General features: G+C 36.1%; 3 protein-coding genes across 3 annotated transcripts; 1 reads left to right on the top strand and 2 right to left on the bottom strand.

Annotated features, from left to right (window-relative positions):
• The first annotated feature begins 9,797 nt into the window (after positions 1 to 9,797).
• Positions 9,798 to 15,744, top strand: LOC110603511 (protein NRT1/ PTR FAMILY 1.2). The gene is made up of 4 exons (XM_021741264.2): positions 9,798 to 10,142; positions 10,232 to 10,449; positions 14,187 to 14,737; positions 14,833 to 15,744. Exons 1-4 carry the CDS (start codon positions 10,064 to 10,066, stop codon positions 15,707 to 15,709), a joined length of 1,725 nt encoding a protein of 574 aa, XP_021596956.1. The 5' UTR covers positions 9,798 to 10,063; the 3' UTR covers positions 15,710 to 15,744.
• Positions 15,745 to 15,847: 103 nt separating this feature from the next.
• Positions 15,848 to 20,028, bottom strand: LOC110603512 (bark storage protein A). The gene is made up of 5 exons (XM_021741265.2): positions 19,638 to 20,028; positions 19,476 to 19,543; positions 19,215 to 19,370; positions 18,795 to 19,046; positions 15,848 to 16,207 (listed from the first exon to the last, which is right to left on the bottom strand). The coding sequence occupies exons 1-5, from the start codon at positions 19,867 to 19,869 to the stop codon at positions 15,848 to 15,850; spliced, it is 1,068 nt and encodes a 355-aa protein (XP_021596957.1). The 5' UTR covers positions 19,870 to 20,028.
• Positions 20,029 to 24,084: 4,056 nt separating this feature from the next.
• On the bottom strand, positions 24,085 to 35,338 carry LOC110603804 (tocopherol cyclase, chloroplastic). Its single transcript, XM_021741728.2, has 10 exons — positions 34,733 to 35,338; positions 34,372 to 34,616; positions 34,080 to 34,159; positions 33,119 to 33,195; positions 27,752 to 27,921; positions 26,979 to 27,076; positions 26,370 to 26,477; positions 25,971 to 26,087; positions 25,577 to 25,726; positions 24,085 to 24,717 (listed from the first exon to the last, which is right to left on the bottom strand). The coding sequence occupies exons 1-10, from the start codon at positions 35,035 to 35,037 to the stop codon at positions 24,541 to 24,543; spliced, it is 1,527 nt and encodes a 508-aa protein (XP_021597420.1). The 5' UTR covers positions 35,038 to 35,338; the 3' UTR covers positions 24,085 to 24,540.
• Positions 35,339 to 67,137: the final 31,799 nt, after the last annotated feature.

Below are 67,137 nucleotides of genomic sequence, written 5' to 3'. Positions count from 1 at the left end.
GGTGAAGAACTTCTGATATACCTGGCAGCCTCTGAACAAGCAGTTAGCGCCGTATTGGTAAGGGTGGAAGAAGGAGAGCAGAAGCCTATTTTCTATGTCAGCAAGGTGCTTAAAGATGCCGAGGTCAGATATTTGAATATTGAGAAGATAGCGTATGCTCTACTGCTGGCAGTCCGGAAGTTCAGGGTTTACCTGGAAAGCCACCAAGGAGTAGTGATGACAGATCAACCATTGAAGAAGATTCTGCATAGACCAGAGACCTCAGGTCGGATGCTAGCATGGTCCCTCAAGATCAGTCCTTACTGCCTAGAGTACCGACCTCGAACAGCTATAAAATCTCAAGCCCTTGCCGACTTCATAGCAGAATGCACGTTCAGTAAGGAACAAGGGGAATCATCTTCAGAAGAATCGAGGAAGGAGAGGAAGGAAGAACTCTTCCAAAAGTTCAACTGGAAGTTATATGTGGACGGGGCTTCAAGCGCCGGAGGCAGCGGTGCAGGAATAATGCTTAAGGGACCTGGAGAATTTAAGGTTTGCTATGCCCTGTGCTTAGGATTCAAGGCTTCCAATAATGTGGCGGAGTATGAAGCCCTAATAAACGGAATGATGGTGGCAATGGAGGTAGGGGCGACCGACCTCGAAGTAAATAGCGACTCACAACTGGTGGTCAATCAGATAACTGGGGCATATCAGGCCAGGGATCCAACCATGCAGAGTTATCTGGCAAAAGTAAAAGCAATAGAGGCCGAGTTCATAGATCAGGGAGTTATCATCAAATTTCAAAGAATACCACGAGAAGAAAATGAGGAAGCAGACCTGCTTAGCCGGTTGTCTAAAGAAGAACTAGAGCAGCTTCCTGACGAAGTGTACATACAACACGTCCTTACGCCTGCTTTTAGTAAAACAAGCATGGTGCTACAGGTGGAACAAAGCCCAACATGGATGACCCCATACCTAGAATACCTGGAGAAAGGAAAGCTCCCCGAGGATAACGACGAGGCCAGAAAGATAGCAACTCCTGCCGCCAACTATCAAGCAGTAAGGGGGACCTTGTACAGAAAAGGGAAGTTCAGCCCATGGCTCCGGTGTGTGAGCCCGGAGGAGGCTATAAGGGTGATGGAAGAGATACACAGGGGAATATGTGGAGCTCACGAAGGGTCAGGGACATTAGCCAATAAAATATTCAGGCAAGGGTACTACTGGCCCACTGTTAAAAGGGAGGCAGAAGAGTTCGTCCGAAGGTGTGACGTATGCCAAAGATTCGCTAATGCCATAAGAGTCCCAGCCACTCCTCAAGCCAGTATATCCAGCCTATGGCCATTCTCGCAATGGGGAATAGACATCCTGGGACCCTTCCCCAAGATCACGGGGCAGAGGAAGTTCGTAGTAGTGGCTGTAGAATACTTCTCAAAATGGCCAGAGGCAGAAGCAATAGCTACGATCACAGCTCGCAAGATGATAGACTTTGTATGGGAAAACATCATCTGCAGATTTGGCATGCCAAGAGTGCTTATCTCAGACAATGGCAGACAGTTCGACTGTAGTACTTTCAAAGCATTTACGACAAACGTGGGCATATGGCACAAATTCTCCTCCGTGGCCCATCCTCATACTAATGGCCAAACAGAGGTTACTAACAGAGCTATCCTCTAAGGATTAAAAAAACGGCTGGATGGAGCAAAGGCGAACTGGGCAGAAGAGCTCAATAGTATCCTGTGGGCACTCCAAACTACCCCCAGGATGTCCACTAAAGAAACACCTTTTGCACTTGCCTACGGCACGGAGGCTGTAGTCCCAGTGGAGTTACAAATCCCCACTCATCGAGTCCAATTCGTTAGCGAAAACACTAATGATGACAAGTTAAGAAGCAACCTGGATGCTCTCGAAGAAATTAGGGAAGAAGCTCAAGTTCGAACTGCCACTTATCAACAACGGGCAGCACGATATTACAACCAAAAAGTCAGAGAAAGAAGCTTGAAAGTGGGAGACCTAGCCTTGAGAAACCCGGAGGCTACAGGAAAAAGAGCGGCAGCAGGCAAGTTAGCACCGACCTGGGAGGGCCCATTCATGATAACAAAAATAGTCAAACCGGGAGTATACCGAATTGAAGATATGCAAGGAAACCCGGAGCCTCACGCCTGGAATATCCAGCACCTAAAAAGGTTCTTCCGCTAGTATATTTGTAAAAGAAAAGCACTATACTTTGACGAACATAAATGAATAAAACAACACCATTGTTCACACAGTGAGATTATCTCTATTATCATTATGCATAACAATCCTCCATAGAAAAGAAAAAACAGGGATCTTAAAGACCTCCCGGAGCATGAAGATCGGGATCCCCTAAGAACTCCCGGGAAAACAAAACAAAAAAAAAAATGGCCGGTGAGGATCTTAAAAGACCTCCCGGAGCATGAAGACCGGGATCCCCCAAGAACTCCCGGGAAAACAAAGAAGACCGGGATCCCTTAAGAACTCCCGGAAAAACAAAACAAAAAACAGCCGGTGAGGATCTTAAAGACCTCCCGGAGCATGAAGACCGGGATCCCCTAAGAACTCCCGGGAAAACAAAGAAGATCGGGATCCCCTAAGAACTCTCGGGAAGAAAAAAAAACGGCCAGCGGGACCCCGAGGTCTCCCCGGAGCAAAAAACGGCTGGCGGGACCCCGAGGTCTCCCCGGAGCAAAAAACGGCCAGGATCCCGTAAGATCTCCTAGAGCAAAAAACGACCGGCGGGACCCCGAGGTCTCCCCGGAGCAAAAAACGGCCAAGATCCCGTAAGATCTCCTGGAGCAAAAAACGGCCGGCGGGACTCCGAGGTCTCATCGGAGCACAAAGACCGGGATCCCCTAAGAATTCCCTGGAAAACAAAACAAAGAAGACCGGGATCCCCTAGAACTCCCGGAAAACACAAAACGATCGGTGAAGGCCTTAAGGACCTCCCAGAGCAAAAATTCCCAATATCATATGCCGGGACAACTCCTAAAAATACAGTTCCGACCTCACACGAAAGACGAGTCCTAAGCTACCAATGAAAAACAAGATTTCGACCTCTCGAAGGAGCTCGGGGCACAATAGCCAAGAGCGCCACAGCCCCAGGCCAATCTTCAAAAGCGAGCTCAGTACAACATCAACCTCGCAAATTAACCTCTAGCGCTAAACTAGCTAGCCTAGAAGAGGTCCGAACAGCAAAGAGTCCGGACAATACTCAGGGGTACAAGAAGCGTTGCAGATTGTAGGTATAAAAGCCTAAGCAAAAAGCAAAGAACCGATCTCCCAGCTCGGATAGACTCGCAATATGTAACATTCAGAAGGAGAGATGCGGGCAAAGGATCGTGTTCCTAGCTCGAGCCAGTTGGTCATGAACAAACATTTAACAAGAATGACCCAAGCAGAAGGAAAACGACAAAAGCCGACCTCCCCGTCCCAGTGGAGCACGAAGAAAGGCGAGGACCAGACAGTCGAGCTCACAACTAAAAAAGCAAAGTAAAATCGCCTAAGGGGAGGCCATGCAAGTACAAATAAAATACAGAGATCCACTCCCTCACTATTCATGTAATAAATATTGAGGAAGTAAAGGGGCAATCCGAGGAAAATCTAATGGCATGAAACAGATAAAACCTCAGCTCCAGTCCCCGTCAAGACAGAACTAAAGGCAAAAAGCCAGCCCTATTATTCACCATTAAAAGGTACGTGATCTGACTTCCCATAAGATCGGACAATTAGCTAAAAACAGAGCTCACGGCTAAAAACTAGTTCAGCTTGACTAGTTCAGATCGGAAAAAGCTCATGAATAAAAATTTCTTAGTGAAATATCTTAGTAAAATAGATAAATCTGCAAGCCAGAATTTCAGTGCCGATCCAGAATTCCAGTTCTGATGGACGTAAAGGCGAAAAGAAGAAGATATCACAGAGGACTTTTCAAGAAAAATCACGAGATATGAAGATTAAGTGCTCCAGTTACGATAAGAAGAGGTAAGCTCAAGAACGAAATAAAAGCAAAAATATTCCAAGTAAAAGAAATTAAGATTTCATTAGAAGAAGAAGATAGTACAACTTATTTATCTGATGAGTTTGAAGGAAAAAAGTCCTTAAGGGACTTACATCTCTAAGAATGTCATCACCTATAGTATCTTTATTTACATTTACATCTGGAGGAGATCTGGCACCCTCCAACCCCGGGCCAGGGTCTCCCTCTTCAGGCTTGGGGTTACCGCTTTCAGTCCCGAAGTCCTCCATATTGTCCCCTTGTTGCTCGGAATCTTCCCCAGAAGACCCAGCTGCAGTGCGAGAGGTTCCTCTAGGTAAGGGGAAATCATCTTCCCCACAAAGAACATTCTCGCTGTCAGAATCCACTTCGACAGCTCGAAGTTCCGCCAGAGGAGTATCAGGAGCATATCTGGCATCTCTTAAGCCCCGATTGTAACCAGTCATATACATACGGAAGGCTTTCTGCCAAATAGCAGTCTTCATCTCTGCAGAGGCTTTATACTCGTCCAGATGCGACTCACAGGCCTCAGCTATAACCGCCTTCAATTCAGAGGAATCCTTATAATCTTGGAGATGAGCTTCACAGGCCTGCTCAATCTTTCTTTTCAGCTCATCCGACTCCTGATACTCCTCCAGACGCTTCTTGCATTCCAGCTGGATCTTATTCTCAGCATGTTTAACCACCTTGAGCAGGGCCAAACATTTACGTTCTAAAGCTCTGACTTCATGACTAAGCTATTGATTACGAAGTATAGACTCCTCGGCCGATGAAGCCAGGTCTCTGATACGTTCAGAACTCGTGCTCAGCTCCTGCTCGAGGACCTCTACCCGAACCAAGGCCCTCTCCTTTTGAATATTCACCTTATTCAGGTGAACTTGAAGCCCTTCAAAATCAGCCTTCAGGGCCTCATATTGGCGCTGAACCTCCTCCTTCTGGCTTGTAGTCTCATCACTTTCACGAAGGGTCTCCACCATGGAAGACAGCTGCTTCAAAACCTCTTCACTTCGAATCTCCGCTGCAGCCGCCCTCTCATCAGACTCCTTGAGAACCCTGCGAGTATGAGATAATTCTGCTTCCAGGGACTTGGTGTGCTCTTGTGCCTCAGCGGTCCTCTCGTCAGCTCTTTTGAGGGCCTCCAATGCAGAATGCAGCTCCGCCTGGAGGGACTGGGTATGAGCTCGAGCTGCTGTGAGGTTGCCCCTAGCATCACTAGTCACAGATAAATTCTCCTCCAGACGCGCCTCCTCTATCCGGCGGTCCACAGAATCCCGGAGAGCATGGTCGCGGGCATCCACCTCCATAAAGAGGCCCATCACCTAATACAAAGGAAAATTTGTTAAAACAAAGAAAACCAGAACGAAAATAAAGAAGGTAGCTTAGCTTACCATCAGAAGCATCTCCCTAATCGTGTCTCCAAGCTCCCTACGAGGTCGGGAACGGAACGCTACTTGCTCCCTAGTAGAGCTGGCTAAGAGACCAGTGAGAGCAAGCAAACGTGGATCCGAAGCCTCCAAGATGCCACCAAACATCCGTTCCTTGACGATCTCAGCAACTACGCTCGCTGGGGACTAATGAGTGATATCCTCTGCGTTCTGAATGTCGTTGTCAGGAGCAGACAGCAATGGTGTCACAGGGACCTCTTTCTCCTTTCCAATGGGAGGGAGAGCCGGAGCTGATCCCTTGGAAGCTTTGGACTTCTTCCGAGCGGGAGCTGGGGTGTCGTTGTCAGGAGCAGACAACAATGGTGTCACAGGGACCTCTTTCTCCTTTCCAATAGGAGGGAGAGCTGGAGCTGATCCCTTGGAAGCTTTAGACTTCTTCCGAGCGGGAGCTGGGGCTGGCATTTCGGGGGAGGCAGGACGTTTGTCCCCTACCTTCTCTATGACATCCTCGTCCTTAGCAAGGTCAGACCCCACCCCCTCAGGGGCATCTCTGGTAGGAGCCTCCAGGACACTGTCCTCAACAAGAATGATCTCCAGTCCTGTCCCAGGAGTCCCCTCTTCAATAATAGGGGATTCAAACCTTTCCCGTGGTGCCTCCTCAAAAGGAAGAACAAGATCCGCCCTCGCCTGTTCGATGTCCCCAGCCTGCTTCCCAACAACTAGGAAAGCTCCCTCCACATCCTCCGTAGAACCCTGACCAGACTCTGACTCCTGAACAGGTTTCAGGGCAGGAGTCGACCTGCCACGGCCAGACGGCCTAGAGGACTTTGCACCACGGGAGCTCGACTTAGGAGCTTTAGAGGAAGCTCTGACAAGAGGTCGGCTAACCTTCTTGGAAGACACCATTTGAGCCACCTCATCAACGACCTCAGGCACACGACACCCAGCCCGAAGGGCATCTAAGGCAGTGTGCATACTCTCCCGGGACAGAACTAAGTTCTTCGGAGGCTTGATCTCATCCATTTTAACGTTGGAAGCTGCCAAAAGGCACAAAACCAGAAAGAGTTAGCGTACTTTCTAATGTCACTTACGAGGAAAAGCGGAGTTGCTAAACAAGGCATTATACCCGTATCCCGGATATCCCTAAGATTAGACACGAACATACACCTCTCGACGTCATACTTCTTGTCAACAGAAGTCAGTCGAAGATACCCCACCTGCTCGGTGAGGCTTAGTTGGGGCAGGTCGTTGATGCCCGGGGGGACATCCTCCCAGTCTAGCCCCACTCCCCACGATATGTCGGTATCTTTTCTCAGCTCCGCCACAAGGAAATTCTCTACCCATCCCTTTATTGAATCCTTGTAGCCCGTGAAAAGAGACAATCCACCACGGGGGGAAAAATAGTAAAATTTCTGAGTCGCCCTAATAAGGCGGAAGAAAGTGACAAATAGACACGCTGTGGATGTAAAACCCCAACTCAGGCAAATGGATTCAAAACAAGCCATGAACAAAATGGAGTTCGGGGACAACATCCGGGGGGTTATCCCAAAGTATCGAAAAACCTCGATGAAGAAAGCGGTAAAAGGGAAGGTCAGACCGAAATCCCTCTGTTTAAGAAAGAAGACTATGCAAAGACGCCTTTGGGGATCTATCAAACCAGGAGGGGAAGGTTTTGGAAGAACTATCCTTTCATTCCGAAGAGGAGCTCGAATAAGGTAAAGTGGAGTGTCTAAATAACTCCGAGAAATATACTTGGTTATGGAAGAAGGAGTAATGTGCGACTCGAGATTGGCAACATTGGGAAGCTTAGAATCCTCCATGGAAGAGTAAGAGAGCGTACCTGAAATGCAATAAGGTCGAGAAGGCAGAAGAAGTCGAAGGAAAATAGAGAGCAGACGAGAACAAGTTTCTTCAGGAGACAGAGAGAATTCGAAAGGAAAGGCAATAATGAGACGAAGTGTCACTCTGAACAATTTTGTCTTGGTCATTAATTACTCTCGAAGTTTACCCCCTCATCAGTTGGACAATAACTGACGAGAAGGTAAAGGGACAATAATCGACGGCCGCTGGACTTCGCCACCCCTGTCAAGGGTTGGGCCCACGGCAATAGCCCATCACCCGAAAAGCAATTGATGGCCGCTGGATTCTCCTCACCCAGTCTAGGGCCAAGCCCATGGCAATAGCCTGACACCCGAAGGCCCACATGCTATCTGCATAGAACAAACCCAACTCGCTCAAACCTTAAGACCGGGTTCCACTTGGACCTCTCACCCAGTGATAAAGACCAAGCCTGCTCATCACCTAAAAAGATCAGGAGCTCGGCTCACAGGTTAAAAACAGAGCTCAGGGTTACGACTAGCCCAGCTCGGAAAAAGATAAATAAAAAGCTCAAAGATGCAAGCAGATGGAAGCATGATAAAGACCAGACCTGCTCATTACCTAAGAAGGTCAAGAGCTCGGCTCACAGGTTAAAAACAGAGCCCACGGGTATGACTAGTCCAGCTCGGAAAAAGTAAGTCAAAAGCTCAGTTGGCTAAATAAACTCTAGTTCTGAACGACTGAAGGGGCGAGAGGGAAAAAGCAATACAGCAGATCCCTCGGGAAAGGTCACGGAGCAAGCAATCTAAGTACTTCATTTATGACAAGGAAAGAACAGCTCGAGTATGAACGCAAAATAAAAATTTCATTAAAAGAAAAACACATTACAGCATGTCACAAATACCAACACTACGGGATAAAAGGCTATCCTTAAAGGATTTACATGCCCAGATACATCATCATCTATGTTTACATCACTATCGCCTACCCCACTATCCTAGCTTTCGATTCAGACGAATTCTCATAGTTCGGAAGATGAGCTTTGCAGGCCAGCTAAGCTCTGTCTCGTTATTATAGGGGAACTGAACAGGCCGATCCCCATAAGCACCCATCACTGTTCCATCATAGGTAGGCGTTCTGAAGAGCAATGGAACAAGTGAATGTTGTAAACCTACACCCAAGTGTGATGCACAATACACTCGTGCACACCCAGGAAAACCAGCGAAACATTCTGAAGAGCAATGGAACAAGTTAAACTTTCAATATCTTGAAACGTATGCGGAAAGGCATCATCAGGAAGTAGGGCAGGCTTTGTTCCTATCGACCTGAAGTTCTCGATTGATCTCAAAGTCCGAGAGGACCCGAGAGTTCGAACAATTGGAGCAGCTGAGACTGACTTGACACTGATGTACAGCCTTGAAGATTCGGAACCTCGAGAGCTCGGCATGGAAGCCCGAGCTGAAGCAAGGGAAGGGCAAACCATACCCCTTTCGCACAACAAAGAAAACTAAACTTGCATCTCTCGGGAGATCGGTTGAACAAGAGGAAGGAAAATCGAAAAGAGAAACCTCGCTGTTTCGTTAAGGATCTCAAAGATAAGAAGGAAAGGTTAGTAATATATAGTCAGAGGTTGAGTTTTTAATGTGAAACAGAGCGACTTTATACTCTAGGCTAGCAGCATCAGAATCCTTAAAGGCTATTCACCAGAAAGGAAAGAAAATGTACCGGGAAGATAAAAGTAAGAAAGCGAGGATAACAGTGCGCACAAAGAGCAGAGGAAAGCTAAATATAGAAAAAAGATAGAGAAGATTTAAAGCTACAAGTGACAATAAGATGGAAGGGCAAGCCGAATTCAAACAGACGCAGTCATAATGACTCTAGGGGTTTACCCCCTCGACAGCTGGGGCAATAACTGCCGAGAAGGTAAAGGGGCAATTGATGACCTCTGAGTTCACCTCACCCCAGTCTAGGGCCAGACCCATGAAAACAGCCCATTACTTAGAGATCCTCAAGCCACTCACGCCAACTGGTCCAGTTCGCTCAGCCTCACGACCGGGTTTATCTGGCTTTCTCCAACAGGCCGGCCTCGTCCTTACTACACCTTGGACCGATCCCATTCAGGTCCTGCTTTGTTCCTATTCTCCGGTCCAGCCCGGAACCCGAAGAAGGATTCATCCATCCGCCTCGCAGACCCGCCTACCCGCACCCAGAGAGAATCAGAGACCGTTACGCATGGGGCAGAGATCTGATCCCCTCGTACGTCCGTATCAGCGTAGCAGGGACAGATGGTCTAATGATACTCGTTCTGTTGGCACGTAACTAGCAGATAAAAGGAAACCTATAAAAAGAGAAATACTCTATTTTAGGTTTAAGATTTTTCTAAGTTTTACAGAACCCATTGTAAAAATCCTATTTTCTGAATTTCAGATTATCACTTGTTATTTAATAATTTAATTTATTAATTTATTTTATTCTTTTTATTTGATTTTGAAAACTTTTGAGGGCCACGGCCTCAACTTACGTTGCAGGTCCACCTCCGCCGTAACGCATTACTATAATTTTCCAAAAGAGAATTTTTCTGGTTAGAGCAAGATTTTCCGATGTCTCCTAGACGTGAGCATCGCAATAATCCAACGAGGAGTGTATGCAACCATAAAACGGCAGCGTCTCACTTCTGTTATTTATGGATAGTGGTAGCTGCTAAAAATCTTGTTACTGTTGCATGCATAGATTCATCCGCCAAACCCCGTCGTCTTCCCACCATCTACTCACTTCCACCTACTCTCTCCCTTTTTTCTAACCGACAGAGAACGCTATATAAGAAAATCAAATTGAACCTCCGTCACAATCATCATCTCACAACGATAAGAACATGATCACCGTCACGGAGCCGCTCATCGCCGGCAAGAACCACCGAGAGGGTGGCTTCCGAGCCTTGCCTTTCATCGTAGGTACGTATGCGAATATGTATCTATAAATAAATCAAACAATAGAAAATTGGAAGAATTACGTAATGATGATTGTGGAGTTTTTGTGGCAGCGACTTCGGCATTTGAGAAAGTTTCGAGTTACGGGCTGTTGCCAAACATGATTCTGTATTTGAGGAGAGAGTATAGGTTGGAGGCAGCTACAGGGGCAAATATACTCTTCTTCTGGTCAGCTGCCACTAATCTCACGCCAATTATTGGGGCTTTTCTCGCCGATTCTTACTTCGGTCGGTTTCCGGTGATCGCATTTGGATCTGCAATTAGTCTCCTGGTAATTCCTTTTAATTTTAATTTAATCCACTGTTTGGACTTCCTCCCACCCTAGCTTGCTATTGTTCTACACCAGTAATTTACACATTCTGCTGATTAAAATTTTATATGTTATCAAAATAATAGGGATGGATTTCATTAGAAAATATAATTTTTTTAACTTTTAATTAATTAAACCCATAAATAATTTATATAAACCGATATATCCAAGAATTTTCTAAATTATTAAATTATTTTTATCATAACATTTTTCTCAATAAAAGTATAATAAATTATTTTTTCTAGAAATATATACTAAATTACAATGAACGAATGCCATCAATCTGCGAAAATTAAAGAAAAATGGAGATAAAATAAATAGTTTATTTAAAAAATAAAACACGAGCTGTCAGTAAAATGGTCAATGATAATAATAAGAAAAGGAGAGAACCTTTAGAGTTGTGGACCTTCAGCCATATAATGCAACTTCAATTGCTGGTCAAAAAGAAATAATCTTAAAAGGTACTTTTCCTGTTTTTCAATATTGTGATTTTAGTCTTAACATTACTTTTATTTAATAATTTCTGCAATCAATAAAATAAGAAAATGGCTAAAATGAGAAAATGGCTGAAAAAAGAAAACTATCAAGATGGATTAGTATTTTCTTTTTTAAACGGGTCAAAATGACATTCACAATAACAATCTCTATATCTGAAAGAATATGGACCGGGTCATTCATATGAGACCCCAGATGCAATTCCTCAATAATAATAAAATATTTAAAATGGACAAAACATGAAAAAATAACTAATTAGTAAACACTTTTATCACTTATCACAGAAAATGTCAAAATAATATTATAGAATAAAGATCAATCTATTTATAAAAAAATAATAAATGAAAGTGTTGATAATGACAAAATTTAGGACCAGATTATCATTTATTTAGAATTTGCAAATGGAGTATGGTAATATAATACGATTTATTTAATAAGAAAAACTTTTAAATAATTCTTACAAAATTATATATAATTATTTTTATTTAACAATAAAAATTATCACTTAAAAAAATTCTTTTATTTTAAAAAAATTAATTTTTTATAAAATTTTGTATTCTATAACTATTAACCCTCGTTTGACCGTTTTAATAGAAATCCACAGAAGCTACTCTTTTCTTCCCTTTCGTTTTTGTTTTATTTTTATATGTTGTGGATTCATTTATCAATTTGCACTAAGTAAAATTTTTCCATCTAAAACTCATCCTTTCTTCATTTTTCACCTTTTTTTTTCTTTTTTCTAAAATCTTTATACATCTAAATATTTCTTTCAACATTGAATTGCATCGAAAAAAATTAATGTTTTTACCATATTTTTGCCTTGTAAAAGGTGAATAAACAAGCGACCTTCTCTTTTTCTTTTAAAATAATTTACTCCAATTACAAAAGATAGAAAATTCATAGCCTTTGATTCACTCATCACCTTTTTGCTTTTTTTTTTTTTTAAATACCTTTCCTGTTTTGCTTTTAAATTCCAAGAAATTATTTCTCTCTTTGAATATTATTCTCATTTTTCTTTATTATCCCTTTTAATTCTCACTTTCCATATATACTTAAGTATTATCTCATTATTAAATACTATTGGGTTAAGTATTAGATTTTGAATTTTGTAGTAATATACATAATTTAATTTTAGAGTTTTGAAAATAATTTTTTACAAGGTGCTCATGTTTATTTTTTTTTTTTTATCTATAGCAACAGAAAATGAAAGAAAAAATAATACTCTTATTCTATAATTTTTATCCATATTTTTTTATTATTTTAAAATTATTATTATTATTATTTTTACATTGTAATAACATTGGCTATTATAATTCTATTTAATTTTATCTTATTTTTAAAAAATCTCTCAAAATATCTTTTAGTATTTCATAAAATATAATCTATTTAAGATAAATATAATTAAGAAATTAATAAAAATAAATATATTTTTTAGTATGCCTAAAAAAATATTTGTAAGAAGGTGAGAAATAAAAACAAAAATAGCTTTTTTATATTTTAAAAATGAGAAATAAAAAGCTTAAAGTGATACCAATGCACTCTAAAGCGTTTGATGTAATCAAGATTTAGGGAAAATTTAATGAAGTTTTTGAAAAATAGTGATTGATTTGCTAATATTTGGCATTCGGGAATATTTTTGTAAATCACCACTTATGAATATAAAGTACATAGGTCTTTGTTTTTTTTTTAAATCAAATTGCATGAGATCAATTAAAGTTTCTACCAACAAATTAAAGATATCTGTTAGATTCATGATTACAACTGACAAAATTTCATGTATACTTATTATTAAATTAGCTTTTCCTTATGGGCATCATACGTTGTTTTTCTTGTTATATATATATATTCGTAATTTATCTTATTTTAATATATTTTTTAAAAAATTTATATATAATATTATATTTACAAATTATTTTGTTACCAAAAATTCGTGAAGATAATTAATTTAATATATTATCATATAAAATTAAAGGTATTACATTCAATTTTATATATATATTTTTTTAAATTTCTTACGACATTATGACAGTAAATTTATAATTTGCTTTAATATTCATATTCATTATATTGTTTCAAATTATTAAAATATTACGTAGAACTTTTTAAAATATGATTAATTTTAATTTTTAGATAAAATTTATAATATAATTTTATGACCTACTAATTTATAAAATTTATAAATAATAATTTTTTTAAAAAAAATTTAATAACATTAGTAATTTTTTGTTATTAGACATTAATACTAATAGTTATATCTCATATTCTCTATTTTTCTATAAAAATAATATTAATAATTGAAAATACTTAATTTACATTTTAAAAAAGATAATTTATTAATTCATGTGCATTAAAGTATAGTTATATCCTTATTGATGATTACATATATGTAATATATACCTTATGAGAAGCAAAATAGAAGTTATATTATTTGTACTAGTTTTATCACATTTTCTGATGAACTTCGTAATGTTAGCAATAATATGATAAATTGCATATATTTTAATTGTCTTGTGTATTTAATCATTTTAAATATATATTAGTAAATGATATAATATTATCTCATGTATCATATATATATTTTTGTTTTATTAAATCAAATCTATATATTTTAATTTAATAAATATTTTAATTAATTAAAATAATTATATTTACTTAAAGTGAGAATTTTCATGTAAAATAAAATTATTGAGATATAGATTATTCAATTTAGGATGATTTAAATAAGATAAGTTTAGAATAAATAAAATAATAATTTAAAATCAAGTGGATAAAATTAAAAAAGTTTTAATCAATCTTTAATTTATTGTGTCATTAGGCCATAACTTAATTTTAATAATGTAAGAATAAAATAAAAAATAAATAGAAAATCAAAATGAATTAATCAAGTTTACTTTTAGTTTAAGTAGTTGTCCACTTGTCCAATTTATTTTCAAGGAAATGTTCAATTACAATTTCTAAATAGTAATATATAATTTTACATGTGCATTGAATTTATTTACTATAATAATTTCTCAAAAATTAAAAGCATAAACGGAATTTAGAATTGTGCTGATAATATGTAATACACAAGATAATTAGTTTTTCCCTTTTTTTTTTCTTGAAGCTTTTTCTTTCCTTTGAAATGGTAATTAGTGGACCTTTTTACAGTAATTTCAGTTGAAAATATCTGGGCTTTACAATTTGCTCCAATTTTCACTGCACAGGGGACCTTTCTGTTATGGTTAACAACTGTGATTCCACAAGCACGGCCGCCCCCTTGTGTACAATTCAGTGACGGTTGTCCTTCTGCCACAACATTACAGCTTCTATTTTTATATTTATCTTTTGGGCTCATCTCCGTTGGAGCTGGTGGAGTGAGGTCTTCTGCCTTAGCCTTTGGTGCTGATCAGCTGAGGAAGGGAGAGAACATTAAAAATGCACAAATCCTAGAGAGCTTCTTCAGCTGGTACTATGCAATAGCCTCTTTTGCTGTAGTTATTGCAATGACTTGTGTTGTTTACATTCAAGATGTGATGGGTTGGAAAGCGGGTTTTGGAGTTCCTGTAGTGCTCATGATCATGTCACCTCTTCTCTTCTTGTTAGCTTCTCCCTTTTATGTCAAGTCTCGACCCAAGTCAAGCCTGTTTACTAGATTTGCTCAAGTTGTTGTTGCTGCCTACAAAAATAGAAGCCTTCCGTTATCATCCCAAGTCACCAATGAAGCATACCATAATTGGAAGGATACTGTGATTCTGGCTCCAAGTGATAAATTAAGGTATCATCAATTAGTGAACTGCGTTTTGCAGTACAATTCTAAACCGCAAATTGGATTAATTATCTTCTGAAAGGATTTCTCTAACCCTGTCATAGGTTCCTAAACAAAGCTTGCATCATCAGAAATCCTCTAGAAGACCTGACACCAGATGGAAGAGCTTCAGATCCGTGGAGTCTTTGTACAGTAGATCAAGTAGAAGAGCTAAAGGCTATTGTCAAGATAATCCCAATATGGTCAGCAGGAATAATCATGGCTGTGACTGTAAGCCAAAGCTCTTTTCTTGTGCTCCAGGCATCCACCATGGACCGACACATGACTTCAAATTTTGAAGTTCCTGCTGGCTCCCTCAACGTTTTCTTGGTTATCTCCCTTGTAGTATGGATTAGCCTCTATGATCGTGTAATTATCCCTCTAGCATCAAAACTCAAGGGACAACCAGTTCGTTTAAGCTTGAAACAAAGAATGGGAATTGGGATTCTACTCTCTTCAGCGTCCATGGTAGCATTAGCAGTCGTAGAATGCATCCGACGAGAAACTGCAATCAGGGAAGGATTTATAGATGACCCTAACGCTGTAGTTCACATGTCTGCAATGTGGTTATTGCCATACAATATCCTTGGTGGATTAGCAGAGGCCTTTGGTGCAATTGGACAGAACGAATTCTACTACACTGAGTTGCCCAAATGCATGTCTAGCATAGCTGTCACTTTGGTTGAAATGGGATTTTCTGCTGCAAATCTTGTTGCAAGTTTTATAATGACTAGTATTGATTATTTTACTAAAAGAGGAGGAGAGGGGAGTTGGGTATCAAGCAACATTAATAGGGGTCACTATGATTATTATTACTGGCTTCTTGCTAGTCTTAGCTTGATTAACTTTTTGTATTATCTTGTTTGCAGCAAGGCTTATGGTCCTTGCAACGCAGAAAGAGATAATCACCCTGATGAAAGTACAAGTGAGGGCATTGATTAGTTATTAAGGTCAAGAAACAGAAGTTGTTCGCTAATGGATCAGCATGATTTGAATATATAGAAAGCTCCTAGGAAAACTTATTTTAGAGTTCAGTTTTATTATATTTATATTTTTATTAGGAAAATTCCATATTCCTCTCTAGGAAATATAGGTCTTTTTCACGGGTAAACGCTTGATGAATTCCAAAACGACTGCAACAGAATTGTTGGCAGCAAGAGAGATGAAAGTATCAGCCTCATTAGAATGGGCAGATCCACCTCCGGCTAAGTCAGAGAGAGCTCTAAAAGCTATAAAAGGTATCTTTTGCTGGAGACATATCAAAGCCACAGCTACAGTTTCCATTTCCACAGGGCTTACGTTGAATTTATCATATATGAAGCTTCGATAAGCTGCATTATCCAGGTAAATGCTTGCACTTGCTCCTCTTTCCACTGTCACCACTTTTGGGGTCTCAGATAAACACGTTGTCGAGTTCAAGCAGCCTTCTAGTTTCAAATCCTAATCAATATGAACAAACAATGAAAATGCCTGCTCAATGCTTGATCATATGATTCAATCTCTTCTTTTTTTCTTTTTCTTTTTAACGTATTGATGGTCATATTTGAGCAGTTTTTGCTTCTAGTGTCCATTCAGTCTGATCAATCTTATTAAAGCAGGTATGAATATGATACTATATAATTGATTTTGGAATATATTTATAATTATGATACTTGGACTGAATTTAAATTTTGCATATTCAGCATCCATTATTTCAACTGTCTATATAAATAGTTAATTAAATAATTAAAATTAATTATTTTAATGCATATATATATTCTTAGATTTAAAAAAATATATAAATTAAATTTCTTATATTTAATTTTAAAATAATTAATTTTTGCTGTATGCTATGTTTTGAACTCAAGACTTTTTATTAAGAAAAAAAACTTATACTATTTCATCTCACTCTTAGAATAATTTCATTCTTTTAATAGAATTAGTTTCTTTTGAATATGCTTTTAGTAGTAAAATTATAATTTTTCAAATAATATTTACAATTTAATTACTCGATTAATCAATAAATCTATAAAAATTTATATAAATTAAAGTTTTATTAGATAAAATTTCAAATCACCATAATAAAATGCAGCTAATGTTATTGTTGATTTTCTTTTGTCTATTTCTTAAGTGAAATTTCAAAAAATTCATTATTATTGTCGATTGAATTGCTTTTTATAACTAACAGTATTCTGTTAAGCTATTAAGATAATTAAGTAATAACACCTATAAATTAATATTATATTTAATAAAATAATTCACAGATTGTAATTAGTTTGTATCGATATCTTTTCTTATATTTTTATTATACACATTGATTTTAATGAATAACTACAATATTTAGTAAAAATATTGATATTAAAATTTAATTATTATAAAATTAACTCAAAATAAAATAAATATAAAAATATTTAAATCATACATCTCTATTATTTTATTGTTTTTAATAAATATATCTACATATTAAAATGGTGTAAAATTATAATATAAAATTTTTTGAGATGTGATAATTTCTTCATAGTATATTGAGTTAATATCAACTTAAATTTTTTTATAAACGTTAATATATTTAATATCAAATAATTTCACTACCTATTAATTAGTAATTGTATAGATTTTTTTTCAAAAAATATCTAAATTTATTTGGTATCTTTACTATAACAATTGTTATAAACATTAATTTTAATATTTTTATTTTTTAAAAATAAAATATTTTTTAAAAATAAAATAATACTTTTACACTATAAATATATGGATTATAATTTTTACATAATAAATTATATAATTTTATTTAATTTTTTACTTCATTACAAGATAAAATTATTTTTATCCATTACTATTAATATGTGATTTTATGCAATTTTTTGAATATATTATTGCTTGAACATTTCAATTTTTTTTAAGTAAATTTATTAGAATAATTTGAAATATTTTTTATTGACATTAATTTAAAATAAAAAAATATAACTAACAAATTATTTTACACAAAATAAAGAAAAATAATTATTTTAGAATAACATGAATTAAAAATATATTATTACATAAATATGGCATATATATGAATTTATTTTATTTTTAAATTTTAAATAAATGATATGAGTAACCTAATTTAATTTTTATAAGATATTAAAAAATATTATATGTTACCTGTTGATTCTATTATAAGAAAAAAGAAATAAAGAAAATCATTGGATTCTATTACTCGCGTATAGTAAGCTAGCTTAACGTTTTGCACTCACTATTTTTATTATAGATACATTAATTAAATTAAATTAAATTATTATTATTCACAGCGAAAAAATCTGTAAATTATATAAGTTATTTCAATATAAATTTCTAATTTAAGAAAAAATTCTTTGTATTTTATTAAATAAAATAAAATAGAATAATAAGTTTTATGGTTTTCTTTAATTAACTTAAAACTATTAGGAATCCTATTTATGTAGAATTATCAATTAATTAAGAGTTATTAATATAATAGAATATATAAGTAAAATAATAATTCTATTCTCATTGAATTATATATATAATTAAAATTTTAATTTTATATTATTACTTAATTTTTGTAAATATTAATTTAAAAGTTTTCGCACTCATCCACATTTTTATATATGTTATAAATAAATTATAAATTATTAAGAGTCCTATGAAGAATTATCAATTAATTAAAAGTTATTAATAATAAAATTTATATGTAAAATAATAATTTTAAAATTAAAATTTTAATTATATATTAAAAATATATAAAAATAATTTAATCAATTCAAAAGTCCACACTTCCATTCACACTTTTATATATATTATAAATATTATATATATCTATTCAAATCGAAAATATTTTAGAAATTAAATTGTTATTTAACTTTTTAAAGGATTCTTAAACCATTGCCAATAATTTACGACCTCACTCATTTTAACCGACAGTAATCTACGATCGCTGCTTCAGGTCCGCTTCATCTCAAATCCTATCAACTCTGTTACATTTTCGATCTAATACTGTTTTTCTCCCTCAGATCTGATAAATGTATGCAAAGTAGAAAGTTATTACCTTTAGAGTCTGAGAAATTTCAAAGTAAGCAAGATCAACAGGAACCCAAAAGACATGTTGTCTCTCCTCAGGATTTCCATCTACAGGAAAAACTTCTTCAGGCTGATACCATACATTGTTTAGCAAGTTATCGTAGGCGCTACACCCGGTGACGTTTACTGTGTAGTTTGCAAATTTAAGATACCCAATATCCCTCGTATAGTCACCATTTGCTTCCAGGGGAAGCTCCTCTTCAGGTCCATGTCCGTATCTCTGCACAACAACCATGCATGCACGTACTGTTCAAAACTCCATAGCCAGTAGTCACTCAGTGGTCACTCGACTCTCTAACACACCATATGGTAAATTCTTATATAGTCCGGATCCATATATCTGAGGTATAAAATGAGAGTGGGATCATATGGACATACATATATGTACCTGCCAGTTCCAGAGTCCGGTATGTGCCCAGTATCGGGGAATGGTGACGTCTCCGATGTTGAGAGATGGGTTTGCATTTCCAGCAATTCCATAGTGAACAACTCCTTCTATGTTGAAAAAGCTTAGTAAAAGCTGCGTAGTTATGCCTGCATTTATCTGCATGAGCATACCCATGAAAGAAGAAGGAAGTAATTTATTAAAAACCACCCAAATTTATTCTAAAATCTGCTATAAATACAAGCTTTGTTTTAAGAACAATACCAAGCTTAATCCTGTCATCACCAAGATCACCTTCTTTTCTCCAATGGTTCCAAACCGAAATCTCCTCCCTAAGCATAAAGAGAAGCGCACTAAAGAGATAGAAGAAGCAGAACCACAAGAACATGCAACAGTTTAGTTTAATTATGAAAAAATATATATTACCAGAAAAATCGATAATGAGATCAGTAGCAGTGAAGTTTGGAGATTGAAGAAGAGGGTTCATCTCAAAAAGATTTGGAATAACTAAACCTAGATAAGGGCCGTGTTCGTTAGCATTGTTGATGAGTTGTATAGTATTAGATGATACTGCTGCATTTGCTTGTTGATGAAAATCTGCACTAAGCATCATCACCCCATAAAAAAACAACAAAGCAACTCTCAGACCTCTAGCCATCTTCTTCTTCTTCTGCCTGAATACAACTCTATTCACTACCCTTAGCTACTATTAGTCTTAGAGCTTGGGACATAATTTATATTACCAGTAATTTTATCAAGATCCGATCTATTATGAATTCAGTCGAAAATAATATTTTACAACGATAATTAAAATTTAATATAATAACGACCAATTATATTATTTATCATTCACGAAAAAATATTAAAGATATAGTTATATTTCCGTTATTAAAATATATATTTTTTATAGTTTGAAAAAAAAGATTCATGATATATCTACAAGCAACAATAATGATATTTTATCAACAGAAGATTCAGTGATGTGAATTCTTCTATAAGCTATAAAGGTTGTAATTAAGTTTCCGAAAAGATAATATTGCAAAAGATTTTTCTGTCATGTAAAATGAAAAAAAGATAAGATATTATCAGAAAACTTATTTTTCATCACTCAAATGAGTTTTGAATAGAACTTCTCAATTTCGTATTATTTTCTCCATTGATGTACTTATATTTTTAATGACATCTCGTTTATTTTATAAAAAATATTTTTATATTTTTTGACGTTTGATGCATTCATAAAAATTAATTAACAAAAAATATTTTTTAATCAATGTGAAAAATTAAATTTATTTAAGAAAAATCACTTCTTTTTTTATTTTTTATATTTTAAAAATTTTATTCAAATTTCTATATATAAATTTGTTAATATATTTCTTTAAAACTTAAATTTTCCTTTCATTAAGTAAAATATTTTTCATTATTTATATTTTTTCATAAAACAATATTTCTTTCATCAAAGAAAAAAATAAATCATTTTAAGAAAAAAGAAAAATAATTTTTTTTTCATTTTAAAATTCTTATTAATACTTCATATATATATTTGCTAATTATGTGAAATAAAAAAAAGTCTTAAATAATAAATTTCTATAACAAAAAAGAGAAAATTTCTTTTAGCAGAAATGAATTTAATATATATATATATTAAATTTATTATAATATTAAATTATGTGAATGATAGATTTATAAATTATAGACAGATTATATATTATATTATATTTTTATTTTAAATGTGATATATTATAATTTTCGATAAAATAGAGTTATAATTTTATTGTTTTTTAAATATTGTTTTTTATTTTTTTTAATTAATTTTAATGTTACATTACATATTAAAATTATTATTTTAATTTTCAGTTTTATAAAGTAAAAGTAACGTTTTTTAATTTTTTTAATTTTAATCAATTTCTTATACAAATCAATTTAAAAGGAAAGAAAGTTTTTTTAAGTTTATTTTTTGAAAAATATTTAATATCATATTACATATTAAAATCATTATCTTAATTTTTGAGTTTTATTGGTGAAAGTGACCTTTTTTTTTAATTTTAATTGAATTATAATAAAACAAAAAACTTAACTAAAAGAATTTAAGTTAAAAAATATTAAGAATTTTTAATCTACATAAACTTTATTAATAACTTAAATAGTAAAAATGCAAAATGAATTAATTTTAACGGTTAATTAAATTTATTTTTTATTATAATAAATTAAAGAAAAATAACTATTTAGTCCATCATATTTAGTAAAATTTATTAATTAATTCTTTAATTTAAAAAATTTAATAAAATATCTCTGAAATATTAAATATTTTATTATTTAGTCCCTATAATATGAATAAAATTTATTAGTTGATCTCTTAATTTTATAAAAATTAATTAAATAATTGCTCATTTTAAACTTTTATCAACATTAACGAATAAATTAATTAATAAATTTTTAAATATCTCAAAAATATTTTAATATATTTTTTAAAATTAAGAGATTAATTCATTAATATAAAAAATTAAATAGTAATTCTCTCCGATATAAAAGAATAATAAATATTTTAAATAATTCTTTTATTTTTCTCTCAAATATAAATTATAGATCATAAAACTATAACTAAAAATATATTGAGTTTCATTATTTATTTTTTTTTCAGAATATTATCAAATTTTTCAATAAGAAACACAAATTTGAAATTGTTATTTAATTTTTAAAAAATTGATTATTTTTTTTTTATAGAAGTCACGTTATTAATAAATTTCATACTCTTTTAGTTATTTTTATAAAATTTTATTTTGAATCGAACTAGAAGTAGAACCGATAAATTTAAATTTATATAAACACTAAAATTAAAAATTTTAAATTTATATATATTTTAAGATTAATTTAAAAAATAAAAATTACAATCGTAATTCACTACTTTTAACAGTTCCATTATTATTTTTCCTCCCTTAATTTTCACTAAAATATTATAATAAATATTTAAAAAAATTATTATTTAAATTTTATATTATAAAAAAATTTATTTAATTGGTCTATTGATTTTAAAAAAATATAATAAAATATCTCTAATATTTTAAAAAATTTATATTTACTAAAAATAGAAAAAAAAAGGGAAAATATATACATGAACCTTCTGACTTATCCACATGATTCATCAAGTAGTGAAAGAGAATTTTTTTTTTTTTTCACTAAAGAAGGGTTTTTATTAAAATTATAATCTAGTCCAAAGGGACTCTAAACGTGGCCCTTGCTGAAAGTCTTATACAAGAAAGTCCAAGTCCAATATCAAGAAGCAGAACTCCAGAAGGCCTAAAAGAAAACTCTTCCGTGTAACCAAACCCCATCAGGTGAAACTTGATCTGGAGAAAATAGTTCGACTTTATAAGAGAATAAACAGAAGCGTCGCCGGTAAGAAAATTTTCATCTGCCAAAAGTCATCTCAGAAGCAAAAGCCAAGAGAAAAACTTTTTGTATAGGGAAGGAGCAACCTAGAAAGCATAAGACTGAAGTTCTTAAGAAGTTTCTCCATAAAGCTTAAGAAGAGAACTATAGTTCAGAACTTTTAAGGACTCGACCATAAACCATGAAGCCCAGAAAAGTGGTAAGGCAAAAGCTCGAAAAAGCAAGGTTTAACCATGGAGCGATAAATGCATGTAGTAGTAGGCAAAGCTCGTAAGAGACCAAATCAATCTATGGATGGTTGTCGTAAACGTCTCGAAAACAGACCCACCACCACGCATCTAAAGCTTGGCAAAACCTCTAAGAACAAGACTTTCGGAAGCCATGTGTGAGATATGCAACGACATGCAAACAACAAATCAAGCCTATCATAACAAGAAAAAATAAATGCATATCCAACAAAAAACTAAGAAAATATATACATCTCACCTGATGGCGAAAGGAGGAAAAATCCATTATCAAGTGGGAGAAGCAAAGCTTCTGCAGAGGAGACTGGTGAAGAAGGATGCGCTTTTAAAGAAGATAACTATCGGGAGTCAAAATTCTCTCCCCAACAGTGCAGCAACCTACACCTACACAAGCCTAGGTCCTAGGTAAAGTCTCCACACGAAACGAGAAAGAACTTGAACAAGTTAGCTATTATCTAGAGCATAAATACCCTTCAGACACCCGACACAATATTGCATTAGTCCTCCATCTAAGACAAATTTCTTGGATTTTTAGCGAAGAATCAAAATTAAGGCTTTGCTACAATTTGATATCACATTAGTAAGAATGGCTGGATTGAAAGAAATTTTCTTCTGATTAAAAGGAAAAAGTTACTTTCAAAAAGGATTATAAAGCTATGACTTGTAATTCCACCCTTTTTTTCCTCAAATATTTGATATCTTACTTTAGACTCACGTCTCTGTGTCATCAAACAAATAGCATTGTGGCATAAAGACCAAGCATCCAAGACTTGTCCTCCTGCAACTTTTTGTGGTTGGTCAAACGGGACAAGACTCATCAAGATATGTGGATAAAGTGGACCCATTCACCAAAACTCTCATTTTCAAAGGTTGAACTTTAATTTCTCTCATTAAATTTCAACAATGCCGTTTTTAAGCATCGAAGCTAAATTCTATCATTGAAAATGCAGTGGATCTCTATAAAAATCGAACTTAAATTCTCTAATTGAAAATACAATAGACCTCTTCAAAAATCGAATTTGAATTCTCCATTTAAAAGTGCAATGCACCTTAGGTCATACATGTATAATTTCTTGGTTCTCAAAAAAGGGTTGGGTTCAATAGGCACGTTCTAATTAAGAAACCTCAAGTGATTATAGAACATGAAATAGTTCAAAAACCACAGATATCAAAGCTTCTAAAATGAAAAAAAATAAAAAGTGAATATAAAAAACCACCTATCATTCAAATTTCAGTTAAAATTAAATAAAAAGAAAAAGAAAAGTATATGATTTTCATATTTCTAGTTTAACCCCAGCCCCTTTGTTCCTGTTGTATACATATATTCTCTTGAATGAAGAAGAAAAGAAAATTAGTTGGTACAGATACCTGAAAACTTTAATTTACACCTAATTTGAACACTTGCATCCTCAGTATTTGACCTTTTACCTAAACTAATGCAAACAGTGAATTTTCAATAGCAGTGCAATGATTCATACCGACTTCTAATGAAATATGCTGGGATGTGTCAAATATCTATGGAGCCATCGAAGCGATGAACAGATATGGACAAGAGCGATCAAGTACATGTTTGTTGAAATATTCACCAAGATTCAGGCAGCTGGAATATCATCGAACCATGTCATACCACACCGGTCAGATCTCATTTTTCCAGTTGCAAAGATCCATTTTCTGCAATGAAAGCCCTGACCAACCGCCTATAAGCCAGGGGGTTTGAATGGTGGAAGAAAATTGAAGAACCCATCCAAATCAATGGGAACTCTAAGAGCACTGCTTAGAAGCTCTGGTGTAGTTGCCTTCCCTTTCCAGGTGTTAAACCATGGTCCTCCTCCAACTTCTACTGCTGCCATGTCACTTGCAACATCCAAAATTATCTGCAGATGACAAAGTGGAAACATGAAAGTATAAGAACATGCAAAATTTTATACGAAGAAAAATGTAGCTAGAAAGGTTGTTTTTTATCTCAGATGATAATAATATTAATCAGAGCTCTGCAAATCTAAAAATATCCATCCCATCACAACTGGGACTTGTAAATGTGGCTAGAATGCACTGAAATTATATAAGCACAATTAACAATGTAAACACAGCAAGGATTCTAACAACCTTTTGAGAAGAAACAAAATTTTATGTCTCTATCAAATGGATTTAGTACGTGTGATAAAATTATAAAACCAAATTAAAGTATTCTAAAACACGATGAAAAAAGAGATATCCCCATATTGATTGGCTTTTCTTCCATAATATTTAGACTAAACTTCATAAAATTGAATGAATACAAGATGCATGAAGGATGAAAAGTAAACAGAACTAACGCATTCGTATAAGGTATAACGCTTCTGTCAACTGTTTCAAAAATCAGCATGTTTATAGAATGTAGTGTGCCCATGATGGTTATGGGTTAATGGACTACCTTATGTCCGAGTACCATGGAGATTATTGAATACGACTCACGTTAAGTCAAGTTCATAGCGCACAATTCATGGACTTATAGGATTATGATGTGCAGGAGAGACTATACACCCAATAATAAGACAACATTGCAAATTCTCGCACAACCAACAATCTTGAAACTTCGGATGTTTTACTTTCCTAAGACCCAGTCCAATTGATCCACTTCCCACAGGTCAAAGACTACTGAGATTAGAAGTATAGTGTTAATAAAAACCACTTAATTCTATGCAAAGAGTGGATAATGATCTGGAAGTGTGAGCATGCACAACAAAAATGCACCTTGCCCTTAGAGCCATCATATCTTCGTTCCCATATTTGCAATTTCAGATCACCATAACAAGTATCTTTACAAGCTGGAGCAAGGCCAGCCTCTGTTGTTGGAGCACGCAATGTTGTTCCTGGATCATTTGTTGTTGCCTCCAATTCAACCTGCTCAGAAACAAAAATTAGAACTCGAATTAATAACTTTAATCTCCAAACATATCCATTAGACATTTGACACAAGACTCGAGTAGCTCTGCTAAAATTGGGTGGACCAGCAAGTGCTTTCCGCTTTTAGATTTGGCCTCAGAACAACAATACTATAAGTTCAGGGCTTTGTAATGTAAGCCTCTTACTACTGGCGTGAGGAAAGCAGAAATTTGAAGAGATATTTGAAGAGATTAATTGTTACCAAATGCATCCCATTGTCTGCAGTTATGAACCAGTGACCCCATGGACTAATTTCCCAAGTCACAACACCTTTCCATGGTGCAAATTCATAGAAAATTCCATCATAATGCACTCCAATCTGCGCCAGTAGAAATTGTAATGTGTCAGTTACCACAAAAGGGTAACTCCGACCCGTCAGAGAAAAAATTTTAGGCTTTCAATTAGTCAAACGATATCAAGGCATATTCAGGATAAGGTTTTAACACTGGTTTGCAAAATCCAGAGGTATAATAATTGCATAGCATGATATATATAGGTATCCTTTTTCTACAGGTGGATAAAAGTTTGTTACTAGAAACAAATTTACTAAAATAAAGGGAAGTGGTGAACCAATCAAGCATAAATTGCCATAGAAAAGTACCAAGGCAGCATTCTCAAAAGTCTCAGTTAGTCCAGGCAATTGCCTCAGACCACCACCTGCAGTCAAAGCAACTTCTCCCTTTGCACTTTCAAAGGCATTACACTGAACCTGCAGTCAAACACCAACCACTGAATATGCAGGCAATTAACTCTTTTCATCTGCTCAAGGTAAAAAAAAAAAAAGGCTAGGTGTATTTAGACAATTACAACTCTCAAACCATTTAGCAGCACATTATTTTAACGATTTATCAGAACAGCTTTCTCCTTCAAACAGAAAAAGTTTTGCTAACACATTGATAAGGTTAATAAGAAAATCAGGATTAATAACCATTTGTGAAGTTGATGTATCTTCTTCAACTGTTCTCTAACTGGACTAAGAGATGATAGCAGTGAAAAGGTATCACAACCACACTCCATAAAGGCATTAAGTACAGGATGTTTTGTTTTGAAAAAATAAATTAAATCATTCACTATATGATGCAAAAAGCATTGTGAAACTGTAAATTATCCATTCACTCGGACTGCAATGAGCAAGAGGTATGTGCAGAAAAGATGCCACAAATTAATAAGCTGCCCATTTGCCAACATGTCAAGAAAGGACGACATTTACCCAAAACCATTTCCTTGGGAAGCCGCCACCCCAGTTCTTTTCTGAGTAAGAAGGTGCGTCTTTGAACTCAAATCTTTCGCCATCCCACTCTATCCAGCCTGCATTCCAATAAACTCCCAAAGGATTATTCCATGCATGCAGCTGCAATACACCCTATCACACTGACGATAAAAACAAAACTAGAACACAGTTATCTCTTAGAATCTATGAAGACTTTCATCTCACTAGCTTCTCCGATCATGGACTCCAAAGCAGCAGCATAATGCAGAACATCCAAATTTATTATGCTACCAAATAAGTTTTCTATAAGATTGTTACAAGAGGACTACTGGTAGTTAAAACTTAGATGTATTTAGGAATGTTAGAGCATAATAAAGCTGTAATAGAAGTTCAGCAGCGGATATTAATTTTGTCAGGAACAGTTGATGAAGTTACATAAGTTGTATACATGCAGCTATGAGGACTGGTGCTGAGGCATCTGAGAAAATAATAATGTTCCAAGAATATTTTTTCTTTCTATTTCTTTCCATTTCAGTCCTAATTTTCCTCCATCTTCTTATTTCTTTTCCCTTCTTCTTCTATATCTGAAACAAAGCAGTTAGGAAATAGGGGTCCAAAAGCCTAAGATAGATGCACTGTTTTAGTGGTTCAAGTTAAGGAGGCCCATTACAGATGATGTGATCACAAGTGCTGGAATTTTACTCTGTTCCTTTATAACAATTTTTTCATATAATTAAATGCTGTTAAGTGAGAAGAAAGAGATTAGCTAGTGCCTGTTGAAAGTCCTGCTGCCATGCAAATTTGCCAATGGGGTTCAAATACAGGAAAAGCAGCAAGCCACCCTGCAGTGGACTGTTGTTTGGATCCCACATTACCCCATCCATATACAGGACGGGTACTATACTCCCAGCGTGCAGTTTTCACAGTTTGCACATAATCTGACCTGCAATTAGAAGCTAGCCATGTCAAGCTACCAATTTATCAAGTTAGCTTGAAACAACTGAAGGTATTAAAAAAAAGCATGTTCAGTTATTCAACTCTCAAACACAGATAAATCTAATGCTTTTTGTCCAAATCATCACCATTATAAACAAAAACTACAAAGCATTTTAAGGTTTAAATATTTAATCCATTATCTTTAACAAAGAACTAGAAAATGGGGTCGAATTTCTTGAATTTGTGGGGCCTATTGCCTATATTGCAGAGAAGATATTGCACAATAGAAGCTCTAGGCAAATTGGGGGAGGGGGCTTTCTTCAGGGGAAAAAGCAAATCCCCCAGTGAAGAATGTCCAGGTTTTGGGTCCTGCCTATCAGTAAATAGGTTGGGGATTCTCCCCTGCAGTACAGTTTTACATCCTAGGGCTATGCTCATTATGGGGGATATTCTGTAATTGCAAGTTTTTTCTAATCCCACTTGTAAAAGGAGAAATCTAGTTTCTTTATAACTAGGCATTTGTAATAGTCTCTGTTATACCATCTACATTCCCGTGTCAGAATCCTAAAATTCCAACACAATCTCCGTTGAAATTCAAAATCTTGGGACCAGGAATTTTAAGCAAAGGTAAAATAATCTCTTCATAAATAATTTTTTAAAAGTGGAATGTTAAAGAATTTAATATTCGACTGCGGAATGTGTCATTTTCGGCCGCCAAAGGTAGTCTGGCAAACCCACCTATAAAAGGAGGTCTAGCTTGAAAGAGAGAGAAAATTCTCTAAGGCCAGAGGTGAGGTCTATCACTTCTTTCACTCCCTTTAAATTTTTCTCACTCAAACTTGCCCATTTCTTAAGTAATTTAACTCTTGATTCGAGGATTTCAAGGCTTTTATTCAAATTGTTCTTGGGTTGGAAACATACCCCTTTACACCACCTAACTTCAAGAGGTAAGCTCCTAATAATCTCATGTTTTTCTTCTGTGTCTCTATCGAAGGAATAGTGGCGTTGCATGTCTTTTTGTGGCATGGAATTTGAGTTAGAGAGTGGAGAGAAGCTCATTAAAATGTCACTCCTCTGTTCCTAGCCTTGCTTTGAAGAATTGCATGTGGGGTAACTTAAACAGACAGTACACACAATTTAGGATTTGTAAACAGTAAGGTACATCGACTTCATTTTGTAACATAAAACCACCTTCTATATAAGTAATATAAAAACACCATTTCATCTATAATAATAAGTTTCTAGATTACTTTGTTGAAACACTTATTAAATTATTTATATACATATATATATATTTTTTCTCTCATGTATGATATTTAATTAATTTTTAAATTTTTTTTTCAAAATAATCAAATAATTTGTTTATTTTTTATTTAAAATATTACAAAATTAATTAAATATTAGAGATGGGAGATAAAATATATATATTTTTTAATTTAGTAAGAGTCACATTAGTAAAGTAACCTAGAAACATGCTATTGCAGGTGAAATGAGATTTTATATTACTCGAATAGAAGTTGAAGTGGCTATATGTTACAAAATGAAATTTATTTACCTTGTTATAGCAATTATCCATTGCATGTGTATGAAATCTTGTGTGTGGTTGAACGCATGTTGTTTTTAATTAGATTTGGAGTTATTTTGAGTCAATTCTTCTATTGGTGAAAGTTTTGGCATGTTTTGGGACTGTTTGGATGTACGTGGAGAGCATAGAGGATGTCTTGTTTAATGCAAAATTGGGTTTTGCATGAAGCCAAAATCCAAATTCAGCTGCTGAACCTGCACTTTGAGGCAGTCATTTTTTACGGCCACAAGTGCCTCTAAATGCTAAGTTCTGGCTCTATACTGGGACTTTAGGCCGCCGAAGGTCCTCTTGCCAGCTTTTTCAATATTTTTTTTACTATTTTTCTTGTATGTTTTTAGGGATATGTTTTTAGGTGTTTATTGAGGTAGTCCTAAAATTATAAAAGTAATACTTTGGTCCCTTGTTTAGATCTATCTGCGTAGAAACAGACTTGGGAAGTCGGGGAGGACAACAGTAAAATTACTGCAAGTCAAGCAAGAGTATTGTGTTTAAGAACTAAATTTGTTTAATTGAAGTTAAAAACAAATTGAATCAAACATGTTCATGCATCATAAATGTCATGACAATAATAGAATTTTTGTATTACATTCCCAAATTTATTGTTGATGAGTGGTAGGTCTTAGATGACCCACTAGCCCCTATATATATATATATATATGTATATGTGTGTGTGTGTGTGTGTGTGTGTGATATGACAGATATTAAATTTGGACCAACCTAACTAGCTCAAGGGAGAAGTGTCTAAGACCTTATGCACATTATTCTTATTCCAAACCAATGTGGGATTCAACGTACTCCTCACGTCCAGAACTTCAGAAGTTCACTAGAGCCTGAAATATTTAAAGAGATCTAAAATTGGTGAGAAGATCTAATACCATGTTAAATTTGGATCAGGCCTAACTCACTAAAAAACTAGCTCAAGGGAAAGTATCTAAAGCTTTATAAGAGGCACATTATCCCTAAGCCGACGATTCAACAGCAGATATGAAAGTCCAAGTCCACACCCATTTTATACCCCTGACACTATGGAATTTATGTTATATATTTAAAGGAAGTCCTAAGAAGCTCATTGGATGATGGAGGGGCTATTGATGACAATCCTACCTTGTTGTGTATTGTCTATGTTATATTTGCATATATAAGGCATATGGCTTAATTTACATAAAAGCATTTCATATTATACTCATTAAGCTATTCAAATAACTTACCCCTTTCCCCTAACCCCCTAGTGCAGTTACAAGAGTTTAGAGCAATGGACTATAGGGATTAGGAGAATTTTTTAGCTTTCACTCTTTTGCGCTTTTAATAGAACTATGTGCTAGTGTAGTGGACATGTATTTAAATGGCGATTATAGTGAATTGTGATTTGCCCATGTTGAAGTTTTACCACATTTATCTTCTGATCCCGGTATGTACTTAAATATATCAAATTAATATATGCATTTAAAACTATGAGGCATGTATAGATGTGTTTTATGGATCATTTAACAAGGACTCCTAGTATATGATTATGTTTTGAAGTTTTATACATGCTTAGTTTGATTTATGATGACATTTTCATGCATATTATTAAGATCATATTGAGATTTTATCAAGCACACAAAAAGCATGTTCAACTTGCTACGAGTTCCAGCGTCCTTAAGTCAATCTAAGCTCTAGCGTCGGTAATAGTTCCAAAATGGGATCATTATAGTCTCCTTCGTAGTAAAATGAGTAGGTGGGGCTTGACCAAAAGATGGTGAGTTGAAACTAGTTAGCCAAAAGTGATGGGTTTTAGCCGGTCGCAGCTCAAAAATGCATCTAGCTAGTTTTTAATTTTAAAAAATTTGTCAGTGTTGAAGTCGCATCCAACCTGACTTATGATAAAGAAAAGTAAATTGAGTCATATCCAGCCCTAAAGGCTGTAACATGTCCAGTGCTACATTTAAGTTATTTTTTTAAAACAATTTAAATTTATATATTATATTTTTAAAATTAATAATTAATATATTAAAAATTTTATAAATTTATTAATAATTTTTTTCACACGAATTAAATTTTATTAATGATTTAGTAAATTAATTTTTTTATTAGTTATTTACTAATATATTAAATTTATTAATAATTTATTATTTTAAATATTTATTAAGTTATAAAATAAAAATATTAAGTAAATAAATTTAACTTGTCCAGTTATAAATTCAATCATGAACTCCTAGAGTGGTTTTTTATGAACAATTCAATAAAAAATTTAATGTTACTGTTTTGTCTTCTCTAGTTAAAAAAGTTGTACGTGTATTACTTTTTACAAATTGGTGCAACACAGACACAAGAAATATATTCAAATAACTCTCCACAATCTATTAGATTTTATTAAAATTTATGGTTACAATTTATAGTTTTTGTAAATTCAGCAATAACTTTACCGCATTCTTAATAAAATATAATAATAATTAGTACATGTGTAATTATAAAATCTATTTACAATTAATACAGGCATGATACATATCTAGAGTTAAAAGCATATTAACCTACTGGTAAACAAAGTTACTATTGTACTGCTATCATTGTAGCATATACACACATATAATTAATATTTTAAAATTTACTATATAATTTTTAATAAACTAAATTATTTTTATTAATTTATAAAATGAAAATATAATAAATATTTTACGTTTAATAATTAAGAAAAAATAATTTTAATATTTTAAATTGTAACAAAATGTAAAAAATTATAACCATAAATTCTAATAAAACCTAATGAATAATAGAAAGTTATCTGAATATCTCATTTTTGTGTATGTACTACATTAATTTGTAAAAGAATCATCCACTTGTACAACCCTTTAACTAGAGATAATGGCACAATTTTTTACTGAAATTTTTGTAAACAGTTGCTTCAAGAGTTCATGACTGAATTTGTAATTAGATAAACTGATTTTATCTATTTAATACTTTTATTTTATACCTCGTTAAAAAATTTAATTTAATAAAATTTCAAATAATATGTTTTATAAAATATAATGAAATAAAATGAAAATTTGAGGAAAAAGATGGAATTGATTAATAAATATAAAAAAATTAAAAAATTGCTTTAACATTGCACAAGCAACGCTGGAAATGTCCTATCAAATTGGGCCCTGATTTTTATTTTTTATTTTTGTTTAGTCTGAAGTCGCGGTTTTAAGTTGTGTTTGGCTAAAAACCACCAACTTCTGGTAAATACGTTTTAATTCACCACCTTTGATAAATAAGTTTTAGTTCACCACTTTTGGTATGTAAGCTTTTGAAAGACCACCTTTTGGTCAAAAGCCCCTTGAAGTAACCCATTGTTGCCATGACTCTCCATTCCATAATACTTGAATACCCCATTAATGAACATAACAGGTGCCTACGAAACAAAAAGGCCAGCCAACTCCAAGGAAGCATATTATTGTATCCTACAACAAATGATCGTCATATGATGGATAGTAAATTCTGATTTTAACAGGTGCCCATGAAACAAAAAGTGCCAGCCAACTCCAAGAAAGCATCTTATTCAATCCTACAACAAATGATATCATATGCTGCGGGATTGTAAATTCTGCTATTCAAAATCAGAACTATGGCTACAAGTACTAATATAAGTGTGAAGTACCTGCCATCATCGCGAATAAAACCCTGATGCCAGAATGGGGTGACTTGAAAACCTTCTGAAACTGTCCTATTGAACTCCTACACAGAGGATCACATAACAGTAAACCACAGATTGTGACTTGGATTCATTTCACATGATTGGAAAATATGTATGGAATTATTTTATTTCATTTGACGGACTGAAAGTTGTGCTGTTATCACATTAAAAGGACTTAGCATATTCTTGATATTTTAGGACATAGGTGTTCAAATGTTTTTCATCCAAAATCCTAGGGATCTTTTAGTGTTATCCCAAAATATTAAGGAAATGACAATCAACAATATTTTCCCCTGTTTTGAGATAGTATTCATAAAAGAAATAAATAGTAACAGCAAGGAACTCCATGGATAGATTAATGCAATTAGCTAACGAACTTAGAAACTAAACATGATGTTACAACATATATATTTCGACTTAACTCCTAGGACGAACTTTGACATCATATACTCTATAACTCACACATTGCTGGGTACATTGGATAGTAAAATAAGACATTGTCTGCATGATGTGCAGATGTTCCCAGTTCCATGTACCAAAACTCTCTAGCCTTGTAGATCTGACAACATGAAGGAAAAAGAAAATTCATTTTCAATAGATAAGACACTAATTTCTCCTGTATATGGTCATGATACCCGATTAACTGCTGATTAACAAGGATTGCTCACACAAATACAATTTGAATATCTAATAGGCAAATCAATCAGATCAAAACAAAAACCATAAAGTTGGAGCCTGTTACATAAACATTGAGACAGATAAAAGGTCAACAACCCCAAAGCAAGTCTTTAGTAAATACCCATGACAATAAAGAAGAAACCATTTCTTATGTAGTAAAACCTTATAAAATGGAGGAGTTTGGCTAAAAGAAAATGAATTTCAACATTTTCACTGAAACAGTAAAATACAAGAAATGAAAATCAACCTGAGGAGGAACCTCCTTAGATGGAGGCTGCATGCCTTTCTCAGCCACAAAAGTGTTTCCCAACATCAGCTCATGTCTACCTATGCATTAAGAAATTATTAATTAGACTCTGAACAGAGAACTCCATCCATTTTAAGCAACAGACCACGAAGTAGAATCAAGATTCGCACAAAACACAGAATAGTAAGTATGTGGAGGTCCATAAAATGATCACATAGCCTTCACTGTAGCTAGAAGTTGATATTGGTAGTAAAACAAAATGGAAACAACAGCTTGAAACATTGAAACTTACTTCCCCAGAAGTTCTGGGATTCTTCTGAATATTGACATATATACTTGTCATAAGCCCCGAGAATTTGAGCCCCAACTCCAGTTGATCTGGGTCCATGCTGTGCCACTTCCAAGGGCGACAATTTCTTCCGAAATGCTGGATTCTCCACGGAATACATGAAACAGAAGCTCTCTTTTCGCTCAGGAATCGAGACTTTAAAGTACCAACCCTCAAAAAACTGCCGCGTGGTTCCATCAAAATGGTACCTGATTCAACCAAAGAGCCCAATAGTACAACTCACTAGAATGCAGAGGAACCTAATTCAACCCCCCCCCCCCCCAAACCACCACCAAAAAAGAAAGAAAGAAAGGTTAAACATTACCCACTATGAGGAGTTCGAAGCTCACGGTTGGGAGGCGTGGGGACATAAAGGGGACTCGCAGAGGCCACACTCTCAGTTCTGCCTCCTTCAACAGCCTCAGTTTCCTGGTTAGTCACCGAATTAGAAACCAAGAGCCGGGAGGCCAATGATCGAAACCCTACCTTCTGAGACCGCCAACGAGTTAAGGAGCTTTGATTCGGAGAATGGAAGGGTTTAACGGTGGAAAAAGGGCTAGAAGCAGGAAACCCCAAATTGGGAGAGAAGTGGCGAAGATCGGAGAGTGAGCGTTGGAAGTTTGCTTCCATTGTTGAATTACAGAGAATTACTAATAGAAACTGAGGTTAAATTCCGCAAAACTGGAAATTAAAAATGACGAAAAATGATCTACAAATGGAAAATGATTTTTGTAGTTCACAAAAGAACACGTTATTCAAATTTAAAAGGACAAAATAATTTTTAGAGAGAGAAATGGAGATCATATGGTTTAAAGCCGGGCCGCGCCACGTGACCTGCCGTTTCGATACCCATTGAAAATTTGAAACGATAGGTGGCGTGGCGCCAAACCTAGAGTCAAAGCTGAGTTTAACTTCTAGCAAACTAACTTGCAAAAGTAGAAAACTACCCTCTCTAGATAAGAATTTCATACTTCTTTTTGTTTTTAGAGAGGTTATTCCCTTTCTTTGCCGACCCTTGGCTCCTTTCTGCCTTATCCGAGCATAGAGAAGCCCTGTAATTGCTATTTAGTAAGTGGATTTTCTCCTCCTCAATTCTGAATGGTTTTCTTTTTCTTTTGGTTTATTCTTTCTTTTGTTATCGTAGCAAGCAAAGCTAATAGAGACTTTGGAGGATTTTTTTAGATATATCTTGTCAGTTTGTTGTTTTGTTTGTTGTTAGTGTTTTTATGGTTGGTGTGCAAGTTTAAAATTCTAGATTTAGTTTAGATTTTAAAACATTTTGTGATAGTTTAAAATTTTATAATTTTTAAAAATTTTGTTTAAGATGTAATATTTAAATTTAATATTAATTGACTGTTATAATTTTATTATATTATCTTAAAATTTTTATAACTGTAACGGCTATTTTTTCTATTATCTCTACTTTAATAAAAAAATATAATTTTATTTTTCTACTTTATTTATTCTTTTCTGTTGAGTTATAAATTAGTGATAAATTCTTATTGTTCTGATTCTAAAAATTAAATTCCAAAAAAATATATTTAATCCTAGTTGAATTACAAAATAAATCCTTAAAAACAGTGTCTAACACAATTCAGATTTTATTATTTTATTCTATTTTTTCAACAATCTTAAGGATTTATAACTTTACACAAATGGAACCAAATGTTGTTACTGACTCTGCTTCTGCACTGTCTGCTTCCAATGACATCGTCACTGCCTCTGCTTCTGTTGTGCTTCCTACCGCTGTAAATGGTGGCCTCTTCTGTCTGCTGTTTCATATGCCAAACTTTTTTCTGACATCTCGAAAATTGAAAATACAAACAGGAGGGAATTTAAAACTGAAAAAAGTAAAGAGTTGGCTACAAGAGCAAATCTTGTGTAAGGAAAAATACACAAATGAAATAACTTATACGAAAATAAGAAACCTGATTACAAACCTAAGTTTAATAATCCCACCTTTAAAAAGAAAGGGACATTATTTTGTATGTGGTAAGTCAGGTCATCATGTATCTCAGTGCAGGAAGAGATTGATAAATGACAATCCTCCTAAACTAAAAGTGAATTTAGTCGAAGGAGATGACATTATTGCTGCGGTCATTTCTCAAACTTTTCTTGTAGCTAATGTGCAAGAATGGGTAGTAGACTCTGGTGCTACTAGGTATATCTATACAAACAGAAATGTGTTTACCTCCTACACTACAGTGGAGGGAGAGGAATGAGAAGAATATGTGTATTTAGGTGATTCTAGGACTGCAAGTGTCTTTGGTACAGGAAAGTTCTTCTCAAACTCACATCTGGCAAGACCTTAACACTTAATGAAGTATTTCATGTACCTAATATAAGAGCTAATTTAATTTCTCTAACTATATTGGTAAATACTGGGATTAAGGTGTCCTTTGAGTCAGACAAAATTGTACTGACTAAAAATGACATTTTTATTAGAAAAGATTATTGTAATCAGTGACTTTTTGTTTTCAATATTTATGCAATAACAAATGAAAATGTATCTTCTTCTGCCTACTTACTTGATTCTTTTGATTTATGGCATGTTAGATTAGGATATGTTAGTGCTTCTTATATTAAAAAAATGGAGATTTATAATTTAGTTCCTGGGTATTGCCATTATTAATAAGTCGATCCATGCATTTTCAGAAACCTATTAAAACATCCTTATATTTTCTCTCCGTTAACAAAATAGTCATTTTGTTCTCTTTTCCGTTAAAAGTAGATAAATGATAAGAGAGAAAATTTTTAAAATCCAATTTTGCCCTCAAATAAAACTATTTATTTAGTCCTTAGATATTGATATTATTAACAAGTCAGTCCCTACATTTTTAGAAATCTATTAAAACGTCCTTATATTTTCTTATATCTATTAAAACGTCATTGTCGTTTCTTTCCATCAACGAAATAGTCCCTCCTTCTCCTCCTCCTCAAAAAAAGGAAAAAAAAAAAGAAGAAAAAGATAATGATGATGAAGGAGAAGAAGAAGAAAAAGAAGAAACAAGAAGAAGAAAGAGAAGAAGAAGAAGATGATGATGAAGAAGAAGAAGAAGATGAGGAAGAAAAAGAAAAAAAATTGTCTCCTCCTCCTCCTCCTTAAAGAAGAAGGATAAAAAGAAAAATCAAAAAAGAATCAAAGAAGAATAAGAAGAAAAAGAAGAGGAAGAAGAATCGATGAAGAAGAAGGAGGAGGAGGAGGAGGAAAAGGAGGGGGTAATTTGGTCTTTTGCTATATTTTTAATGGTAGAAATAGACGGAAGGACTATTTTGTTGACGGACTGAAAAGATAAGGACGTTTTAATAGGTTTCTGAAAATGTAGAAACCGACTTGTTAATAATGGTAATGCCTAGGGACTAAATTGTAAATCTCCCTTAAAAATGCAATATTTTGGTATAATATCTGACACTGGTAATACATGTTTAAATAAATGTGAGATTTGTGCATAATCTAAGTCAACTAAAAAATAATGTACAACTACATATAGAGAATTTGAATTGTTTAGTTTAATACGTACAGACTTAGGGGATTTAAAACAAACTATGACTAGAGGTGATAAAAAATATTATGTAACTTTTATTGATGACTATTCTAGATATACTAAAGTATATTTGCTTAGAAATAAAGATGAAGCATTTGATATGTTTCAATTATATAAAGCTGAAGTAGAAAATCAATTAAATAGGAAAATAAAAATGATTATACCAGATAGAGACGGAGAATATATATTATTTAATGACTTTTGTGAAAAATAATGAATCATTCATAAATTTACTCCACTTTATTCATCTAAATCCAATGGAGTAGCGGAAAGAAAAAATAGAACATTAAAAAAGATGATGAATGTTTTATTAATAAGTTTATCCTCACCTAATAACATTTTGGTGAAAACTTTATTATCGGCTTGTCATCTATAAAATATGATACCCTATAAGAAAACTGATAAAACATCCTATAAACTTTGCAAATGTTATATACCTAACTTAAAATATTTAAAAGTGTAGAGTTGTCTTGCTAAAATAATTCTTTCTGATTCTAAGAAATAAAAAATAGATTTAAAAACTTCTGATTGCATGTTATTGGTTATGTTGAACATAGTGCTGCATATAGATTTCTTGTTTTGAAAAATGATGTGTTTGATTGTAACACTATAATTGAGACAAAAAATATCGATTTTTTTGAACATATTTTCTTTAAAAGTTGAAAAAATTTCTCATGCACCTGATGAAAATATTTATGAAAATGGTTTTGAAAATAATGATGAAAATCTAAGAAGAAGTAAAAGACAAAAAAAAAGAGACGTTTTTTAGAAATGACTTTTATACTTATCTTGTTGAAAATGAACATTTAAGTTTTTCTGAAACTATTAAATCTTCCGAAACTCATTTTTGGAAAGAAGCAATTAAAGCTGAAATTGATTCTATTACTCAAAATGGTACCTGGACTTTAGTAGACTTGCCTCCAGGAGCTAAACTTATTGGTTGTAAATGATTTTCAAAAGAAAATATAATCCAGATGGGTCAATTGAAAAATATAAAGTAAGACTAGTAGTAAAAGATTTTTCTCAAAACTAAAATATAGATTATTTTGACATATTTGCTCCTGTAGCTATAATTTCTTCTATTAGAGTATTAATTGCTTTAGTTTCTATACATAAACTTGTTATTCATCAAATGAATGTTAAAATAGCTTTTTTAAATGGATGACTTAGAAGAAGAAATTTATATGGTACAACTTGATGGTTGTATTGTTTCTTGTAACATCCCAAAATAAAATAAATAATAAATAAATAAATAAAAAGAAAAAAAAAGAGAAAAAAAGAGAGAAAGAAAAAAAATAAATTTAATTTAATTTAAGGACAAGTGGCAATTTACTAGCCACTTAACTAAATAAAAAAAAAAAGAAAAGAAGAAAGAAGAAAAGACTAGAAGAGAAGAGGAAGTTATCTTCTTCAATTTTTTTCTTCCTCTGCCGTGAACTACCAAGAAAAATTCTCATTCTCCATTTCTTCATTTTTTTTCTACACCAAAATTTCTTCAAATTTCCACTTCTAATCAATTACTCATCTTCTCCCAACACATTTTCAAAGTAGAATTTAAAGAAAAGAAGAGAAATCAAAGAGAAAATTCAAGGTTGAGGGAGAGTGAATAGTAACCAAGGGTTTGGAAATTTAAAGGGATATTAGAGATTTTGATGTAGGAATGCTTCTTATCATTTTATGTGAATATTTATGAAGAATATTGTATTAATATGATTTATTTGTTTATTTTTTTCATGAAAAAGAAGTGGAAGGGAAGAGTGGAAACTCTAAAGGGAAAGGAAAGAAGATTAGAAAACTTTAAGCTTGTAGAAGATTTAGAAAGGTTTAAGGTTTGTGCTCAATTTTATTTGAATAAATTCAATAATTTTTTTAATTAGGTTTTATTTGAAAATTTTACTATCTTAGTGGAACTAGATCAAGTAAATAATATCTTAGTTATATAGCACGATTAAAGTTTGAAGAAATGATAAATTTAATAAATAAAAAATTTTGAAATTAATATGTAATTTGAGCAAAACTCAAGTTATGGACCAAGTGAAATGTCTCTACTTTCTTTAATAGAGATGTAATTTGGCTAAGATATAGTAATAAAAAAAATTAATTATTAGTCTAAATAAGGAATACTATATTAAACGTTGTAAATTAATTAAATTAGAGTTGAAAGAAAGTTGTTGGATAGAAATAAAAATTAAAAGAAAAAGAAAAATGAGATATGGTATATCGTGATAAATAGAAAAAAAAATTAGATTAGAAAAATAATAATAATAATAATAATAGTTAATTAATTAAGGATTAAATTATGAATTTGTAATTTATGTAGTTGAATTAAATTAATAGATTTACATGATATGACAATGTTTAAAGGCAAAGTTGTAATATGATAAAGTATTATAGTTTGAATAATTGAAAATTACACTGTATTGAAAGTTTTTGTCCCCATGTTTAAATGTATAAATTATTTAAAGTCTGGCGCTAGTAAGTTTGGTGGGAATTGTGAGTTAGTTTAAGAGTGTAGCATGTCATATACAGATCTTGCAGTACTGCACTACAGTTACACTGATTTTTGAGATATAATGAGGTACTCTACAGTTATAGACTCGGCTTTTGAGCCACATAGTTATTTGGCACTTTGTACCCTACAGATACAGTTTTCTTATCTGACTTAACCGTCCCATTTAAATTTATAGGGGTCAAAAGAAAAATAATAAATAAATAAATGTATTAAGAGTAAACAAAATTTTCTACATGGAAAAAAAAGAAAAGACTATGAAATTAAAATATTTATATATATATGTGAAATAATAATCTGATTTAGAATTATTTCAAATTATTTGCTATATAGTTTATTGTTATTTGTTTGATTTATTGTTAATAAATGAATTTTTATTTAAATATTTTATTTAAAAAAAAAGAGAGAGTTGAGCACTACTAAGCAATTTGCTTAGCGCGTAAGAATTTATTTTTCCTCGCGCAGGTTGTAGATCCAAGAAATAGTAAATCAAGATCTGCATCAATCCAGTCAGAGTTACATAATTACTATCTTAGGATATATTTTGTAAATTTTATATAAAGTTAATTTTAGAAATATGGTATGTACATAAAGTTTTAGAGATAAAGTTGTATATGGTTTGAATTAGATATATTTGAATATTTTAATTTTGGTGTAAATATGGGTTACTAGTATAAGTTTTTGTGTTGAGATTAATAAGATAGTTAAGAACTGTTTGATCCGAGTGAAAATTGTGTTGATGTTAAAAGAAGTTTGGGGGTTAAGGTTGAAGTTTATAGAAGTGTAATATTACTATTTACAGGAGTAATTAAGCCCATATTTCAGGGAAAACTCTGCTAGATTTTCAATAAAAAAAATCCATGAATTACATGATATAAATTAAAGGAAAAATTAAGAGAATGGTTACAAAATATAATATCTCCGGCTCGGTTAATTAAATAACTGGGTAGGGGGTGTTACATTTCTGGTCAAGAAAATAAAGTTTGCAAACTTCTTAAATAATTATATGGTTTAAAACAAACCCCCAAATAGTGACATGAGAAATTTAACCAAGTTTTGTTGAATGATGGTTTTTCCTCTATTGAAGTTAATAAGTGTGTATATACAAAATATATAAATGATAAATCTGTAATTATTTATTTATATGTGGATGATATGCTTATTTTTTGTACGAGTTACGATATAGTTTGTAAATTAAAAACTTTTCATTGCCTCTAAATTTGATATGAAAGATATGGAAGATACAAATGTGATTTTGGAAGTTAGAATCATAAGGAATAATGATAGTCTAATGCTATCACAAGAGCATTATGTTGAGAAGCTGTTAAGGAAGTTTAAATATTTCAATGTCAAACCAGTGAGTACCCCTTATGATCCTAATTGTCAATTAAAGAAAAATACAGGTGACTCTGTTGTTCAATCTGAATATGCACAGATCATTGGAACTCTGTTGTATTTAATGAATTTTTCAAGACTTGATATAGCTTATGTTGTACGTAGATTGAGTAGGTATACACATAATTCCAATGACGATCATTGGGCTGCATTAATTAGACTAATGAAATATTTGAGAGGTACCATAAACTATGGTATCTTATATAGTGGATTTCCTGCTGTATTAGAAGGATACAATGATGCTAACTGGATTTTAGATTCAGATGAGATAAAATCTACTAGTGGTTATGTATTCACTCTAGAAGGTGATGCAATTACATGGAAATCAACCAAACAAAATATCATTGCTAAATCCACTATAAAGACAGAGTTTATTGCTTTGGAATTAGCTGAAACTGAAACTGAGTGGCTAAGAAACTTCTTAGCAAATATTCCGTTAGGAATAAAACCAACACCATCTGTATCTATGCGTTGTGATTGCCAAGCGGCAATAGCCATTCTAAAGAATAAAACTTTCAATGGTAAGAATAGACATATTCGTCTAAGACATAATGTTATTAAGCAACTGCTGAAAGATAGAACTATTTCCATTGATTATGTAAAGTCAGAAGTGAATTTGGCCGGTCCTCTGACTAAACCTTTAGGGAGAAAACTGATAGATGAAACATCAAGGAAAATGGGACTTGAGCCAATTTGAAATTAACAGTGATGGAAACCCAACCTTTGTGATTGGAGATCCCATGAAAAATGTTCATATGGGTAATAACAAGTCACTTGTTAGTTCTGCTAGCACTATTTATCACTGTCCCTTCCTATGGTATAAGAAGACTGCATTAGTGAGATGATGAGAAGAAAGTTCTTAATGATATTCATATCCTTTATGGGTGGTGTATAAATTGTAGTATACACTTGATGATATCACCTATATAAGTGTGGAGTGGAGCCGCTTCTATGAGATTGTGGCATAATCTCTAGAGCACTTATGAACTACCAGGCGCGCGCATGGCCTATTAGCACAAAACAGCATTGACAATAAGATCTGTGGAGTGTTATGAGATTGATGGAATATTAGCATACAAAAAAGAGTTTTTGGTTCATAGAAATAAAAGTTCCAACAATTACTCTGTATGTTAAGTCTTATTAATTTAGGTATGGTTCATAGTCCAAAAAATACCAAATTCGAAACATATACACTAAGTTTTTAAACCCAACAATGAAAAATCTTTTGAAATATATGGGGGATTGTTATAAAATTAGTTTAGATTTCAAAAGATTCTGTGGTCGTTGAAGATTTTATGGTCGTTGAAGATTTTATTTATAAGATTTTTTAACTGTTGCAGATTTGATATTTAAATCTAATATTAAATCTGACCATTATGATTTTATTATATTATCTCAAAATTTTTATAACCGCTTACAACGGTCATTTTTTCTACTATAAATAGCCTCTATTTTTACAAAGAAATGTAATTCCATTTTTCTACTTTATTCTTTCTTTTCTTTATGTTTTCTGCTGGGTTATAAATTAGAGATAAATTCTTGTTGTTCTGATCTTGAAATTAAATTTCAGAAGAACATGTTTAATCCTGAGGGATTACAAAATAAATCTTTAAGGACAGTGTCCAACACGATTCAGTTTTTATTATTTTATCCTATTTTTCCAACAGTTTGAAGGAAGTTTTTTTGCCTTAACTTACTGCTTCACCTACATGTGAACGATGAGGTGGTGCTTCCTTTATGGACTTCTGGTGGATCTAGCAAGGTGGTCTTCTTGCCGTATGTGATGTCTATGAATTCTTTAGTAGTGTGATACCTTTTAGGGTGTGATACTTTTTAGAGACGCTCACGATACTCTAGTTTGCATCTAACCCTTTAAATGGCAAAAAATACCTAAAGAAGCTCTACTACAGACCTGTGGTCTGTCTGGTGGTGCTACACGCTTGCTTTGTTGTGCATTGCATGGGTCCTTTTATGGTTGGGGTTTTGGCCTCTAGAGTCTCGATTTTGGAAGTAGGTTGTTTTTAGAGTTGATGTCACATGCTTTGGTTAGATGCATGCTGCGTTTTCCGACTCCCGGCACATCAGAGTTGTCCCCTACTTCTATTTTTGCAAATGGTGTTGAGTTGAAGATTTTACAGATTTGTTGTTTTACGATTGGCTTAGCCTTAGAATTTTTTGTCTATTTTATTTATGGATTGGCCGGGACCTGAGCCTCTTCTAGGCTTAATCTAATTCTAGTTCTTTGATCCTTGTACTACAACCTATATTTTAGTTGTTATAGGCCTTGGGCCTTTTTCTCCTTATCTCTTTGAAAAAAAATTGCAAAAGTAAATTATTTATTTGCATCTTAATAATTTTTTTCTAAAATAAGATTTCATAAAATAATTAAAGATAATATCATCTCTATCTCTTATAAAGAAAAAATCCCTTCACATCTCTCTTCCCCTTATATTTCAAAACACCTTTTCACTATCATTTTTTTTTCTCATAATTTTCACTATCATTCAATCAGTCTCTTTCACATCTCTCTTTTCCTTAGATTTCGAAAAACCTTTTTATTACCTTTCAATTAGTCACTTTTGCCCCATCAGGTGGAAAAGAGAGGGGCTCTCTCTTGATTCGACTATGGATTTCCATCTCCACGTTAGGATTGTATATAATTTTATTTTTATCATGGTTATAACGATACTATATGTGTGAAGAATATTTTTGAACTATTCTATTTTAGCTCTTTCAGCCAAGCTTATTGGTTTTCCTTCATTTTCTTCACCATATGTTCATTTTTTTTCGTGTATTTGTACAAAAACTAAGAGATGAAAATTCATATTAAACTCTTTATTTGTCGTCTTTAGGCCTGGTAATGGTAATATAAGGGAAAATCGATTGGTAATGGTAACATAAGGGGCACATTGGTTGGAAATATATGTTTTAAAGTTATACTTTATAGTATTGATTTGATATAATTTTACATCTCTACACATAAATAATAGATAATTTAATTAATTAAAAATTATTTAAATAATAGATAATTTAATGAATTAAAAGTTGTTTAAATAATAAAATATAATGAATTGCCCATTAGCTTTTGATAATCGTTAATTTGTACAAAATGTTATAAAATATTCACTCATAAGATGCCTTATTAGGAATGATTCATTTAGAATAGATTGTCACATCTGTTTGCCTATACTTATCAATATAGTGATATTGATGATAGTAGAGTGGTAAGTTTTATACTATAAGACATGTAATGTCTATACATATCTAGACAGATATGTGAATGTTCATGATAATAATAAGTGGAGCGAATTAGTGGCGTTTAGATAAAAAATACATAAAGTTTACTCTTATCAATATTTCATCGAGATCATAATAGTGCATATAGTTCTTAGATTTAAGACTGCACTAATTTCATGTGCAGGTAGTTTGAGTTTGATACAAGTTATATATTTGTGCAATGTATGGGTAGGTAGTTTGAGTTTAATACCATTTATATACTTGTGCAATGTATGGATATATGGTAAGTATTAACTCAAATTAATTATATATGTAGATAAGAGATCAATTAAGAAAAGATTGATTATCCCCGAGTAAAAGGCGAAGTCATATGGCCAAGTTATTATTCTTGATAATAAATTTTTGATCGAGGCAATATGATTTAATTAGAAAGAATTTTTAATATAATCGTTACTAATCAAGAATTAAAATTAAGAAATGGTCATATAATCAACGGTATTGGGATTTGATATTTATCGACTCTAACTTGAATCAAGATTCTATAACGACGTGCATAATCATTTATGAGCATCGTTTTGATTGAATAAAATAATATATTTATGATTAGTTGAGTAGTCAGTGTTATGCTAAATACTAATTATAGTTTATGAAATGAATGTCCTTTTCATTTTTTCATTTTAGTTGCCGATTGGCTATGAATCTAGAAAGGTCATACACATAAGGAATAATTTTGGGCAATGTTAATTAATTAATTAATTAATTATATTAATTAATAAATTTAAACAGTAATGTAGTTGCAAGTTGTTAATATGATTTAAATTAAATTTAATTATGAAGAGTTAAAATTAAATTAATGAAGATAATAAATTTATATGATAAATTCAATCTAGGTAGAACATGAATTTTAAGTAAAAAAAATCATCTAAAACATGGATTTTAAAGGAGAAGATTAATTTATATAATAAATTAAAACTATGTAGGATATGGGTTTAGAAGAAAATAAAATATTTTATTAAGCCATTTTTTATATGAGTTTGATTTAATATGATATAAATCTTAAATATATTTTGATGGAATTAAAAAATTAAATTTTATTCTTTTAATAGGTATAAGACCAACTCAAATTTAATTAATCATATTAATTAATAAGAAAATAATTAATTAAATTGATATGATTAATTTAATTAATTTAGATTTAATAATAAGCATGTTTATGTCATATGTAAAAATTATTTTTAAAATTATAAAATTAATATAGAGTCAAACTCTCCTCACGTAAGTTATTTAATAGTTAAATTTCATATTAAATATAAGGTTAAATATTAGTCAATCTCAATAATTCATTCATTAATAATGATTAATGAATTTAGCTAATTAAATTAATATAATTAATTCTAATTATGAAATTAATTATGAATTAAATTAATTTTTTATTAATTAAATTGATAGAGATTAATATATGTATGTGAGATATGAAAAATTTACTCTACTCTAAAATAATAGTACACATTGTTTAAGTGATATATGGAGAGAGTTTAGGAATTAAGAAATTAAATCACTGACCACTTCGTATCCACCCTGTCTCTATAAAAGAGAGATGAGGGGATGGAAGATTAAGCTTCATTTTCTCCTCTTTTCACCAAATAGAGAGCTTTTGTTAGAGACGCATTCATCAACAAGGCCGAAGCAAGAAGATGACAATTGGAACTACAAGATAAATGAAAAAGAATATTTCAATGGACAACAATGATTGATCGTGATTTCAGTAGTAATTTAAATGATAATCAACAGTAATTTAAGATTGTAATAAGCTTAACTCAAGGCTTAAGTTTAAGCTACAATTAGACTTACATTTTCTTATTAAACTTCATGTAATCTCTCTATATAAGGAGAACATATTTATAAAATAAAGCAAGTAGAATTTAATTACCAACACTAGAGGTCTTAAGCTCCCTCTCACGAGCTTTCTTCTCAGTCATTATAGGTCATTCTTATCAACAAAGGGGATCTATTCTTTTTCACTAAAGATTTCGCTCTTTCACGACTCATGACTCAGTCTACGTTCAGGGCACATAACAACTTGGTATTAGAGCCAAGAGTCATAAGGGATTCTGATTAGCAAGGCAAGGTGGAAACCTTCATGCAGGAAACACAAACAAAAGTACAATAGATGCAGAAATCTCATGCAAGAGTGGAACACTAGATAGTTGTCTTATAATGACAACTGATAGAATTCTTTAAAAGTACTAGCAAGAGACCTAACCAACAGGAAGAAGAGAGAGCCACTAGCCATAGCCAAGCCAATTTGCCAGAACGAAATGAAGGATGACTCATAGCATCGATAGTTCCCCGATATACCAAGTTAGATTTCCCTTCAATTTGATAGGACTGAGGATCCCTTGGCTGGCTCAATTGGTGCGAGCAGTTCTTCCAAAACTAGTGAACAATAGAAACTGATAAGGTGGGACTTGCAGCCTTCCATATGATAGGAGAAGCTCAGTTGTGGTGCTAAAACTCCAGCAAGAAGAACCTGGAATTAATTGGGGCAACTTCAAATAATACTGCAACTTACGCTTTGGTTCTCCAGTGCGTGGCAATCCTTTGGGTGCGCTTGTCAATTTAAAACAAAAGGGCACTGTAAAAGACTACTAATGCCAGTTCCAATCTCTACTAGCGAGAGCTACTACAATTCGACCTAATTAGCAAGTTGACCTCTTCACTGCTGGGTTAAATGACCCCATCAGGATGGATGTGGAATTACAAAACCCCCAAAACTTGGCAACAGCAATGAATCTCGCTCGCGCCTATGAAAGACGCTTACAACTAGAACGAAGTCAGGACATACGAAGAAGCAACATAAATTATCAGACCACCCCTGCAACTACCGTCAACATCAACCCAAAATTAGCAAACAACACAAGCAAAGGAAGCAAGTCAATTAAGACCATCACAACAAGCAACGACAAGTAGTGCATCATCTTCTCCCTATATAAAAAAGCTGAATAGGGCAGAAATGGCTGAACGAATGGCAAAAAGGCTTTGTTATAATTGTGACGAATTATATTCTTTTGGGCATAAATGCAAAAGGTTATTTTAGTTGGAAATAGATGACATTGACTGCAACACAGAATGACAGGAGATTGAAGAACTTTGGAAGTAAAATGACCAAACCATGCAACTCACAACCATTATCAACAACCGAGCTTTGCTCGTCCTGGTAGACTCTAGCAGTACCCACAATTTTGTTAGTCGAATAGTAACAACCCACCCGGGTCTTTCCATCATGCCTAAAAATAGGAATGAATGTCTCAGTAGGTCGTAAGCCAAGGCATTTGTTAGGCGATAACATTCTTACTGGATTCTCATCATTTGATTATTGATTTCTTTGTTATTCCTCTAGATGGCTTTGACATTGTCTTAGGAGTCAAATGGTTGAAAACTTTGGATCGATATTATGGGACTTTGCAACACTCACCATGAGCTTCCATTGGAAAATAAACAGATGACACTCTAGGGACATCAACCCAACTTTGGAAGTTATTTACATCTTTTACAGGAAAATAAGGCCATCAAATCACTTAATAAAATATTAGTAGACTTCCAAGACCCTGCAGGCCTTCCCCACTTCGGTCATGTGACCACCACTTCTGCTTACTACTTGACATTCCTCCGATAGCAGTATGACCCTACCAGTATCCACACCAGTAAAAAAATGAAATAGAGAGACTGTGAGCAAATGCTACAACAAGGTGTTATTCGACCCAGTCGTTTACCATTTTCCTCCCTGGTACTCCTAGACCACAAGCAAGATGGAACTTGGCATTTCTGTGTGAATTATCGAGAGCTTAATGCCCACATTGTGAAGGATAAATTTTCCATTCCAGTTGTAGAAGAATTACTAGACAAACTCCATGGGCAAAATATTTCACAATTGGACCTCAAATCAGGATATCACCAAGTGCAAATGGACCAATCTAATGTTGAAAAAATGACTTTTCGGACACATCACGGGCATTTTGAATTCTTAGTTATGCCGTTCAGTCTCACCAATGCCCCCTTTACCTTCCAAGCATTGATAAATGAGGTATTCAAAGAACACTTACGTAAGTTCATTATAGTCTTCTTTGATGATATTCTTATTTACAGTAAAATGTGGGATGCCCATATGCTGCATTTGCAAATGGTTTTTACTATGCTACGTGCTCACCGATTATTTCTCAAAAAATCCAGTGTTCTTTTAGAGTGAAACAGGTGGCTTATTTAGGGTATATCATTTTGGGTGAGGGTGTCCCTGTTGACAAAGGAAAAATTCAAGCCATTCTGGATTGGTCAACACCACAATCCATTAAAGTTCTCCATGGTTTTTTACTCCTCACTAGATACTACCACAAATTCATCTGGAATTATCAGCAAGTAGTAGCTCCCTTGATCAGTATGCTAAAACAACATTCCTTTCAGTGGAACAAATCAGCCCGGTCTTCCTTTCATGAGTTAAAACAAGCTCTTGCTCAAGCACCAGTCTTGTGTCTTCCCAATTTTGACGAAGAATTTGTCATCGAATGTGATGCCTCTGGTAATGGGTTTGGGGCTTGTAACGACCCGAAAATCGGACCGCTATCGGCGCTAGGATCCAGATCGGCTTAAGGCCGCCGGGACCCGTAGCAAGCCTGACATACAACCTGTAAACCTGTTTAATCCCATACATGATCAACATATACATAAAAATTTGAACTTTACTCATTCAATTACCAAACTCAACCTGTGCATGCATAAAATCATAACTAAAATCATCAACCCCACATTGGAGTCCTCATCAATGCTCCAATGGGGTAATATTCATACATTAAGTTTGGTTTACATAAAACATTCATGAATCATTACTTTGGAGAGATCATGTATCAAAAGGGATATCCATACAAACTGGGGTCAAGCACATTCTAATCCTCAATAACATCATTTCATTACATAACTATTCAATACAATACATTTCAATATCCGTCATGTCCACCACTAGCTATTACATAAATAAGACTTTACTCTAGCTGACCTCCCGGTCTATCCTGTACCTGCAAACCTGGGGGATTAGGGAAATGGGGTGAGCTACTAGAGCCCAGTGAGCAGAATAATAAAACATTTAAAATACATGCTATTATGGAATGCATCACATCACAGATAAATCACATCAAGGATGGTGTTGTCACCTATAGTCCTCTACATTCCAAAGTGCCGGGATATAGAATGGGTCAACCGGTCTTTCTCTTAAACATAACATAACATAACATTCCAAGATGCCGGGACGTAGAATGGGTCAACCGGTCTTTCTCTTACATAGTGCCGGGACGTAGAATGGGTCAACCGGACTTCCATACCATACCATACCGTATCATATCACATCGCATCATATCGAGGACTAAGGATCATCCAACATCCATCCACATCCATCATAGAATTATACAATGCAGCATATTCGTGAATTCTAATGCAAACAACCTAGGATATCACATGGCATTCATGATGCATGAACATGCTCAAACTTTATAATTGATTTGCTTTAAAACATAAAGGTTTATTCTACTCACCTCAGCTAGCTCTGATAATGACTGAAGCAGCTGACTCACTGCTGGGGTCCTCGGTTCCTCGGGTCCGAACCTACACAGGTGGACTCAAATGAGGGACCAACATACTAGAACATGACTCTAAAAACATCCCCCAAAAACCCCCCTAAAACACCTCAAAACAATCATGCAAAACATGCAAAGGAAGGCTGAGCAGGGCACTTTCGGCGGCAGGTTCGGCGGCTGAAAGTCCCTCCAAAGCCGAAAGTCAGGCAGGTTCGGCGGCACCTTCGGCAGCCGAAAGTGCCCTCCAGAGACGAAAGTCCATTTTCGGGGGCATGCTTTGGCAGCCGAAAGGCTTGCCTCCCAGGCAGGTTCGGCGGCCGAAACTCCTTCGGCTGCCTGTAACGACCCGAAAATCGGATCGCTACCGGCGCTAGGATCCAGGTCGGCTTAAGGCCGCCGGGACCCGTAGCAAGCCTAACATACATCCTGAAAACCTGCTTAATCCCATACATGATCAACAATATACATAGAAATTAAAACTTTTCTTTCATTCATACACCAAACTCAACCTGTGCATGCACTGAACATAAACATGATCATAGCTATGACCCCTCTGTGGGATCTCATCAATGCCCCAATGGGCGATACATCATAAGTTGAGTTGGTTTACATAATCATCATAAAACATCTAGGATCATGTATTAAAAGGGATACCTTATACATAAAGTCAAGCACAACCTCTAATCCTCAATATCATTACACATAACATGACTATTCAACTTTACATCATCATACAATTTATCATGTCCACTTCCTATCTATTACAAACATATGACTTTACTCTTCTTGACTTCTGTGTCTAGCCCGTACCTGCAATCCTGGGGGATTAGGGAAAAGGGGTGAGCTACTAGAGCCCAGTGAGCAGAATAATGAAAAACAACATTTAAAATCTCATGCCATCATGTAATGCAACACATCACAACAAATCACATCTCGGATGGTATTGTCACCAATAGTCCTCTACATTCCAAAGTGCCGGGACGTAGAATGGGTCAACCGGTCTTTCTCTTAACATAACATAACATAGCATTCCAATGTGTCAGGGACGTAGAATGGGTACAACTTGGACTTTCTCTTACATAGTGCCAGGGACATAGAATGGGTACAACCTGGACTTCCATACCATATCATGCCATAACATCATCATACCATATGAGGACTAAAGGATCATCCAATAACCAATCCACATCAACATCATAAATGCAATGCAACATATTCGTGAATTCTTATGCAAACAACCTAATTCATCACATGGCATTCATGATGCATGAACATGCTAAAAACTTTATAATTTATTCGTTTTAAAACGTAAAGGTTTATTCTACTCACCTCTTGGCTATCTCTGACAAAGACTGAACCAGCTGACTCACTACTGGGGTCCTCGGTTCCTTGGGTCCGAACCTACACAGGTGGACTCAAATGAGGGACCAAACAACTAGAACATAACTCTAAAAAATCCCCCAAAAACCCCCTAAAACACCTCAAAACAATCATGCAAAAACATGCAAAGAAAGGCTGAACAGGGCACTTTCGGCGGCAGGTTCGGCGGCCGAAAGTCCCTCCAGAGCCGAAAGTCAAGCAGGTTCAGCGGCACCTTCGGCGGTCGAAACTCCCAGACAGAGGCGAAACTCATGCATGTTCGGCGGCACTTTCGGCGGCCGAAACTCCCAGACAGAGACGAAAGTCTCCTTTCGGGGGCAAGCTTCGGCAGCCGAAGGCTGCTTCCACAAGCATGTTCGGCGGCCGAAAGTTCCTTCGGCTGCCGAACCTGGTTTCTCCCATAATGGCAGAAACTCAACTCTTCTATGCACATTTGCCTCCAAACTTTCCAAACATGCATAAACCTATTCTACAACACACATACACAAGCATACAAGCTCCTAGGGGCTTCAAACTATCTTAAACCCCATCTACAACACATCAAACATGCATTGGCAAGCCACATTGTTCAAAAACACAGCATAAACTCATAACCCTAACTATAAGCTAAACATGCATTCTACCCCATAAATCTTCATAAAACTTACTTAAAACATGGAATGAGTTCAAGATCGGCCCTTACCTCTTGAAGATCGAGAGAGGGACGACCCAAACTTGGAGATGGGAGATTTTCAACTTCTTGGGTCTCCAAGCTCAAAACTTGTTCAAAACTTGAAAATCTTCAAACCAAAGCAAAAACTTGTGAAAATCGTGAAAGATTTGAAGGAAGAACTCAAAGATTGGTGAGGAACGGCGAAGAGCTCACCTTGGCCGACAATGGGGAGAAAAGCTCGCCCGTTTTCGGCTAAGGGACCCTTTTATAGTGGTTGGCCAGGCCACGTTCGGGGGCCGAACGTGCCTCCGCATGCATGCCATGTTCGGCGGCCGAACTTGAGGTTCGGCGGCCGAACCTGGACTTTCCTCACTTATGCCTTCGGGGGCCTAAAGCACACCCGAAATGCATGCATGTTCGGCGGCCGAACTTGAGGTTCGGCGGCCGAACCTGGGTTTTCATCCAAGGTTGTTTCCATGCAAAAACTCATTTCCATCTTGCTTTAAACCATAAAACACATTAAAACATTTTATGAAAACATGGTTTTACCCTTCTAGAGGTTTCCGACATCCGAGATTCCACCGGACGGTAGGAATCCCGATACCGGAGTCTAGCCGGGTATTACATTCTCCCCCCCTTAAGAACATTCGTCCCCGAATGTTCCTCAACTAGCACATAGTATGGCATAGACACATCATACATACAAAGCACATAAAACTCACAAGAACTATCCTCAGAAAAGATAAGGATATTGCTGGAGCATGGACTCCCGTGCCTCCCAAGTGCACTCTTCCATATTGTGGTGGTTCCACAGGACTTTCACCATCGGGATTTCCTTGTTCCTTAGCTTTCTGATCTAGGTGTCTATGATCCGTACTGGCTGTTCAACATAGGTGAGATCTTCTTGGATCTCTACATCAGGCTCACTAAGAACCTTACTCGGATCTGACACGAACTTCCTTAACATGGAAACATGGAAAACCGGATGGATTCTTTCTATTTGAAGCAGGCAAATCCAGCTTGTACGACACATTCCCAATCTTTTGCAAGAATTCAAAGGGTCCGATGTATCGTGGGGCTAGTTTACCTTTCTTCTCAAAACGAACCACTCCTTTCATAGGAGACACCTTGAGCAATACCAGATCCCCCTCCTGAAACTCTACTTGTCGTCTGCGGATGTCTGCATAACTCTTCTGTCTACTTGCAGCAGTCTTGATTCTTTCTCTGATTATGGGTACCACCCTGCTGGTAATCTCTACTAGCTCAGGCCCTGCCAAGGCCTTCTCTCCAACTTCCTCCCAGCAAACAGGTGACCTGCACTTCCTTCCATATAAAGCTTCATATGGAGCCATCCCGATGCTAGCATGATGGCTGTTATTGTAGGCAAACTCCACCAAAGGTAGATGCTGCCTCCAAGAACCGCCAAAGTCCAGCACACACATTCTAAGCATATCCTCGATAGTCTGGATGGTCCTTTCTGACTGTCTGTCAGTCTGGGGGTGGAAGGCAGTACTGAAATCCAACCTGGTACCCATGGCATTCTGCAGACTCCGCCAAAACCTGGAGGTGAACTGGGGCCCTCTATCCGATACTATTGAAACAGGAACCCCATGCAGCCTGACGATCTCATCAACATACACCTGCGCCAACTTGTCCACAGAATAGCCACTCCTGACAGGGATGAAGTGAGCAGATTTGGTGAGTCTGTCCACAATCACCCATCTGGAGTCTAATCTGTTGGACGTCGCCGGTAACCCCACTACGAAGTCCATAGCTATATTCTCCCATTTCCACTCTGGAATAGGTAGCGGGTTAAGCATTCCAGCCGGCTTCTGATGTTCCAACTTCACCCTCTGACACACTTCGCAGGCTGACACAAACTGTGCCACTTCTTTCTTCATCGCTGGCCACCAATAAACTTTCTTCAGATTCTTCATCGCTGGCCACCAATAAACTTTCTTCAGATCTTGATACATCTTGGTGGCTCTGGGGTGAACGCTGTATCTTGCATTATGAGCCTCCCTCATAATGTTTCCTTTTAGCCCTATGTCATCTGGTACACAAAGTCTGCTCCCATAGCGGAGGATCCCCTTACTGTCAAATCTGAACTCACTGTCCTTGCCTGACTGAACAGTCTTGGCAATCTTCACTAACTCTGGGTCCTCATGCTGTTTCTGAGCCACTTGCTCCAGAAACACAGGTGTCACTCTCATCTGGGCCACTAAAGCACCTGTACCAGACAACTCCAACTATAGACCTTCATCAATAAGCTTGTAAAACTCCTTCACCACTGGTCTCCTCTCTGCCGTAATGTGGGATAGACTGCCTAGTGACTTCCGGCTTAGGGCATCTGCCACGACGTTCGCCTTACCCGGATGATACTGAATCTTGCAATCATAGTCACTCAGCAGCTCTACCCACCTTTTCTGTCTCAAGTTCAAATCTCCTTGACTCAGGATGTACTGCAGGCTCTTATGATCTGTAAAGATCTCACATTTTACCCCATAGTGGTAGTGCCTCCACATCTTGAGTGCAAAGATTACAGCTGCCATATCTAGGTCATGCGTGGGGTAATTTAACTCGTGCTTCTTCAGCTGTCTAGAAGCATAAGCAATTACCCTTCCATTCTGCATTAGTACACAACCCAGTCCCACACGGGACGCATCACAAAAGACTGTAAAGTCTTCCTCACTAGATGGCAGGGCTAACACTGGTGCTGAAGTCAACCTCTTCTTAAGCTCTTCAAAACTCTCTTCGCACTGGTCGGTCCACACAAACTTTTGATTCTTCCTGGTTAACCTGGTCAGAGGAGCTGAAATCTTTGAGAAGTCCTGAACGAACCTCCTGTAGTAACCTGCCAAACCCAAGAAACTCTTGATTTCTGTCACTGAAGTGGGTCTAGGCCAGTTAGCCACAGCTTCTACCTTCTTGGGGTCCACCTCTATCCCATTTTCTGACACCACATGCCCCAAGAATGAAATGCTCCTCAGCCAGAACTCACACTTAGAGAACTTGGCATACAAGCCATGTTCCCTCAAGGTCTGCAAAACCAACCTCAGATGATGGGCATGCTCCTCTGCATTCCTGGAATACACTAAGATATCATCTATGAAGACAATAACAAAGTGATCCAGGTATTGGCTAAACACTATGTTCATGAGATCCATGAATGCTGCAGGGGCGTTGGTTAACCCGAACGGCATTACAAGGAACTCAAAATGCCCATATCTGGTCCTGAAAGCTGTCTTTGGCACATCTTCTTCTCTAATCCTCAGCTGATGATATCCAGATCTCAGATCTATTTTGGAGAAACAACCCGCTCCTGCTAGCTGGTCGAATAGATCGTCGATCCTTGGCAATGGGTATCTATTCTTGGTAGTGACTTTGTTCAACTGCCTGTAGTCGATACAAAGTCTAAGGGATCCATCCTTCTTTCTCACAAACAAGACTCGTGCACCCCAAGGTGAGGTGCTCGGTCGGATGAAGCCCTTTTCTACCAGCTCTTGCAACTGTTCCTTCAATTCCTTCAACTCGGCTGGAGCCATCCTGTAGGGAGGGATAGAGATTGGTCGGGTTCCAGGCATCAGTTCTATCTTGAACTCTATCTCCCTAGCAGGTGGTAAACCTGGCAGCTCGTCTGGGAAGACGTCTAGAAACTCTCTAACCACTGGCACCGAGGCGGGCTCTCTAACCTGACTGCTAAGCTCTCTCACATGAGCCAAATACCCCTGACATCCCTTCCTAAGCAACCTACGAGCCTGAAGAGCTGATATCAGACCTCTAGGTGTACCCCTCCTGTCTCCCCTGAAGACAACCTCTGACCCATCCTGACCTCTGAACCTGACTACCTTGTCCCTGCAGTCCAAGGTAGCACCATGGGTAGATAACCAGTCCATCCCTAGAATGACGTCAAAATCTGTCAAGTCTAGAACCACAAGGTCGGCGGAAAGGCATCTTCCCTCAACAAAGACTGGACTGCACTGGCAGACTGACTCTGCCACTGATGGATCACACTTGGGTCCACTGACCCAGAGAGGACACTCTAACCCAAAGATCATCAGACCCAACCTCTCGACGGCTCTCGGAGCAATAAAAGAATGAGATGCACCAGGGTCCATCAAGGCATACACATCTGAACAACCAATGACTAAATTACATGCCACCACAGTGTTAGATGCATCTGCCTCCTGTTGAGTCATGGTGAAGATCCGTGCTGGAGCTGATGGACCTTCACCTCTAAAACCCGCTGAAGAAGAGGCTGCTCCTCTCCCTCTACCTCTGCCACTGGCCTAAGTCACGGCTGGAGCTGCTGGCTGAGCCACACTGCCAGAAGCCGTCTGCTGAGACTGTGCTCCAAAAGCTGCCCTAGAACACTCCCGAGCCATGTGTCCTTCTTGCCCGCATCTGAAGCAGGCTGTTGTCCCAGCCCAGCAAACTCCCCTGTGTGGCCTACTACACTTTGCACAAACTGCATTATCCGCACCAGAGCTCGAGCCACTCCCTAGTCCCAGACTGGACTTGACCTTTTTCCAAAACTTGTTCTTCTTGGGCTTCCTAGTGGTATTACTCCACTTTTTGCTACCTGAAGCTGCTGCACTCAGAGAAGAAGAGCCTGGGGTCTTGGAACCAGAGGGCTGTGCCACTGACTGTCTGACTGTTCCCTGAACGATGGCACTGGCCTCCATTTTCCGGGCCATATCCACTATGGCATGGAAGCTCTCCCTATCTGCTGACTGGATCAAGGAGGAATATCTGGAGTGGAGTTTCATGATATACCTCCTTGACCTTTTCTGGTCCGAGTCAAGATTTTGCCCTGCAAATGGCAACAGCTCCAAGAATCTGTCTGTGAACTCCTCTACACTCATATCATCAGTCTGCCTCAACTGCTCAAACTCTATCATCTTCAGCTCCCTTGAACTATCGGGAAAAGCCCATCCTGCAAACTCGTTTGCAAACTCCTCCCAAGACATGCTGTCTACTCTCGGGTTCACATTATTCTTGAACCACTCTCGTGCCTTCTTGCACTTAAGCGTGAACCCAGCCATCTGAATGGCTCTACTGTCATCAGCCCCAATCTCCTCTGTGATCACCTTAACCCTTTCAAGATACACAAATGGGTCATCCCCTTTTTCATACTGAGGAGCACCCAGTTTCATGTAGTCGGTCATCTTGACCTTGCTCCCACTGGCTGAGCTAGGTCTAGGAGGTTGAGTAACTGGGGCTGCTGGTTCTGTAGGTGGTGGAGGTGGGGGTGCAGCATTCCCCGAGGTGGGGTTTGCCGGGTGAGGATAAAAGGGTGAGGGTGGATAAGCTGGGTACTGGGGGTGAGGTGGATAGAAAGGTGGATAAGGCATGTAGGTAGGGTAGGGGTTAAAGTTGGAGTAATCCGAGGTGCCTCCCATCGGATACCCTGAACCCTATGGGAAGGGTGGATAATGGGGTGGAAAACCATACCCCGAGGCCTGAATGCCTCCCTGTGACTCCCCTGTCCCCTCTTCCGACATGCTGACATCCAGATTCCCATCCCTCCTCTGGTCCTCTTCCATAACCTCCCTCACATCTGAAGAACTTCCTCCTCTATCTGTCCCCCTTCTGCTAGCATCAAAAGACCTTCTAGGGTCCCTTGACACTCTATCTCTGCTTGATCTACATGACATTGCCCTAGGCAATGCAGGAGGACGGGCGCTCGTGCCCTCATCCTCAGGTGGCACTCCAGTCAATCGTGCAGATCGACGAGTTCCCCTCATCCTGTTTTCTGAAAGGCAGCACATAACAAGCAAACATTAGCATCACATGGTTCATGTGGGCACACATGAACCCTCATCACATACATCACATATCATTAATGCACATGCATATAATCATGGCATTTCACATCATCAATCAAGACAGGACTCTACATCCTATCCTAGTGGACATGATCTTCCTATTATGCTTGACCTTCTATAACATCTATGAGCCCGACACTCTAGGTCCGACCATATGAACCTAGGGCTCTGATACCATTCTGTAACGACCCAAAAATCGGACCGCTACCGGCGCTAGGATCCAGGTCGGCTTAAGGCCGCCGGGACCCGTAGCAAGCCTAACATACATCCTGAAAACCTGCTTAATCCCATACATGATCAACAATATACATAGAAATTAAAACTTTTCTTTCATTCATAACTAAACTCAACCTGTGCATGCACTGAACATAAACATGATCATAGCTATGACCCCTCTGTGGGATCTCATCAATGCCCCAATGGGCGATACATCATAAGTTGAGTTGGTTTACATAATCATCATAAAACATCTAGGATCATGTATTAAAAGGGATACCTTATACATAAAGTCAAGCACAACCTCTAATCCTCAATATCATTACACATAACATGACTATTCAACTTTACATCATCATACAATTTATCATGTCCACTTCCTATCTATTACAAACATATGACTTTACTCTTCTTGACTTCTGTGTCTAGCCCGTACTTGCAATCCTGGGGGATTAGGGAAAAGGGGTGAGCTACTAGAGCCCAGTGAGCAGAATAATGAAAAACAACATTTAAAATCTCATGCCATCATGTAATGCAACACATCACAACAAATCACATCTTGGATGGTATTGTCACTAATAGTCCTCTACATTCCAAAGTGCCGGGACGTAGAATGGGTCAACCGGTCTTTCTCTTAACATAACATAACATAGCATTCCAATGTGCCAGGGACGTAGAATGGGTACAACCTGGACTTTCTCTTACATAGTGCCAGGGACGTAGAATGGGTACAACCTGGACTTCCATACCATATCATGCCATAACATCATCATACCATATGAGGACTAAAGGATCATCCAATAACCAATCCACATCATCATCATAAATGCAATGCAACATATTCGTGAATTCTAATGCAAACAACCTAATTCATCACATGGCATTCATGATGCATGAACATGCTAAAAACTTTATAATTTATTCGTTTTAAAACGTAAAGGTTTATTCTACTCACCTCTTGGCTAGCTCTGACAAAGACTGAAGCAGCTGACTCACTGTTGGGGTCCTCGGTTCCTCGGGTCCGAACCTACACAGGTAGACTCAAATGAGGGACCAAACAACTAGAACATAACTCTAAAAACATCCCCCAAAAATCCCCTAAAACACCTCAAAACAATAATGCAAAAACATGCAAAGGAAGGCTGAACAGGGCACTTTCGGCGGCAGGTTCGGCGGCCGAAAGTCCCTCCAGAGCCGAAAGTTAGGCAGGTTAGGCGGCACCTTCGGCGGCCGAAACTCCCAGACAGAGGCGAAACTCATGCATGTTCGAGAGAGGGACGACCCAAACTTGGAGATGGGAGATTTTCAACTTCTTGGGTCTCCAAGCTCAAAACTTGTTCAAAACTTGAAAATCTTCAAACCAAAGCAAAAACTTGTGAAAATCGTGAAAGATTTGAAGGAAGAACTCAAAGATTGGTGAGGAACAGCGGAGAGCTCACCTTGGCAGACAATGGGGAGAAAAGCTCGCCCGTTTTCGGCTAAGGGACCCTTTTATAGTGGCTGGCCAGGCTACGTTCGGGGGCCGAACGTGCCTCCGCATGCATGCCATGTTCGGCGGCCGAACTTGAGGTTCGGCGGCCGAACCTGGACTTTCCTCACTTATGCCTTCGGGGGCCTAAGGCACACCCGAAATGCATGCATGTTCGGCGGCCGAACCTGGGTTTTCCTCCAAGGTTGTTTCCATGCAAAAACTCATTTCCATCTTGCTTTAAACCATAAAACACATTAAAACATTTTATGAAAACATGGTTTTACCCTTCTAGAGGTTTTCGACATCCGAGATTCTACCGGACGGTAGGAATCCTGATACCGGAGTCTAGCCGGGTATTACACTGCCGAACCTGGTTTCTGCCAAAAGGGCAAAAACTCGGCTCACACATGCACAAACGCCTTCCAACCTTTCAATCAAGCATACAACTCAACCAAAACATGCATAGAAACATACATCAGCTCCTAGGGGCTTCAAACTATCCTAAACCCCAACTACAACACATCAAAAGCAACTCAGCAACCTACATTGTCATAAACTCACAAAAACCCTATCAACATGCATAAACTCTAACACATGCATCCTTCCCCAAGAATCAACTTAAAACTTGTTTAAAACATAAAAAGAGTTCAAGATCGACCCTTACCTCTTGAAGATCGAGAGGGAAGGCGACCTAAACTTGGAGAATGGAGGGAGAGAGCTCCTGAGTCTTCCAAGCTTCAAAACTTGCTTTATGCTCAAAAATCTTCAAAACAAGGTTGCAAACTCATAAAAATCATGAAGAATGGAAGGAAGAAACTCAAAATCGGCGAGGGACGGCGGAGAGCTCACCTTGGCCGAAAATGGGGAGAAAAGCTCACCCGTTTCGGCTAAGGGACCCTTTTATAGGTGGCTGGCCAGGCCATATTCGGGGGCCGAACGTGCCTCCGCATGCATGCCATGTTCGGCGGCCGAACATAAGGTTCGTCGGCCAAACCTGGACTTCCCTCACTTATGCTTTCGGGGGCCTAAAGCACTCCCGAAAGGCATGCATGTTCGACGGCCGAACTTGAGGTTCGGCGGCCGAACCTGAGTTTTCCTCCAAGGTTATTTTCATGCAAAAACTCATTTTCTTTCTAGTTTAAAAACATAAAACACATTAAAACATTTTATAAAAACATGATTTTACCCCTTCTAGAGGTCTCCGACACCCGAGATTCCACCGGACGGTAAGAATTCCGATATCGGAGTCTAGCCGGGTATTACATTCTCCCCCCCTTAAGAACATTCGTCCCCGAATGTTCCTCAACTAGCACATGCAATGCATAAAACACATCATACACATAAAACACATGAAACACACAAAACTAACCTCAGAAGAGATAAGGGTACTGCTGGAGCATGGATTCTCGTGTCTCCCAAGTGCATTCTTCCAAATTGTGGTGGTTCCAAAGGGCTTTCACCATCGGGATTTTCTTGTTCCTCAACTTTCTGATCTGGGTGTCTATGATCCGTACTGGCTGCTCAACATAGGTGAGATCTTCTTGGATCTCCACATCAGGCTCACTAAGAACCTTGCACGGATCTGACACGAACTTCCTCAACATGGAAACATGGAAAACCGGATGGATTCTTTCCATTGAAGCAGGTAAATCCAGCTTGTACGACACATTCCCAATCTTTTGCAAGATTTCAAAGGGTCCGATGTATCGTTGGGGCTAGTTTACCTTTCTTTCCAAAACGAACCACTCCTTTCATTGGAGACACCTTGAGCAATACCAAATCTCCCTCCTGAAACTCTACATGCCTTCTACGGATGTCTGCATAACTCTTCTGCCTGCTTGCAGCAATCTTGATCCTCTCTCTGATCATGGGCACCACCCTGCTGGTGATCTCAACTAACTCTGGCCCTGCTAGGGACCTCTCTCCAACTTCTTCCTAACATACAGGTGACCTGCACTTCCTTCCATACAAAGCTTCATAAGGAGCCATCCCTATGCTAGCATGATAGCTGTTATTGTAGGCAAACTCCACCAAGGATAGATGTTGCCTCCAAGAACCGCCAAAATCTAGCACACATATTCTGAGCATATCTTCGATAGTCTGGATGGTCCTTTCTGACTGTCCGTCAGTCTGGGGGTGGAAGGCAGTACTGAAGTCCAACCTGGTACCCATAGCATTCTGCAGACTCCGCCAAAACCTGGAGGTGAACTGGGGCCCTCTATCAGACACTATCGAAATAGGAACCCCATGCAGCCTTACCATTTCATCCCTGTCAGGAGCAACTACTCTGTGGATAAATTAGCGCAGGTTGAGAGGGTCAAGGTGATTACTGATGAGATACGAGCTGATGACAGCAGAGCCCTAGGTTCATATGGTCGGACCTATAGTGTGTTGGGCTTATAGATGTCATAAAAGGTCAAGCACAATAGGAAAAGTCATGTCTACTAGGATAGGATGTGGAGTCCTGTCTTATATGATGATGTGAAATGCCATGATTATATACATGTGCATTAATGCCATGATATGAATGATGTGTATGTGATGCGGGTTCATGTGTTCTCACATGAACCATATGATGCTAATGTTTATGTGATGTGTACTGTTTTTCAAAAACAGGATGAGAGGAACTCGTCGATCTGCATGATTGACTGGAGTACCACCTCAGGACGAGGGCACTGATGCCCGTCCTTCAGCATTGCCTAGGGCAATGTCAAGTAGGTCCAATAGAGAAAGAGCAGTAAGAGACCCTAGAAGGTTTTTAGATCTGGGTAGATGCAGATCAGTGAAGGGAACAGTTCAGGGAGGAATGTCAGTTGAGTTGGGGGATGAGATGGATGTGGATCAGAGGAGGGATGGCAGTTTAGAAGTGAGCATATCGGAAGAGGGGATGGGAGAGTCCCAAGGAGGCACCCAGGCCTCGGGATTTGTTCAGCCACCTCACTACCCGCCCTTCTCATAAAATTTCGGGTATTCGATGGGAGGTACATCGGATTACCCCAGCTTTAATCCTTACCCTTCTCACATGCCATACCCATCTTACTACCCACCATACCCACAGTACCCCATGTACCCACCTCCACCTTACTATCCGGGCACAGCAAACCCTACTCCAGGGGATGCTGCACCTCCTCCTCCACCAGCAGAACCCACAATTCCAGAAACCCCAGTACCTAAACCTAGCTCATCTGGAGAGAGCAAGGTCAAGATGACCGACTATATGAAGCTTGGTGCCCCTCAGTATGAAAAAGGGGATGACCCTAGTTTGTATGGATATCCCTTTTGATACATGATCTCTCCAAAGTAATGATTCATGAATGTTTTATGTAAACCAAACTTAATGTATGAATATTAACCCATTGGAGCATTGATGAGGACTCCAATGTGGGGTTGATGATTTTAGTTATGATTTTAGTTATGATTTTATGCATGCACAGGTTGAGTTTGGTAATTGAATGAGTAAAGTTCAAATTTTTATGTATATGTTGATCATGTATGGGATTAAACAGGTTTACAGATTGTATGTCAGGCTTGCTACGGGTCCCGGCAGCCTTAAACCGATCTGGATCCTAGCGCCGGTAGCGGTCCGATTTTTGGGTCGTTACAGGGCTGTGCTCCACCAACACAATCATCCCATTGCTTATTTTAGTCGCAAAATAGCTGAGTGACACTTCAATTGCCGGCATACGAGCGAGAATTGATTGGGCTTGCAAAGATAGTCTAGCATTGGCATCCGTATTTCTGGGAAAGGGTCCATTTATGTTATATCCCAACCAAGAGTCCTGTTATTTGACACCATCCGCAAATAAATGGCTGAATTTGAAACTCTTCAAGAATTATGGGCCAAAATTCAGCAAGGACAGCTAGACGACTCCTGGTCATATTGTGACGGCTTAATCTTATATAAAGGGCGAGTCTATCTCTCCCCCATTTCCATCATGATTGCCCCAGTCTTAGCCGACATTCATGACAGCACTAATGAAGGGGTTCACAAAATTTTGCACCGTGTACGCCAGGACTTCTACTGGAAGGGCTTAAACTATGTTGTTCAAGAACATATTGCCTCCTACCTTGTTTGCAAACAAAATAAGGCTGATCATTTGCAACCAACAAGATTGTTATAGCCTCTGACACTTCCTATACAAATTTGGTCAGATTTTTCTATGGACTTTGTTGAAGGATTACCAAAATCTGGGGGAAAGTCGATCTTAGTGGTGGTCGATCGATTTTCTAAGTATGCTCATTTTATTCTAATGGCGTATCCCTACACAGCATTGACAATGGCAAACACCTCCTTTGATCACAATGTGCAATTACATGGGTTGTCGGAATCTATCGTGAGTAATCGCGATGTCATTTTCACTAGCACCTTCTAGAAAGAACTTTTTCGACTGTGTGGTACAAAGTTAGCCTTTTCCTTTGCCTACCATCCCTAATTTGATGGCCAAATTGAAGTTGTTAATCGCACTATTGAAATGTATTTACAGTGCTTTGTTGGGGACACACCAAGAAAATAGGTGAAATGGCTTCCTTGGGCACAACACTTCATTCCACACTGCCTTACTCTCCTCTCCATTCAAAGTTGTTTGTGGATGTGAGCTACCCTATTTGTTAGCATACATAGCTGGATCCTCTCATGTTGATGCCATTGATCATGCTCTGATGGATCGAGACACAGCCTTACAAGACATCTGTCTTCACCTCCAGCAGGCTCAAAACCGAATGAAGGAATTTTATGATAGAGGGCATAGAGACTTAGCATTTACTCCCAGTGCTTGGTATGGTTAAAACTGCACCCTCATCGTCAACACTCTATGGCAGGGAAGCTCAAGAAAAAGCTTGGGCTTTGATTCTATGGCCCTTTCAAGATCCTTCATAAAATAGGACAGGTTGCCTATCAATTAGATATGCCACCAGATAGCAAAATACATGTGTTTCATATTTCATTGCTTAAACCATTCACGGGCTCTCCACCATAAATTGTCCCCACATTCCCACCCCTCAAAGATGGATGCATCATTCCCCTTCCTTTGGTGGTCTTGCACTCTCGCTTGGGAGATTTTAGTGCATTGGCAAGGTCTACCATCCACTGATGCCATTTGGGAACCCATCCCCTACTTTCGGGAAGCTTATTTAGATTTCCAGCTTGAGGACAAACTCCTTTTTTAGGCGGGGAGTAATGTTAGAAACACATTCAACGGTAAGGTCGATGCAAAAAGAGGACAACCGGAACTATAAGATAAAGAAGGAAATAACATCTCAATTAGCAGCAATGATTGATTGTGATTTCAGCAGCAATTTAAGATGGTAATCAGCAGTAATTTAATATTGTAATAAGCTTAACTCAAGTCTTAAGTTTAGGCTACAATTAAGCTTACTTTTCCTTGTTAAACTCCATGTAATCTCTCTATATAAGAAGAATATGTTTATGAAATAAAGCAAGCAGAATTTAATTACCAACACCAGAGGTCTCAAGCTCCCTCTCACAAGCTTTCTTCTCTGTCATCATAGGTCATTTCAAGAAGGGTTGGAATATCAACAAGGGGGATCTATCCCTTTTCACTGAGGATTTCGCTCTTTCATGACCCGTAACTCGATCCACGTTCAGGGCACATAACATCTCTTATCTCTTCCATGTTCTTCCTCTTTCTTATTGTTATTTGTTGAGAGAAAAAGCATTTTTATCTCCATTGTTGTGAGAGTTATTTCTTAACTCAACAATTCATTGCACCTAACATGTGAGGAAAATTTCAGTCTTCTAATTTCAGTATTTAAAGAAAATTTAGAGACGAAAGATTTCAGTAGTGGGTGGTGGATTGTACAGAAATTGGCTTGTGTGGACAAATCATAGGGTTGATATTTAAAGACCTAAATTCTACCAAGTAAAGATTAGATTTGTACTGCAAGATTTAGAATTCTAATTTTTTTAAAGATAATTAATCTCTAATTTTTTTTATATTGACTAATGGGTTAATTTTGTTAGATATAATTATTGGATGATATTTTTTATGTTGATACTTGAATTAATTAAAATATTGAGTATGAAATTATAGTAATTAAAAAAATTATAAAATTATATAATTTTGCTCAAATTTATTTTTGCTTTTGTTGTACGTATTGAATAAGATCATAAAAAACTTTCAACATGTGTAGTCCAATTATGCATACGCAAGGCGTCAACTAGTGTAACCACTCTATCTCAATCATTTTTTCGTTGATATGTGCTTTTTCATCCGCTGAGAGCCAACTCGCTTCTCTGTGCTAAATTAGAACTCCTCTAATGTGACCATGTTGAAACAAAGAGTGCCTCTCCATGGTTGTTTTTCTTCGCTTTTTAAACCTTGATTGTGGTTTGCATGTTTATCTTTTGTTTCTTCATAGTGATGATGGTGTTTAGAGCTGTTGTTGGAGTCCTCTACTTGTTAGCAATGATTTAGGTACCATAAAGTTGGAGAGTTTTATTAATGTAAGGGTTAAATAAATTGAGTTGAGCCTAGTCGAGTTTTAAAGAGTTTAAGTTTAGTTTGTTAAAATTTTTTCGAACTAGAGTTTATTCATTTGAAACTCGAGTCGAGTATAAGAAAGCTCAAGTTTGACTCATTTAGCAAATGAGTTTAGACTAGTCGAGTTTAGTTTTATTGAGTTTAATCTCAATTAGTTCAATTTATTTACATGTATAATAAATTTTTGTTTAAAACTAAATCATTTTAATTAAATAAGTATATTTATAAATTAGCTCATAAACTTTTAAAGATGAGTACTTAAATCTTAACGATCCAAATATATGTAAGTTTTAAAAGTGTAATTAAACTATATAGAACTGAATTTTAAAAAATTTAGATTTGACTCGTAAAAATATATGTATGATTTAAATTTATT

This window comes from Manihot esculenta, chromosome 16 (assembly GCF_001659605.2).
Source record: "Manihot esculenta cultivar AM560-2 chromosome 16, M.esculenta_v8, whole genome shotgun sequence".
Classification (NCBI taxonomy): domain Eukaryota; kingdom Viridiplantae; phylum Streptophyta; class Magnoliopsida; order Malpighiales; family Euphorbiaceae; genus Manihot; species Manihot esculenta.
Note: the sequence above shows the minus strand (reverse complement) of the source record. Positions and strands in the feature narration are given on the sequence as shown.

Coding starts and splice junctions, on each gene's coding strand:
- LOC110603511 (XM_021741264.2), top strand. CDS start 10,064: ATGATCACCGTCACGGAGCCGCTCATCGCCGGCAAGAACCACCGAGAG. Junction 10,450..14,186: donor GATCTGCAATTAGTCTCCTG/GTAATTCCTTTT, acceptor TTCACTGCACAG/GGGACCTTTCTGTTATGGTT. Junction 14,738..14,832: donor GCTCCAAGTGATAAATTAAG/GTATCATCAATT, acceptor ACCCTGTCATAG/GTTCCTAAACAAAGCTTGCA.
- LOC110603512 (XM_021741265.2), bottom strand. CDS start 19,869: ATGGCTAGAGGTCTGAGAGTTGCTTTGTTGTTTTTTTATGGGGTGATG. Junction 19,047..19,214: donor CCGGACTCTGGAACTGGCAG/GTACATATATGT, acceptor GTTGTTGTGCAG/AGATACGGACATGGACCTGA. Junction 16,208..18,794: donor AAATTTCTCAGACTCTAAAG/GTAATAACTTTC, acceptor CATATTGATTAG/GATTTGAAACTAGAAGGCTG.
- LOC110603804 (XM_021741728.2), bottom strand. CDS start 35,037: ATGGAAGCAAACTTCCAACGCTCACTCTCCGATCTTCGCCACTTCTCT. Junction 34,617..34,732: donor CTTCGAACTCCTCATAGTGG/GTAATGTTTAAC, acceptor TGGTTGAATCAG/GTACCATTTTGATGGAACCA. Junction 26,478..26,978: donor TCCCAAGGAAATGGTTTTGG/GTAAATGTCGTC, acceptor GTTTGACTGCAG/GTTCAGTGTAATGCCTTTGA.